Source organism: Notamacropus eugenii, chromosome X (assembly GCF_028372415.1).
Source record: "Notamacropus eugenii isolate mMacEug1 chromosome X, mMacEug1.pri_v2, whole genome shotgun sequence".
Classification (NCBI taxonomy): Eukaryota; Metazoa; Chordata; class Mammalia; order Diprotodontia; family Macropodidae; genus Notamacropus; species Notamacropus eugenii.
Window position 1 is genome coordinate 62,932,478 of NC_092879.1, and position 72,089 is coordinate 63,004,566.

At 40.7% G+C, this 72,089-nt stretch overlaps 1 pseudogene; it reads left to right on the forward strand.

Annotated features, from left to right (window-relative positions):
• Positions 1 to 13,672: 13,672 nt before the first annotated feature.
• LOC140516330 (ATP synthase F(0) complex subunit C2, mitochondrial pseudogene) lies at positions 13,673 to 15,877 on the forward strand (annotated as a pseudogene).
• Positions 15,878 to 72,089: the final 56,212 nt, after the last annotated feature.

Genomic DNA, 72,089 nt, shown 5'->3' on the forward strand with positions numbered 1-72,089 from the left:
GTGACTTTAAATGAAAGTGAGTCCTAGAGAGCTGCAAAGACAAGTGTAAGCTCCCTCTGAAGCAATTAAGATGAAAAATATCAAGGCATTCTATGGCTTTACATGCAGACCCCTAATGTGAGGGTGGGGGAAAATGTGGACAAGGGAGCTACAGGGATCTGAGTGTGATCACCTCCATGTTCCTAGGCCTACAGCAAAGAGGACCTTAAGAGCATTTACAATGCAGACCCTTATATGCATCCTTCCTGACAACTGAGGCGTAAAGAGCAGAATTGCAAGTGTATATGCACCCAGAACAGTCAGAGGACAGAAAGTGACAAGCCTTTGAGAGTCTTCAGAATGCAAGCCCTTTATGTGACTGAAGGAAACTGAGTCCTGGAAAGCTGCATAGCTCACTGTAGAATCACTAACAAGATCCTAGGATTTAAAATATCAAGACCTCCAAAGGTTTCAAAGCCACACCCAGTGTGAGACTCTAAGTGAAACAGACACCAAGGGACCTGTAAGTAATCATCCACATGCAATGTCCTAGACCGAGAGGTCACAAGGCATTAAGAGAATTTACACTCCAAACCCCTCCCAGATATCTACCTGAAAGTGAGGCCTGGTGAGCCAAAAGACCATTGTATGTTAGCCAGAAGTATCCAAGGAATAAACATCACTAGTCCTTCAAAGGCCTTAGAGTCAAAGGATTTCTTGTGTCTCTAAAGGAAACTGAGTCCTCAAGGGTTGGATAAAAAAGTATAAGATCTCTCCCAAGCTCCTAGGATGAGAATTATCAAGGCATTCAATGGCTTTAGAATCAGACCATATACTATGACAGCGGGAAACAATGAGGATAAGGATTAGGGAAACAGAATGGGAACCCCTACAGGTTCCTTGGCCTAGAGGAAAGAGGACCTTAGTGGAATTTAAAACTCCAGACCCCTCTCGGGTATCAACCTGAAAAGGAGGCCTGGTGAGCTAAATGATCATTGTATGATCAGTCAGTAGAGTCCAATTATTAAACAGGACTACTCCTTCAAAGTCCTTAGAGTCCAAGCCCTTCATGTGACTCTAAAGGATACTGAGTCCTAGACAGATGGAAAGACAAGGGTAAGATCCCTCCCAAGCTACTAAAATGAAAAATATCAAGGCATTCAATGGTTTTAGATGCAGACCCCCTCCTGTGAGTGTAGAGGAAAATGTGGACAAGGAAGCTGGAGGGATCTGAATGTGATCACCTACAGGTTCCTAGGCATACAGCAAAGAGGACCTTAAGGGCATTTACACTAGGGTCCCTCCTTGGACTCTGCCTGAAACTGAAGCCTAGAGAGCAGAATGATCTCTGTACCTGTACCCACAAGTGTCCAAGGACAAAAAGTGACACATCTTTCAGAGTTCTCAGAATCCAAACACTTTATGTGACTTGAAAGGAAACTGAGTCCTAGAATGGTGGATAGCCCAGTGTAAGATCACTAACAATATCCTAGGATTAAAAATGTCAAGACTTTCAAAATCTTTTGAACCAGAACCCTGCTGTGAGTGCAGGAGAAACCTGTGTGGGGAGCTTCAGGGACCTGTATATGATCATCATCATGTTCCAAGACCTAGAGGTAACAAGACCTTTAGAGCTCTTACACTTCAGAGCCCTCACCCCCTTCAATGTGTTCTTGCTCCCCCACTCTTGTGGATTTGAATGTCCAGAATACTGAAGATATTTTAGCATCTCCCTAATAATCCAACTACCCATACCCTTATATCAGAGGCAGTCAACAAGACTTCAGTACCACAAATCTGTTAAGGAATGATATTTATTTCACCTGGGTACCTCGATCATTTGTGCCCACTAGAGTCCCTTGGAAAACTCAAACACCATAAAATACACACACAGTTCTGCTAAATAGAAATACAGTGGCATTTAATGGAAACCACTAAAGCACATGGATCAATTATCAGGGGAAATTCCTTACTCCATCCAAATGTATAAATCTATGAAAAATAGCTCCTGCATAATGAATAAAGAATTCTTACCAGAAACCCCAAAGATATGATATTTCTAAAAGGCTGACGGTGATAGTTTGCCAGTTAATACCTGTCTCCAACCTCTTGCAGGCTTTCATTAAGCCACAATAAAGGAGGGAGAAAAGCCAAGTAGAAGTCTGCCACTTCACCTACTGGAAAGAGAAGAGGATTTCAAATGCAGTTATGGAGAACCTTAGGCTTGTGTTGCTTAGCCCCACCTACTAGTCAGTTCACATGCTCCTAGCCATGATATTTCTTCTCCCCTGAGCATTAGGGCCATTCTGCATTCCAAGCACTGCCAGATATGACAGGCTTTGGAGGTATCACTCTCCCTTAAGCAGAAAGGTAGAGTTGAGTAGCCTGAGTTAATCCAGAGAAATAGGGTAGTACAGAGGTGGGGCCCCTTGACTGAATCCAAACTTTATAGAACAAATTCTCTTAATAAAAGGATTTGTTCTGTAAGACTTGGACTCAGTCAAAAGGCTGAACCCAAGGACCTAGGGCCACCTCTGGTAGGGTCTCAGACCCAGGGGGCATCAGAAGCAAGGATAAGTTCCTTGGCAGAGAGTTAGGGTAGCAGGTACTGCATCCAGCAGCAAGAATGACCTTGATACTAGTTTCTTCCTCAGGGTCATAACTAGCATCAGAGCATGAGTAGGACTGAGGCTATTGAGAGTTAGGCATGCCTGACTGGAGAAAAGCGAGGAGGAAGAAGGCAAGCCAGGCAGTCCTTCAGTACTATGTACACACAAGATGAAATCTGACCTCTAGGAGAGCCATGAGTGCAATACGTTATGAGTGACTTTCTACTGTACTTCAAGTGATGGCAAAACACTGAATACATTTCAATAATAACTCTCCATGTAAAATTCCCCCAAACGATGAATGAGGTGCAAAGGCAACTTCCTAAAGGGCGTCTGTTTTCGAAATGTTCCTGTTCTGCCCTCCAAGTAAATGAAGCATTCACAAATATGCACTTGTATTTGTATAGTTGCGTGAACATAAATATCAGCAAGGTGAGACTGGAAAATAACAATTGCATCTCCAATAATCTCCCAAATGCCGCATTTAATTTATTTGTGATTTGTGGAAATAAATACAGACTTTGCAGCGTCCACAGGTACTCAAGAAATGGGCAATGTATAGAATGGAAAGAGTCCCCCTTGTGGCTAGTTGCTGCTGTCTATGAGACAGCTATGGTTGGGGGTCAGGTTTGTTGTTCTAGAACCAGAATCAACAGATCTAGAACCAATACAGTCCCCAAAGGTTAGCAGCTTGCTGCCAAAGGCCAATATCTGCTCCACTGAACTCCATAGGGCCTTCCTTAAAGCAATTAAGAGACCAGTTTCCCCCATGAGGACCAAAAGACCTGTTTCCCAAAATACTCAGATTCATAGATTTACAGTTGAAAGAGACCATTGGGGACTTCCTTCTTATCCAGCCCTTACATTTCACAGATAGGAACTGAGGCTCAGAGAGATGATATACAGTGGAAGGACCCTGGTCCTCTGAATCCAGATCCAACACTTTCAGGGAACTGATTTGAACTGCAGTGCACTGGGAGAACATGGCTCCACCTAACTCTTGATCTGCTTCAGGGTCACATTAGTCAGTCAAATGTCACAGCAGAACAAGCTCTGGATTTCAAGTCTACAAATCAGGGTTTTACTTTCCCCTTGAGCACCTAGGAACTATACGACCCCTACGTGAGTCATCACACTACTTTGTGACTCAGTTTTCTCATCTGTAAAACAGACATAATCATAACTGTTATACCTATTTCACAGAGCTGTTGTGAGGACTAAAAGAGATTTTATATATATGTATATAACACTTTGCAAACCTTAAAACACTTTTCATATGAATGTCAGCTGTCATTATTCCTATTCTAATATGAGAACTAGCACACAGATGACCTAAAGCAGAGGCTCATAATTAGGGGTCCATGAACTTGGATGGGAAAAATTACAACTCAATATAATTGATTTCCTTCATAAGCCTATATATTTTATGCATTTAGAAACATCATTCTGAGGAGTTCTTAGGTTTCACCAGAGCACCAAAAAAGTCCATGACATAAAACAGATGAAGAACCTCTTATCTGAAGTAATGCCCCATAAAGAGATTAGCATATTAAGAAGGCAAATTCTATGCCTGGACAGTTGGCAACAAAACACTGTTGTTAAAGTAAAGGATGTAGAGCATGATACATTTAGAATTGGAAGAGGCTTCAGGATCACTTACGCCAACTTCTTCAATTTTACAGTGGAAACTGAGGCCTAGAAAAAGAGAAGAGACCTGACCAACGTCATAGAAGTAGTCAATGGTAGAGTTAAGATTTGAGCCCAGGTCCTTGGACTCTAAATCTAGTGCTTGTCCACCGTGCTTCAGTAACTGTATCCTGGGCTTGAGACGTTTGCTGCATATCATTTTAACTATAATCTCTATGAAAAGCCTAGTATTCTCCAAACAAAAAATTTGTAACATCCTTCAAGTGGGGAAATGCAATTTTGTGGACAACTTTTGGGACCCATTTAGGGCAAGTGAGAGAGAGCAGGAACTTCAACCCTTTGTTCTGTTTATTGAGTTAATACTATAGCACACATATAGCTCTTTCCTTGTAGCAGCTGTGGGAGGTATGGAGTGCAAGAAGCAAGACCGTTGTTTCATAGATCAGGAAACCAGACAGAATTACTAGCTTCTCCCATGGTCACAGAGCTAACAAGTGACTGAACCAAAATTCAGACTCAGGTCTCCTGATGCTGAATGCAGTGAGGGCTCTTTCTGTTACATGTTATATCCTGATATTTGATGGGCAAATCCCGAATGTCCTAAGCTTCCAAAATTTATCCGCACCACACTGAAAGATGAGCTGCATTAAGCTGTCCTGTACTTAGAACTTGTCAGGCATTGAAGATTCCAAGGTCATCCACCACATCCCAGGCCATTGACAATAGTCTTGATTCTTGTCTTACCATTGGACTTTGATGACTCTAGAAAAAGTGAGGCTGATGACTATGCAGCTCTGCCTCACTTAAATCCAATTCACTCTCAAGTCAAGACATCATCCCATGATGTCATTGGTCCTCTTTGAAAATGAAGGATGTACAATAACAACACCTTTCTTACTTCAGTTTCACCCATGCAGTATGTTCAAAGAAACTAAAGGTCCAGTGCCCTTCTCCTAACTCTAAGAAAAGGCCGAGATGAATTTTGAGACTATACCCCGGTTTACTTAAAATCGATTGGACTGAAGGCCACAGCTTCATTTACTTATATCACTCTAAATTCTTGCCTCCCATCACCAACTTGTTATTTTAATATTTGCAGTTGATAACTCTCACCTCCAGAAGTGTTTAGGGGGTTCTGAAAAAAAAAACTTTTTCAAACCATCCCTCAAACCAGTTGAGGATTCTTTAAATGAGCCATTTAGACCTTGACGGTCAAAGACTTGATGAATTCTGATTGCACTGTGGCACGTTGGGTACCCACATGATACAGATCAGTGCACATGGAAGGAGCCCCAATCTTTTTGCTGCCTGGTTTTATACATCTGTGTCTATACCTGTAACTGAAAATGGGACTCGATTAGAAACTCCACTCAATTTCTAGAGAGTATATGTTGTTAAATATAATCTCTTTTCAACCCACCAGTATCATGCTGAAAATGGTGTCATTTTCTTCCTTATTCCAATTCAATTCTCTTTGCTCTGAATTCCCCTTTGTTTCAATTTTTCAAACTATGAAATCGTGGCATGTTGCTTGATAATGGATTTGCCATTTGCTATTTTCAGGCACAGTTGTAGCTTAACTAAAGCATTCACAGTCAGTAAGCCTAAAAGATACCCTTTGGCAGCATTGCCATGGGGCGTTGGGATCCTATTCATTTAGAAAGCATATAGTCTTACACCTGACCTCAAATGCCTCTCACTACTAGTAAGAATGATCGTTTGATACCAAACAGAAAATAATGTGATCTTCCAGGAAAAAAGGTAGCTTGGAAGGAAGCACCACTCTCAGACTAGATGAGCAAGAAAATCCCATGCGACAGGCAGTTATCGGCATTCATGTGCAAAGAAATACATGAAATCAACAAAAGTTTCAAATTGCATCTAGGTTTTCTTCACTGACTTGAAATACCAGCAGATTCCAGAGAAAACTGGTCTCAGAGGCCTGAAAACCATTTCTATTCCGGTACTTCAGAGAGGTAGCATGATAGAGGATTGGACCCTGGCTCTGATACCACCTGTATGTGCCTAGGCAAGTCTCTACACTTCTCCAAACCTCAGTTTTCTTGTTGACATAGAAGATAATAAAGTTATAATCATATAATAATTAATACTATTAAATTATATATAATATTAATTTAGAGCAGTGGTGAGCCTTAAATGGGATAAGACAGACAGAGCATTTGGCAAACTTCCAAGTCCTCTAGAAATGTTAGTTATGATTATCACTTACAAGAGGAGGGCCTTTAGCAGCTTAGGGACTCCCTCTACCCATATGGATCAGAACCTTTCCATCACCTTTAAGAGCTGTAGAGAGCAAAGAATTCATTCCTCTGTGGATATTCTGGGAATGCACACCTAGATCCATTCTCAGTTGAAAAATGCCAAAGCCTTTGAGAAGTTAGGATCACCTCCATACCCCCAAAAGGCAGCAGAGGACTTGAGTGGAGAAAAATGGTTTGTGACCACTTGAAATGATAAATGAATGATGGGAAGGGGGTAGGGGTAATGTAAAGACTTTGCCATAAAAACTTACAACTTGCTTCCAAAGACACAATAAATGTACATGAAGCAGCTCATCATATGAAAGTGTAGAATAACATAGAGTCAAATAAAAGCATACGGAATGATCAGAGAATCTTTAATGACAAAAGACTTCTTAGAGGAAATGAGCCTTGGCCTGAGTCCAGGAGGATGGTATGAATTGGCAGAGACCATAGAGACTAGGGGCAAGACAGGAGAGGAAGATTACCAGAGCAAAAGCTATGTGTACAACAAACAAACAGCACATTGTGGAAGTTAGGAGAAGACCTGCTTGCCTAGAGATCAAGTAGCATTTAGGGTTAGAGAGGGAAATAGCCTACTATGTTTTATGGTGATCCTGTTTACCTGAGTAAAATGTAAAGGATCTCAACCTCAAAGTTCTTTTAGGATCATGCTTTTAGATTTGGAAAGGGCCTACAAGGCCATCAAGTCCAAACTTCTCATTTTTACAGAGGAGGAAAGCAAGGTACAGAGATATTTTGCCTGCCCAAGATCACAAAGGTCAGAAGTAAGTACAGCTGAGATTCCAAAGCAGCTCCTGGACCCAGATCCAGAATTCTTTCTGATATAACATTCTGCCTTTCCTGACCTTTAACCCCACCAATGAACTCCAGGTAATATAGTATGTTTGAGCTTTACAAAATGACTTACAAAGATCATCTCATTTAAGCTTCATAACACCCCTGAGGAGGGTACTACAGTTGTTATCCCCATTTTACAGATGAGAAAATCAATGCTCCAACAGAGTAAATGATTAACCCCAGGGTTAACCACTGTCACAGGCTGGAGGTTTGGAATACAGTTCTCTCTAGTCTGTAAGTCCAGCATTTTCTCTGCTGTACCCCACTTCCTTGCAATGGTCACACAGAGAGCATAAGAACTCAAATTCAGGACTTTTCTGATACTAGTACTCTTTCCAGATGCTATGCAGCTTCTCAGATAGGCCACATCCTCAGAATTAGGGTGATGATATGTTTTCCTCTTCTTGTCTCTCCATGGAACTTTTTAATTAGTCAGAAGCTTTTAGAAGTCTCTGAAACCATAAAATGATGTGTACGCAGGATGCTATGTAATACATGTGAAAAACATTTCCAGCTGTGAAAAGCTTCCCCAGGGGGCAACCTTGTTTTAAAAGTTGGTTGCTAAGGACAATGCAGCTCCAGGTCAGAGCCAGCATGTAGTGCTGCTCCAGATGTGTGTGTCAGCAAGTGGAGGATCATGCAGCACCAGATTCCATGCATAAGCTAAGCAAAGTGCTGGGACTAGGCTACATGGGAGCTCCAGTTGGGCACTGTGGCTCTTATTTTATTTTCCATTTTCTGACTTGCAAAATGAGCCTAAGGACACCATTCTTTGCTGAATTGGGGTGAGGGAGAGATAACTGAGGAATCCTTCATTTAACTGAGTGGTCACTACCAATGTGCTGAATTCACTCACTTTAGCAAAGATGGAAAAGGAAACTCTGGGACGCGAGAGTGTGGAAAGTCCCATGTCATCTGCTTTCATTTGCTAGAGCCACAGACCACTTATGTAACTGTGGAAAGCCTATCAGCAGCAGAAATTCTCCTCTGCAGTCATGGAACAGAAGGAACCAAAGAGATTGAAAATAGCCCAGATGAGAGACAGGACAAAGAGAGCTGCCTTGCTGCAAGTGAAGGGGGCCTGCAAGAAAGTGATGGACGCTGGGCTCCAAGAGGAATGAGCTCTCCCAGCTGGCACTATGCAAAAGCAGCTCCTCTCTCTGCTAGGACACAACAATAGGGACGTTTTGTGAGGTTCCTCTGATGCCAGAGATGCTTTTGTCAAAACACCTCTATTTCTGATGTACTTCTATTGCTACAAATCCTTGACAAATCTGACAGACATTGGGAAAATGTCACAAGCTGGCACCAATCCGCCTGTCAGCTGCTTGAGTGGAAAAGCTGAAACAAGCGAACTTGTCATGGGGGCCTGCTCTGGATGGTGTCAACACCACATGGATATGGGCTACAGTTGCAGTCGGGTCCTCTGAGCATTTTTCCTCACCAGTGTTTCATAACTATTTTTCACCTGGTATCTCAAGCATTTTTTGTAGTTTGAGATCCTTTATTTTAGATAGAGAGGCAACATGGCACAGTTGCTCTTGAAGTCAGGAGAAGCTGAGTTCATATTCCTTTGATAATCTTTAGCTGCATGACTAGGGGCAAGCCATTTAATCTCTCTGAGCCTTAAACCCAAATCACTCAGGCTCTCCCTGATTAGCCAACAATAGGTCCCAGCCCAAACCCCATAGAGTCATTGTTTGGGCCCTGATGGCTCAGAGTAAATGTAAATAGCAGCTGTTTCTGTTTTTGCTAGAAATCCTACCAGTCTTCCCCTCCCAGATTGATTTTTTTTTTGACTAGGTAAAAGAGGCCATTCTTTGCCTCATTTCTTTCCTAGCCTTAACCACTGAATGGGCCTTGCTTCAAAGTGAGACCTGGGAAAGACCTCAGCTTTGAAAGGCCATGGCCTCCTCCTGCCTTGGGGCCATCTTCAGTCATCCTGATCTATATCTTGCCACTGGGTTCAGATGGCTCTGGAGGAGAAAGTGAGGTTGGTGACCTTGCACAGCCCTCCCTCCCTCAAATCCAATTCAGTTGCAGTTATAACATCACCTTCCTGACTTCATGGTCTTCTTTAAAAGAAGGATGAAAAGCATCAGAGACAACTGAGCCTAAGGCAATACTCTGTCTACAGCTAATGTTATCAATGAGTTGTGATCTGCCCCATTCAGCTTGGTAGAGGGAGTCCCCATGCTGACTCATCACAGGGCCTTGATGTATATGCGTCATAGAGGGACGTCCTGTAATCATACCTCCTTCTAAGGCTGATCCTGAAATGAAACCTGATATCCAATCTAGCCCAACAAGTATTTATTGTGTCTCCTCCACGCAAGGCATTGCGCTCTGTTCCAGGAAATAAAGATAAAATAAAACAAATAAAAAGAGCAAAAACAGTCCCTTTCCTAAAGGAGCTTACTCAGGTAGGAAGTGGTACCTGAACTGAGCCTTAAAGGAAATTAGGGATTTAAAAAGATAGTGGTGAGGAGGAAGTTTGTTCCAATAAGGGAGATACCTGGTGCAAAGTCACGGACACAGGAGATGGAATTCTGATTTTAGCAAACGGTAGGTTTGTACATTTGGTTGGAACCTAGAGTATGTGAAGAGAAGCAAGGGGGTAGAGATGGACCAAGATCCTCTTGTCAGTCCTCATCCTCTGTCAGCTCTTTGCAACATGAGCCACTGTTCACGTCCTTGTAGATGTCCTTTAGAGATTAGATGGCCAATATTCCACTCCCATCATAAGCATACAGCCCCATTACCCCTGACAGGGGGGACTGACCTCTCACAGCTTGTTTCCTCAAGACTCCCACCATACCCTCCCCCGCTTTAGGCTGAGAATTTCACCTCCTACTTCACATAAAAGAACTAAGGCCATTCACTGAAAGCTCCCTTTTCTCTCCTCAACTCACATCGTTCAAATGCTTCACTATCTCCATCACTCCTGATTCTAATGAAGCGGGTGACCTTTGCCAAGGAAAATCTCTCTCTCTCTCTCTCTCTCTCTCTCTCTCTCTCTCTCTCTCTCTCTCTCTCTCTCTCTCTCCCTCCCTTCTTTACCCCTTCCTCTCTCTTCACTTTCAGAATATTCGCTCTTATCATCATTCCCACTCTCTCACTCATCTTTAATTTTTCTTTATCTACTGCTTCCTTTGTGCTTCATACAAACAAGTTCTTTATCTCCCCTCTTTCTCAAATCACCCTCACTTGATCTGACCAGAGTGGCTAGCTCTTGCTTGCCATCTCTCCTGTCCTTTTTGACTAATCTCATTGAGAAAGTTGCCTACAGCAAGTGCATCAACTTCCCTTCCTCTCCTTCTCTTCTAAACCCTCTGGAATCTGTCTTCCAACCTCATTATTCAAATGAACCTGCTCTGTCTGAAGTTACCACTCACTGATTTCTTAATAGCCAAATCTAATGGCCTTATCTCAGTCTGCATCCTTCTTGATCTTTCTGAAGCCTTTAACTCTGTAATCACCATTTCCTCCTGGGTATTCTAGCCTTTCTAGGTTTTCAAGATTGTGTTCTCTCTTCATTCTCCATTTCATTTCAGTCATTTTTGCTGGATCTCACTCCAGGTAATGCCCACTAACTGCGAATGTCCCCCAGGCTCTCTCCAGGGTCCTCTTCTCCTCCTATACTATTTCATTGGATTATCATATCAAGTCCCATGGATTCAATTATCATCTCTATACCAATGATTCTCAAATCTCTCACACCACCAAATGCCTCTTGGACATCTTGAAATGGATGTCCTCTAGGCAACTCAAACTCTGAAACAGAACTCATCTTTAACCCCAAACCCTCCCCTCTTCCCAAATTTCCTATTATTGTCATGGCCCAGTCACCATCCTCTTAAATTTGCTGTCATCCTACATTCTGTAATCAATCTCACCCTACATATCCATGACATGTTTGGGTCATAGAGGGAGGTCTTGCTAATCTGTTACCAGGTTTTGTTTCCAACTTTCCACCATTTCTCTTGGATATGCACTCCCACAGCCACCATCCTTGTATGGATCTTCATCAATCCTAGCCCTGATTATGGCAATACTTTTCTTTTTGGCTCCCCTGCCTCAAGTCTCTCACAACAATGATGCATTATCCATTCAGTTGCCAAAGGGATTTTCCTAAAACACAGGCATGACCATGGAACTTCCCTACTCAAACTCTAATGGTTTGCTATAACCTCTAGGATCAAATATAAAGCCCTTTGTTTGGAATTTTTAATCTGCTACAATCTGGATTCCTGTTACCTTTCCATTCTTTTCATTCTTTATTTCCCTTGACATCGTCTACAATTCAGCCAGTGAAAAAACATGTTCTCCTCTCCTTATTCTGTGCTCTCCTTTCTCACCTCTGCTTCTAGATTTCCTAGAAGACTTAGCTCAAGTTCCACTTTTTGCAAGAGGCCTCTTCCAGTCTCCACAAGTGCTACACATGCCTTTCTTTGGAGATTACCTTCCATCTACTCTGTAGATATCAAGTACATACATAGTTACGTAGTTATTTACATGTTGCGTTCCCCCAGTCCTCCTTGAGGGCAGAGGTAATGTTTCGGCCTTCCTTTTATCTGAAGCACCAACCACAGTGGCAGGTACATAGTGTACGCTTAAATAGTTATTGACTGACTGATCAGAGGATCTGAAAACAATGTTGTTTGCCCCAACACAGTGAAAGGTTATGTTTCAACCAGCCTGTGTGTGACATGCCTGAGAGTCATTTTGAGTTTCTGAAGTCTGGGTACCTAGAAACATCCAGCAAAAATATGACAGTTCTGTAGTGAGACTGTGGTGAAAAAAGATGATGGAAAGGAGACCTCTTTGTAATGCTTGACTAGGTTTAAAAAAAAAGAAGAAGAGAGAAAAAAAAGAAAAACTTCCAAATCATGAGAAGCAGTGTATCCTTTATCACGGGACTCATATTTCTCTTTCTGTGCTCTTTCCCCTCCTCACAGTGGGGAGCTCAGAGTCCTACTGTTCTCTAAACTCCAACTCCCATGTCCAAATAGGAAAGAATGTAATAGTGGTCACTTTATACTTGGTAGGAATTCATCTAAGCCAATATGGTATCCCAATGAGGATTTATTATTTTAATTCTTTATTCTCTGACTAGAAAATGAGAAGCTTGTTCTTTTATTAAATTAATTTCAGGCATCATCTCTACTGCAAATGCTAACCTCGACATATCCTTCAGGGGTTTTGGGGGATATGGATAATCTGAGCTCTCTTCCCCGCAAATGGCTCCTTGATCCCCAATGCTAGAAGTGATCCCTTGTTCTATGAAACTTTCATGCCACTACAGTTGATTTCTATGACACAAGGAATCACATTCTAACATGTTTAATTGTGGACATGCAGTTCCCCTACTAGTTTCAAAAGCAGGGTAGAGCAATGGTAAGACCATAGGACTGAGAGTTTGGAGAGTCCTAGGTTTGAGCCTTGGTTCCAACACTCACTATGTGTATGATTCTTGGCAAGTCACTTCATTCCATTAAGTCTTGGTTTTCTCATTTGTAACATGAGAATAATATTGTCCTTACCTTTCTCATTGGGTCATCATGAAGAAAGTGTTTTGTACAACTTAATGTGTTTTGAAACATGAGCTGTTATGAATTTTGAGTTTCTTCAGGGCAGAGGGCTTTTCATTTCATCCTTTGGAATCTCTGGTGTTCAGCAGCAGGAAAAAAGTGCTGCATTTGGAGTCAAAAGACATGGGTTCAAAACTGAGCTCCGCTACTTACTACTTGCATGACCCCAGGCAAGTCATTTAATTTCTTTAAGTCTCAGTTTCATCATCTGTAAAATGGCCCCTCACTGGATTGGGTGATCCTCAAGTTCCCTTCCAACTCAGAATCTCTATAAGTTCTGATCTTATTACCTGCAGTCTCTAATTCTTTCATTTACTTTCATCAGTTACTTCATCTTCACTTTTAAAAGAAGTGTATTTCAGTACAGTGCTATGAATTGAATTGAGGAGAATAAGTTGAGGACTGGTCAAGCTAGGCTATGACTGTTGGAAGCATGTTTCTAAGATAGCAAAGGGTGCCTCATCTTCTCTGGAAGGCAATGGGTGCCCCATCTTTACTACAGTCTTCTAGGAACTGAAGAGCACCTTGCCCTAGCACAGGCCCCCTCCCCTGATTTGTCTACCTGAGCAAAGTCAACATGAACTTTCCCTCTCTCTCTCCAAGCATTCCAGATATCTCTTTTTTGGTATTATCTAGTGTAGTTGCTATGATTTTAGGTGGTACTGAAGGACATTTTTGAAAATCCCTACTTCCCAACTTTGGTGATATACTTGAATTCATCCCTATGGCCCCTTATGGCCCCTGTACCTCCAATAACAAAGTTTCTGGCAATCAGGTAGGTGGTTGGAATGAAACTTCTTACCACCCTGATAGCAACACACACACACACACAATACACATAGACACACAGACATACATATAGACACACACACAGACACACAAAGACACACACAGCAGGAGCTTGTTAACAATCTGTTGTGGTTTTTGTTTTTTTTTTTTTAAGAGCACTAGAGGAAAGTCTTGATTAACTATGAACTGGAGCTGAGGAAGCAGAAACTTCCCAGTAATTGGTCATTACACTAGTCAAGGTGGTATTAATTACAAGTCTGTCTAATTATAAAGAATAGTTAGGGGGGTCAGAGCCAAGATGAAAGAGTAGAAAGATGGTCTGGTAGAACCTCCCCCCATAGCCAATAAAATACCTGTAAAAAATGACTCTAAACAAATTCTAGAGCAGCAGAAGTCACAAAATGACAGAGTGAAAGAGATTTACAGCCCAAGACAGCCTAGAAGGCTGACAGGAAAGGTCTATCACACCAGCCATGGAGTGAAGCTAAGCCTGTGGCATGGCAGGGACAGGACAGATCAGGCCTTGGGGGAAGAATGCCCGGCAACAGCTGTGGTTCCCAGATTCCTCAGCCAACAAGCACCAAAGACAGCTTCAAAGGTCAGTGAAAGAGCTCTTTCATCTAGGTGAGAAGGGAACACAGTCTGGCCCCACTGGCAGCAGCAACTGCAGCAGAAGTATCCATTTTTGGAGCCCTCAGCTTAAAGACTCTGGAGAAATAGAGCCATTGATCTGGATCTCAGCCTTGAGTGGCAGCCCTGGGGTGAGGAAGAAGAGTGCTGACTTGGTAGAGCTGGTGGAGGCTCTGGAGAGGGAACCCTACTGACAGATCCTGGGCAGAACAAAGTGATTGTGGTTGCTCCCAGACCAGAGCACAGGCCAGGAAAGGAGTAACTCCTCTCCCTTGATTGTGTCACCTTGGAGGAACTGAAAACTTACAGGTCCCCAGAGTATACCCTCTGCTTGACAAAGGACTCAAAAGTTAAGTAACTGGCTTGGAAAATGCCCAAAAAAGGAAAAAAAAAAACCCAAGACCATAGAAGGCTACTTTCTTGGTGAACAGGTATTTTCTTCCATCCTTTCTGATGAGGAAGAACAATGCATACCACCAGAGGAAGACCTAAAAGTCAAGGGTTCTGCATCCAAAACCTCCAAAATAAATATGCAATTGTTTCAGGCCATGGAAGAGCTCAAAAAGGATTTTGAAAACCAAGTAAGAGAGGTAGAGGAAAAATCGGGAAGAGAAATAAGAGTGATACAACAAAATCATGAAAAGCAAGTCAACAACCAGCTAAAGGAGACCCAAAAAAGTTGAAGAAAATAAAACCTTTAGAAATAAGGTAATTCAATTGGCAAAAGAGGTCCAAAAAAGCCAATGAGGAGAAGAATGTTTTAAAAAGAAGAATTAGCCAAATGAAAAAAGAGGTTCAAAAGCTCACTGAAGAAAAATAGTTATCTAAAAATTAGAATGGAGCAGATGGAAGCTAATGACTTTATGAGAAACCAAGAAATTACAAAACAAAACCAAAAGAATGAAAAAAAATAGAAGATACTCTGTCTCCTCTGCTCTACTGGCAGCTCTTCAGCTTTGCCCCTCACCCCTTGAGAATATACACCTGCTCCAAGTTCATCTCTATCCCTGCCCTTGTGAGGAGCATCTCTCAGCTGCTGAGTAGACCATTATCTGCTGTGGTGCTAAAATGGCCAGAGTTTTGGACAGATGAAAACCTCAGCATTTTGGCAGCATCAGGTCCCTTGACCTCACTTGTCCCCAGATGTGGATTCCAAACTAGCACCGTCTCAAGTGACATTGACACAGCAGTCAAGTTTATTGGAGCTGGAGCTACCACTATTGGGGTGGCTGGCTCTGGAGCTGGTATTGGGACTGTATTTGGAAGTACCATCATTGGATATGCCAGGAACTTCTCCTTGAAGCAGCAGCTCTTTTCCTATGCCATCCTGGGCTTTGCCTTGTTTGCAGCCATGGGTCTGTTTTCCCTGATGGTGGCCTTCCTCATCCTTTTCATCATGTCATGGAGCCATTTCTATCCCCCAACGTTTCTGAATGTTCCTCCTCATCCTCGTGGTCCTTCCATGTCTCTTGCAGCCTGTGAATACCTCCCCCTCCATATTACCAGGTGACCCTGGGGAAAGCCACAGGCTTAGGGTTTGACAGAGGAAAGAGAAATAAATACTGTATTAATAAGCTGAAAAAAATAGAAGATGATATGAAATATCTCATTGGAAAAACAGCTGACCTGGAAAACAGATCCAGGAGAGACAATTTAAAAATCATGTGAATACCTGAAAGCCATGATCAAAAACAAGCCTAGACATCATCTTTCATAAAAATATCAAGGAAAACTGCCCTGATATTTTAGAACCAGAGGGCAAAATAAATATTGAAAGAATCCACCAATCACTTCCCGAAAGAGATCTGAAAAGAGAAACTCCTAGGAATATTGCAGCCAAATTCCAGAGTTCCCAGGTCAAGGAGAAAATACTGCAAGCAGCTAGAAAGAAACAATTTGAGTACTGTGGAAATACAATCAAGATAACACAAGATCTAGCAGCTTCTACGTTAAGGGATCAAAGGGCGTGGAATATGATATTCCAGAAGTCAAAGGATTAAAACCAAGAATCACCTATGCAGCAAAACTGAGTATAATACTTCAGGGGAAAAGATGGTCATTCAATGAAATAGAGAACTTTCAAGCATTCTTGATGAAAAGACCAGAGCTGAATAGAAAATTTGACTTTCAAATGCAAGAATCAAGAGAAGCATGAAAAAGTTAACAGGAAAGAGAAATCATAATGGACTTATTAAAGTTGAACTGTTTACATTCCTACATGGAAAGAGAATATTTGCAACTCTTGAGACTTTTCTCAGTATATGGGTAGTTGGAGGGATTATACACATATATCTATAGACAGAGAGCACAGGATGAGTTGAATGGGAAGGGATGATATCTAAAAAAATAAAATTAAGGGGTAAGGGAGGAATATATTTGGAGGAGAAAGGGAGAAATGGAATGGGGCAAATTTTCTCTCATAAAAGAGGCAAGAAAAAGCTTTTACAATGGAAGGGAAAAAGGGGAGGTGAGAGGGAAAAAGTGAAGCTTACACTCATCACATTTGGCACACTCAATTTGGTATGAAAATCTATCTTACACTACAGGAAAGTAGGGGAAAAGAGGATAAGTGGAGTGGTAGGATGACAGAAGAAAGGACAAATGAGAGGAGGGAGTAATTAGAAGTGAACACTTTTGGGAGGGACAAGGACAAAAGAGAGAATAGAATAAATTGGGGGCAGGATAGGATGGAGGAAAATATAATTAGCATTACACAACATGGCTATTATGGAAGTCTTTTGCAAAACTACATATATATAGCCTATATTGAATTACTTGCCTTCCCAATGGGGATGGTTGGGGAAGGAGGAAGGAAGAGAAGTTGGAACTAAAAGTTTTAGGAACAACTGTTGAGTATTGTTCTGGCATACAACTGGGAAATAAGAAATATAGGTAATAGGGTACAGAAATTTATCTTGCCCTACAGGACAAAATAGAAGATGGGGATAAGGGAAAGGAGGGATGTTAGAAAGGAGGGCAGATTGGTGGTAGGAGTAATTAGAATGCTCAGTGTTTTGGGGGGGAGAGGGGAGAGATGGGTAAAAAATTTGGAAATCAAAATTTTGTGGAAATGAACGTTGAAAACAAAATAAATAAATATATATTTTTTAAAAAATGAATGTTGAAACCTAAAAATAAATAAATAAACAGAAAAAAGTAAAGAATAGTCAAATTCTATTTGAGGGAAAAGGTGCGGGTGCATGGCATAGTGGTGAGAGGGCTGGTCTGGGAGACAGAAGGACCTGGGACTAAATCCTATATCTAACACAAGATGCTCACTCCTTGAGCAATGCACTTAATCTTGCTCTTCTCCTAAATTCTCTAAAATATACATGCTGTAAGAATTACCAACTGTATCTTTGGAGGGATTTTCCACACTAGGAAATCCCCATGCTGATATGATGAGTAATAACAACAATGATCACATCTTGGGATTAGAAATTTTTCAAAAGTTATATTTTACTGAGATCTAGTTAGGATCTTGGCTGTCTAAGAAAAATTACCCATTACTCAGGAGAAGCATGTTATGAGAATGGGTTAAATCATGTACAGCTTCATCAGAAATGTCAAAGGGGTTTGGATGAATTCCTTACAGATTTCAGCTCCTTTCAATTTCTTCTGGTCTGGAGACACAGTTGGATATCATGGGAAAGGTTACAGAAACCCAGCAGTTTTATATATCTATTTCCTGATAAGGACTTGACTAGTGCCTCAATCTTTATAAAAAGAGAGAAAACTCATAGGGTCAAAATCCAATGAAGTCAAAACCAAGTGGGTTTTCCCATATAGCTGAAATAAGATTTTCAAACTCTTCTGCTGAGGAAAAAGCAATTGTCTCAGGTACAAAAAAAAAAAAGCCTCAGCTCTCTTAATATGCTTTTTTCAAGGATATGCAATTTTGTTGGTGTAGATACTTTCTCCACTAATGCAGATTACAGCAACTGTACTACTTGGTCTTTCAGAGTTACTGTAGCTAAAAAATTCAATTACCTGTGGCCAACTTGATGCTTAAGAAATCTGGCTTAGCTAAGCCAGATGGACATATAGTTTGCCACTGGGTCCATATCTCAAGCCTTTTCATGTTGGTAGGACAGATCTGCCATATCTTGAACTCATTTGATCCTCACAACAATCCTGTACATTGAGTGCTATTATAATACAGTTAGTCAGTGTGCTGGGCAGGATTTGAACTCAGATCTCCCTGATTCTTCTAGGTCTACCATTCTCAATCCACTATGGCACCAAATTATCTGCAAATCTAAGGTCTATATAAAAAATTTCACCCATAAGAGGATATAATCTTCACATTTGGTCTTATTAGTACTATATTCAAATTAAGTTAAGATATAGTTAGAGTCACATGATAATTGCCTAGCAATATTCTCTATACACCAATTTTATTTTTGTTTATCTATGTACTTGAAAGCCACCACCAATCTGGTTTGTTAAAAGCTTATTTTGAAGATGTCTACCATTCCTCAAACAACATCTCTATTTTGTGTTCAATAATATGCCTAGTCATCAATATTTTTTGTGATTACTTTGAGAGGGAATTTAGTGCACTAGGGAATTAATTTATCCAAGTGACTGAAATGTCATATTTCCCAAAGAGCTAAATATACAGAGGGCAGGTATACTCCAGGTAAGGCACAAAAGCCCTTGGAATGCTATGAGAGATGCTTTTATTTTTTTTCATTTTTTAAAATATTTTTATTTCTTGAAAGTTTAGATAAAAGAATTTTTTGATTGTGTTTAAAGAAGAAATACATTTCATTACTGCTGCATGCATTTAAAACTCCGTTGCTGTAAAAATCTAATTTTGATTGTTTTTTAAAAATATGCTAATTCCATTTTTCCTTTACAGTTTGAGTTTAAAGCTGAAGGTAGCCTGACACTGAAGACAACTGATGATAATTATCGGATATGGAATTTTCTTTTTAATTTCAATTTTGTATTTGCTGGATTTTTTAAACAAAAATGACTGTGTTTACTTAAAACCATTATAAGAAAAAAACTTTCATCACTTTATAAATAATCTGAAATTTTTACCTAAACCTTATTTCCCAACTGCATTATATAATTTAAGCATTTCCATTATTTACTAAAGAAGAAAAAGTTTATTTGAGGATAAGCTACATACAAATCAGCAATTATTGCTGCATAATGGAGTCACAGTGACCAGGAGTCTAATTTAGTACATCCTCCATCCTTGGTTCCTCCACCCAGACACTTAAATCTGATCCATTCTTCTGTCCAGGTCCTTCTTTACTGTCTGAAATTTATTTTCTTTTTGGCCCCACATGGTTACTGGCTCCAGTTTAAGACAGAACCTGTTCGTTGTAAATTCTCCTGGACACAAAGAAATGACCCTTTCTCTCAAGCTTTCCAGTTTTCCTATAGTGGCACAGGTAGCATGGTTTTCCAGGGATTCTGAGGCCTAGATTTTGACTGCTCCTGAGTATCTATGGATATTTCCATTGCTTTCTGATTTCTTGCTTCCCACTTCTAATTTTTTCACTTTTACTGATACTTTCCTTGGTTTACTGTGATCACTTCTTTTCTCCTTCTTTTCTATCATCCCCATATTTCCTGTTATGGTAGACATTGGATACTCTCTAGTAAAATATTGCCTTCCTTCTCCATTTTCTTCCCCTGAAGTATTATACTCAGTTTGGCTGGGTAGGTGATTCTTGATTTTAATCCTCTCTCCTTTGACCTTTGGAGTATCGTATTCCAAGCCCTCTGATCCCTTAGTGTAGAAGCTGCTAAATCCTGTATTATCATGATTATATTTCCACAATACTTGAATTGTTTCTTTCTGGCTGCTTGTAATATTTTCTCCTTGACCTGGGAACTGTGGAATTTGGCTACAATATTCCTAGGATTTTTCCTTTTGGGATCTCTTTCAGGAGGTAAGTAGTGAATTCTGTCCATTTCTATTTTTACCCTCTGGTTCTAGAATATCAAGGCAGGTTTCCTTGATAATTTCTTGGAAGATGATGTTTAGGCTCTTTTTTTATCATAGTTTTCAGGTAGACCAATAATTTTTAAATTATCTCTCCTGTATCTATTTTCCAGGTCAGTTGTTTTTCCAATGAGATATTTCACATTGTCTTCTATTTTTTCATTCTTTTGGTTCTGTTTTATAATTCTTGATTTCTCATAAAGTCATTAGCTTCCATATGCTCCATTCCAATTTTTAAAGAACTATTTTCTTCAGTGAGTTTTTGAACCTCCTTTTCCATTTAGTCCATTCTGCTTTTTAAGGCATTCTTCTCCCCATTGGCTTTTTGGATCTCTTTTGCCATTTGGCTTAATCTATTTATAAAGGTATTTTCTTCAGCATTTTTGGGGTCTCCTTTAGCAAGGTGTTGACTTGCTTTTCATGATTTTCTTGCATCTTCCCAATATTTCCTCCACCCTTCTTACTTGATATTCAAAATCCTTTTTGAGCTCTTCCATGGCCTGAGACCATTGCATATTTTTTGGAGGCTTTGAATGTAGGAATCTTGACCTTGCTGTCTTCCTTTAGTTGTATGCTTTGATCTTCTTCTGATTGTATGCTTTGATCTTCCTCATCTGAAAGGACAGAAGAAAATACCTTTTCACCAAGAAAGTAACCTTCTATGTAGTCTTATTTTTTCCCCTTTTTGGGCATTTCCCCAGCCAATTATTTGACTTCTGAGTCCTTTGACAAGTGGAGAGTATACCACCCTAGGCTTCAGAGGTTTTGTGCAGCTGTTCTCCGAGATATCTCTAGGGACCTGTAAGTTCTCAGTTCCTCCAAAGTGGCATAGTCAAGGGAGAGGTGTTTACTCTTCTCCTGGCCTGCACTCTTGTCTTTGAGCAACCCAAAGCAATCTTTTCTGCCTTGGAACTGCAAGAAGAATTCCCTCTGTACCACCAGCTCTGCCATACCAGCACTCCTCCTCACCCCACGACCACCACTCGAGACTGAGACCCAGATCAGCAGCTCAAATCCCCCAGGGTCTGTAGGCCAAGAGCTCCAGTAGCTGCATCTGCCCTGGGGCTGGGGCCAGACCATGCTCCCCTCTCACCCAAGTGAAAGAACTTTCTCACTGACCTTTGAAGCTATCTGGAGTTTGTGGGTTGAGAAATCTGGAAACCACAGCAGATTGCTGTGATTCAGTGCCATGAAGCCTGCTCCAGTCCTGTCTATACTGGCATGGCCCACATTACATTCTGCTCTGCTCTGAACCAGGTGCAATAGACCCTTCCTATCAGTTTTCCAGGCTGTGTTGGGCTGGAAGTCTGATTCACTTTGTCATTTTGTGGCTTCTGCTGCTCTAGAATTTAGGGTCATTTTTTACAGGTATTTTAAGGGGAGACTCAAGAAGGTTCATGCTTCTATTCTACCATCTTGGCTCTGATGAGTGATGCTTTTAAGAAAGTTTTAAGAAGGGGCAGCTAGGTGGCACTGTGAATAGAGCACCAGCCTGTAAGTTAGGAGGACCTGAGTTCAAATCCAGCCTCAGACACTTGGCACTCACTAGCTGTGTGACCTTGGGAAAATCACTTAACCTCAATTGCCTTGCCTTCCCCTCTTCAAAAATAAAAAATGTAAGAAGTACAATAAAGTGGTAGAAAGAGCATTGTTTGGGGAATGATTTCAAGTTCTAATTCTGCACATATCTATCTGTAGGACCTTGAACAAGTTGCTCCATGTTTCTGGGCCTCAACTTTGTCAATTGTAATATGATGAAGTTGAACTAGACTGTTTTTTCCCTCTAATGTCCCTTCCACCACTATAACCTATACAAATCAAGAACTTAGTTCTTTCACTAACTGTGTGACCCTTGGCATTTTCCCTTACTATGCCTCAGTTTCCTTATCTGTAAAATAATAATAATAGACGAGATGATTCTTAAGTCCCTTCTACCTCTGAAAAGCTATGTTGAATTAAGTTTTTCATGCCTTGGGTTTATTCACTAAATAAATATATTCTCATTCTGCACTAAATAAAACAATGGATTTAATAATAAATAAAAAATGGATGCACTTCCCCAAATTATTCCATTCTTAGTCATTCCCTATATTACTGTTAAGCAAATCTGGTAAACTAAGGTGGAGACTAGAACTTCACATGACATACTAATACCAGTGGTTTTATCAAGTGCCTGAAATATTGCCTTTTCTTTGAAGTTTCCTGGATCCCTTTTAGTAAATTAATATTTTTATGAGCTTATGTGCATCAAAATTTCTGCCTGAATTTTTCTTTTTCCTATGAACTGTTTAAACATGTAAAGTAACACATTCTCTGGATGGTAAAAGAAGTACATCTGTGGGGGCTCATGAGCTACAATAGTTTTGCAGAGCTAATGACCCAATATCAATGTGCCATGAATCTGTGGTAGCATATGGGGGATTCATGTTTGAGGGATAACAACGCTACATATGGATTCACCTTGTACAATATCCTATCTTTCTCCTTGTTTTTGGCCAGGACCCAGATTATCTTTGACCTCATTTCCTTCCCGTCTCTCACCTTCAGTGCTTTCTTTCATTCCTGAGTTATTTTTATCCATTTCTCTTAGCATAACAGGACACAGAACACACTGAATAATAGTTCATCCTCTGAGGTTGACCCTCTCTACCTTCTCCAACCTACTAGGTATATCTGTGTTCATCACAGCAATCATTACCCCTGTAATGGTTTGCCTCATCCAAAGAGCAAGAGAAATGCCCAGGGTTATTTTGGCGTAGGACAAAAGGTGTGAAAATGGAAATTTAGACAATTAATAACCAATTTTATGACAACAGAATCATCAGACTATTATTTCCTACCTTTAAAATACTGCTGTCATTTATATGAAGGAGCTGCATCCATTTAGTATTCTTAATCCTTTTTTAAAAGATAGTAATACTTTCTGCATGTTGAACTCTTCCTTTCTTTTAGAGAAAAGGAGGGGGGCAATTAATGAAATAATTTGACCCAAAAAGTAACAACTTAGACTGAAGGGGACTTTAGAGGTCAACTAGTCCAATCTCATTCATGTTATAGATAGGAAAAGTTAGGTCCAGAGAGATTAGGAGACATTCTCTGGGGCACACAAGTATCAAATAGCAGAGTTAAGATTCGAACCCAGGATCTCTAACTCCCAATCTATTTCCACTGCACCACAATCTCCAGGTTACACATCTTATAGGTTTTTTAACATAACAATAAAAATGAAAAGGTAAATTTATTTCATTCATATATTTTTAGTTCAGTCTGTGCAATTATAAATATTTTATCTCATTCTTCTTATCTAATATCATATTATTAGTTACCTTTATTGTTTCTATGTCAATTTTTATATTTCATTTATTTTTTATATTACTATTTTTATAGTTCCTATTACATGAAATTTTATATCACAAAGTTCAGAATGAATTCAATAGACTGAACATTTTACTCTTGTAGTAGATATATATGATGGTACTCTTGGCTCATTCATGAAAAGGATTCACACCATAGTGCCCAGAAGAGCGCCCAAAGTTCTCTGGAATGAGTGTGCTAAAGATAGCTAATGATAAGGCCAAGATATTTAGGAAAATTCAGGCGCTCAGCAGCTTCTTCTGAAGTGGTGGAGGAGATCCTGGTCAGCAGATCTTCTAGCATAGAGACTTGAGCTACTGCTGGGGATATGTTGGGCCCTAGATAGCCTAACTGAAATGGAGATAGCTATTTGGACCATTATCTCATTCTGAGAGACTCATTTGAGTGACTCATTTTGAGTATACCCTTGGGATAGGGAGAGAAGAAAAAGTCTCCCAAAGTATGGCTCTGATCTAATGACTGACCCCTGTGGGGAAAGTAGTAGTCTAAGAAATGGAGAAATCAGGAAATCAAGGCAAGGAAATGTCAGAAAACCTTCCCAATCAAGAAGAACCCTGGGATGATTCCTAAGGAAATGAAGCCTAGCTGGGGAAAGAAACTTGATTCACATCAGGTGACATAGTGGCATCTAATGGCAAAATGGGGCTTGGGCAACTGCTATTTCAAATTCATACTTTCCATAGCCTAAAAATAAGAGGTGAAACAGCATCAAGCATGGGACTTGGAGCTGGAAAACCCTTGGTTGGAATGCCCTTCTGAGCTGTATGAGAATTTAACTCATCTGAGCCTTGTTTTCCTCATGAGATTAATGTATATAAAAGACTCTGCAAACTTTAAAGTGCTATATAAGTGTCAGCTGTCCCTATTATTGCCACGGTGTCATAACTAGTACCTAATGTAACAGTAGGGTAGTCATAGAGAGAGCAGTATGTTTAAGAAAGGAATATTTTGTGCATAAAGGAAGTGGAGGGCAGGGTAACTTCTGGAAAAGAGAATATGGTTGGAAGAAGGGACAAAAGAGGTCATTTATTTTGATACAAAACAGAGGCTGGAGTTTGGAGCCATCAAAAGGAAAAGAGCAGAAGAGAGGATTGCATTGGTCTGAAAGGTCTCTAGGTTTTAATTTAACATTCAGTTAGTATTCATTTGAACAGGTACTCACTGTACCTAAAATAATCTGTAGTTATTCAGCACTGTCATAGACGTATGCAAAATGTGCCTTGATCTGTTCTTTTCTGTTTTGGAATTAAGCACTAATTATGGATTATTGCATCAAAGCAACAAGCCGGGTCAGGGTCATATTAGAAGAGTGAGCACAATGTAAATAGTTGTAGGGAAGTCTCCAATGCAAAGAAGTCAAGTGGGAAAGAACTGAGAATCCAATTTCTTCCTTTGATTCCTTTAGCCAGCTTTAGCATTGACCAGACAATAGACAAAAAAAATCCCAGTACTTGTTGAGAGCCTTCTTTCCCCGGGGACAGATATGAGTAATAAAGATGGGAATACCCAAGAGATTGAAGGGCAATGACCTTGTTGCCTATACTTAGGTCTGTCCTTCTTAGACATGTGCATCCCAGTCCAGAGAAGATTTTGGGACTGAAGTAAGTTTTTTAGCCCAGCATCCTCCCCATAGTTCTCATGGGTTTCCTTAACTGAGCCCCATGTGATGGATTTGCAAGGCCCAGAGTCTCTAACAGTAAGTGATTAAATGAGATTTATGAGGATAAAAAGCTAGAACATCACTCAGATCATCTAGTCCAGTTCTCTGACTTAACAGGTGAGGAACTAAGGCCTAAGAAAGTTAAGTGACATGGCCAAGGTCTTATAGGTAGTATCAAAGGTAAGATTTAAGCCCAGAATTCCTTGCTCCAGAAACCATTGCTTTTTCCCACTTTATTATAATACCTCCTACCTAGAATTTCTAGGCATGTCAGACAATTGTCTGAGACAACAGATTGAAAGTGAGCACCAGACTTGAGCAATTAAAACAATGGACTTGATCTTAGCCAGAGAATGTTCTGTCAGGCTGTTGTTGGTGTTAGGAGCAGGATTGAGGGTAACTGTTGTTTGATTAGGTATGATGGCTCATAGTCTTAGATATGATTAAAAAGCTATCAGCCTTTATGTATCAAGATGAGGCTTTCTTTTCACTATACCTTGGCACAGAGAAGCTAAGATGGCCAGCACAGGTACCTGAAGATATGAAGCCCAGAAGCCAGAGATTGCCATAATGTGTGCAGGAAAGCATGTTCCCTGTGCGTGCCCCTCTGACCTGTGCTGGCTACGCATATTATCTATGTGTATACCCCCCTCACATAATCCACTCTTTCCACCGATGCTGTGTCTTCCTGTGGGTGAGTGTGCCCCACATTTCAGGGTGGCTGGTTCTATTACTACTTTTTCTACTATGCTATTTCATTGAAAGTCTTTCCTTTGAACTATGTCCTCTCTCTGACCAGTAAAAGTAATCAGTGGGGGCTCATGAGCTATGGTAGTGAAAGGATGAAGATCCACATAATACCTGGAAGCTGTGGTAGGTTTTCTGGGGCCCACGTGTGCGATGGGGTGTCCCTGAATGTTACGGGAAGAAAATGCCTAAAGCAAAGGAAGAAAATCATAAGAAGCCTAGAATAACAACACCTTTATATGTTTACTATTCTTTGAAACTTAGTTAAGCAGCATGGCATAGAATATATAGAAGGCCAGTCTCAGAAACGGAAATACGTGGGTTCAAGTCTAACCTCTGACACCTTTTGGTTGTGTGACCCTGGGCAAGTTAACCTCTCAGTTCTCTATGTGACTCCCTAAGCCTAAATTGCAAAGAAGGTGCTGACCTACATTGGTAGAGGTTTTCTCCTCCAGGAGTTCCCTATACCAACGAAATCACAGGTCTAGTCTCTATCTCATTTTAACTTGGTAGTAGGTACGTACACACACACACACACACACACACACACACACACACCCTCAAAGGAGAATCAGTGCATCATAAAGCTGTACTTAAATTACCAAATCCAGATTTTCAGTCTTAACCTCAAACATTTCCAGTGTATAAGAAACTTCTGAATTTGAACTGTTTCATTTGTAGAATGTCAGAACTGAAAGGGATTTAAAAGAACATTGTTTTTTTACACTACCCCATGAACAAAGAAGCTATAGTAGTAGAGATGCACATATCCACTTAACATGTCCACTTGACAGTCTTGGTTGCATATAATGTGTGTACTCAGACAAAGTGAACATCCACTGTTGTTGTTTTCAGTTATGTCCTATTCTTTGTGACCCCATGTAGGGTTTTCTTGGCAAAGATACTGGAATGGCTTGCCATTTACTTCTCCAACTCATTTGACAGACGAGGAAATCGAGGCAAATAGGGTTAAATGACTTCCCCAGGTTCACACAGATAATAATTGTCTGAGGCCAGATTTGAACTCAGGTCTTCCTGACTGCAGGCCCAGAGCGCTGTGCACTGCACCAGCACCTAGCTGCCCTGGACATCATTGATTGAACAACCGGATTTAACAACCAAAACGTCACTTTCTTATTGCTGAAGAATGAAGCAGTTCACATACCTAACAACGCATACCTAACACATACCTAAGCAAATGCTTACCAGAATGGCTTCACAGAGCCAGAATCTACTGATAATATTTTTATAACTATATTTCATATATATTTTGTGTATAATATATTTTCTATAACTGTATTTTATAGTTATATATGATATGTTTATATATAATTATATAGTTATATTTATAAAGCTATTAAATATATATATATATATAAAATTATAAAGCATAATTATATAGCTTTGGGTATCCAAGTTCATTATGGAGAAAAGGATAAAATTGCACATTTGAAGTGAGGTGAAAGCAAAAGTGTTAATTACAAAGCCTCAAACAATGAGAAAGACAGGTAAACCTAGTACCAAATCCCAAATATAGAAAAAATGCAAATACCTCCAGTTTGGATTTACTTCTAGCGCTTATGACATACAGTATGTGTTTTACTGCCAAATATATTTTTAAAAGGGATTCCATAATTCCAGTAAAATTTCAGAGACTTACAAACTAAACAGAGAAAATTTAAAAACAAACCTATTTGAAAAGTAAGTAAAATCATAACATCAAAGAATCTCAGTGTTGAAATAGACATCAGAGACCATCTGGTCCAACCCATGGCTGTGCAAGGTTCCTCTCTATAACACCAACAATTGGTCATCTGACTTCTGCTTGATGACCACCAAGGAGGGCCACTCCTTGCTGAAGCAGCCTGTACGACTTTAGGATATCTCTAACAATATGAAAACCAAAAGGATGATCAGTCGAAATGAGAACATCACATGAGAGCTGGGAGGAACCTCAGAAGCCACACATGAGGAAATTAGAACTCAGGAAGCACAGATAACAAGTTTCAGAGGCTAGACTGGAGCCCTGGTTATGTGAGAGCTAGTCTGCTTTCCACCATACCCTAAATGATTCTTCCGAATATTGGCTTATAGAAGTAATGTGGAAAACTGCCATTTGCAAAACATCTTTAAAGGTGCACCATCATACATTTCACAACTTGAACACACATGCTAACTATGCCTTTATTCAAGTAATCGTTAAACAACACAAGGCCAAGGACACATCCCAGGAACATGCCCCTGGAGACCTCCGTTGAATCTGACACAGAGCCATTAGTGACTATACACTTGGAGTCTAGTCATTCAATCATTTCCAAATACACCTAAAAGTACTATTCTTAGCCCACATCTCTCCATCTTGTCCACATAGATGGATTTTTTTCTAACACTTTCATAAAAACCTAGGTAATTTAGAGGCGCAGCATTTATGTTATCCACCAGTCTAAGTAACCCTGTCAAAAAAAGAAATTGGGTTACTCTGGCAGATCCTGGTTTTGTGATAATTGCTTCCTTTCCTAACTATTCACTGCCCTTCCCTTTCATAATCTCTTCTAGACTTTTTCCAGTAGCCATCACCAAAATCACTGGCCTACAGCTTGCAGAGTCTATCCCTTTGCTGAAAATGAGGATATTTTCCATTTTCTAGTCCTATGGCATCTTTCTCATTCTGTTCATTTAATGATCACATGGCAGATACATTTGCAACTGAGCTTAGTCTTCGTCTAAATGATGCCCCAAACAACAGCATATCTAGAATCAGACAGCCAGAAAAGCCAGATGTTTGAAGGCATGTTTACTTTTCAGTGGAAAGCACTGGTATATGTTCAAAGAGATAGAATTGGGAGTCCTGGTTTGTTTTCCCTCCGCAGATGTACCTATCTCACAGAGCTGTTGGGAAGAATGCACTTTGTACATCTTAGAGAGTACTGGAAATGAGAATTGTCATTGTTAGCATTACATATTTAGAACTAAAAAGCACTTCCTGCCACTTTGGTTGAGCCAGTTAACACCATCAAATCAGGTATGTATTCACACACAGCTGAAATGAATTGCTTCTTGGGGAGATAAACTAAGCTTTTCAGGATAATAAGGTGCTATAAGTCTAAGTCGTTTCAAAACCAAATATCCAGCTGAATACTGAAAAATTCAGTTAGACATATTTAATGTTTCTTAATACTCCAATGCTTGGCAATGAATAAAGTATTCACTTTTTTACTAGATCTGCTGGGTTTCATATAAGTGTGTTTATACATATCCTTAGTTTGGCATTGACAGCAATAGTTTCTCAATTAAAAAAAAAAACCTCATTATTGTCATTTTTCCTCTTTTTTTTGGAGGTAATTAGGGTTAAGTGACTTGCCCAGGGTCACACAGCTAGTAAGTGTTTGAGGTCAATTCTGAACTCTCTGTCTGCCTGATTTCAGGGCCAGTGCTCTATCCACTGCACTCATTATTATTTTAATGAAGGAAAAAAATCATCTTAAGGGTAAAAATTATTTTGGTTAAAAATAATCAAAAATAACCACCAGGAATAAAGCTTGATGCTATGGTCCATACTGCCTTCTGATGTTAAACTCCCAAAGACATTGTTTATTTCCAGCCTAGCTCCTCAGTTTCCTCTTTCTTCCACCTGTGAGACTCGGAACTTTCCCTACAACAACACATTCTTCCTCTCTGGATTTTTCTAAGTATTAAAAAAATTACTATAGGAAAGACAATATGCCATAGCGGACAGATTTGGGAAAACCTGGCCTGCTTCAGACACATAGTAAGTGTCCAACCACAAGCAAGTCATTTAACTTCCCAGTGTTCTAGACAATTCTTTGGCAAGCCTGTAAGTTACAGACAACTTTCCAATCTACGTTGATGGAGAGAGTTTCTACACCAGGGATTTCCTCATATCAATGAAATCACAGGAGCATTTCTCCTACCACTCTCCAAAACTAAAACACAAAGGAACAAATCATGGATCATAGATTTAAAGCTGGAATTTGGAAGCTATTTAGATCAACCCCTTCATATGACCCGTAAATGAGTAAACTGAGGCCTCAAAAGATTAAAAGACTTACCCACGGTCAGAGATGTAATCCACATTTGCACTCATGTTCCCTGAATCTAAATCCAGTGTTCTTTTCATTGCAATTCTTTAAATGAACAATAGTCTAAAATCATTTCTGCATTTACAACTGGAACTCTGGGTACTCAAAAACTAACATCTTGCCTTTCAGCTTCGTATCTGTAGCAGTAATTGTTTCTTCCTTGGGCTCCATTCACATGGCTCTGCTGTACTTTATTGAAAGGGCCTTCATGGACTTGCTGCCATCTAGTTTCATGGATTGTCTTCACTACCTTTTCATTTGGGAAGACCAGGTCTTCAAACACTACATCATGATCATACATAGTAGTCCCTTGATGGCTCCTGGGAAGCCTTTGGTACCAACTTTTTTTTTTTCTCATTAGGAAGAATTTTCCTCTGAGCAATAAAGACCATATGCTTGTGGCTGATTTTTTTTTCTCTAACTCCTACCCCAACTATTTTTGTATCCATGAACAATTTACAAGAGAAGGGGGAAGGGAAGGGACGGGGATGTTTGTTTTCTACTTTATATCATTTGGCCCTGATTTCAAGTGCCAGAGGTGAGCCTCCTAAGGCACGGAGTTTGAGCCAATGGCAACTTTGGAGCCATTTGGCAGGAGGGGTGACGCAGGAGCCAGCCTAACATAGGAGGTCTGAGAAACCAGGGTGCCTGAGACTCAAGCCCCACGGTGGACTTGGAACTTAGACTGGCCTCTCCAACTCCTCAGGAACCCAGCACTAAGCTATGCACCTAACTGCTTCCTACCCAGTGACTCCCTTTTTGCAAAAGGGGCACGAGGATTTTGTCTCCCACATATTGGGGTGAGTAAATGTGTGTACTCAGAGTTATGCCTTTTCAAGTAAATATTTCCTTTGTAAAAAAAACATGCACAAAAAAACTCCACTGTTACATAAGCAAAGCACTTTCAAAGCACTTTATGAAATGCACATCTTACACAAATGGCTGGATGCTGATTCCCAACTTCTCTATCCTGCTGTTTGGGAAATAAACACAGGATCCTTCTAGAAGTTCTCTAAATGCAGCTCCTGGGGCATTCCAACTTATGTGGGCCCCCAGAAAAGTGACCTTAATTTCAAAACAATGTGTGGGGGGGGTGGTCAATACTTAAAACCAGAGATCAGGAGCCCCCACTGATGTTTACATTTTCCAGCCAACCAAGACACATTTATTAAAAATCACAGCAATATGTATACCACATATGGGTACACTTTCACATCAGTTCCCATACCAGAAGAGGGGAGAGGGCACACTCCCAGAGCAGGCTTGTCCCACGTGTTTATACTTGGCGTTGCTCACCAGGGGACACATCTGGAAGACACTTCAGCGGTTCAAAGGGGCAGATGTTCACTGATGATATCACTGTTACTGTTCTCTACTGTGCTGGCTTTTGCGGGTCCTCCATTGTCCCTCCAGTGCCCTCAATATTGCTTTAGTTCTCTTAAAGAAGTCTCTGACCCAGTTAAATACCCCCATTTTCTTTCCCTACTTCACAGTCTGAACAAAATTGTTCAAATAACCCGCCATAAGAATTAAAGTACAAAGGAGACAGATGAAATGAAATACTTGAAATATTACAATACTGCAAATACCACTGATTTCATCCATTTCTGTTAGTTAGTAAATAGCCTTCAGGAGACACTATGACAAACAGAAATCCTGTGGTCAACTTGGAGATTCCAGATAAGTTCTTTCCAACTTGGCAAGTCCCAGCTGGGGCTTATGTCCCACTAGCAGAACTTTCTAGAGAGAACCCAGCGTGACATAGAGGGGGAATTCAATCTTAGAATTTAGCATTAGATGGGATCTTAGAAGACTCCTCATTTTATAGAGGAGAAAATTGAAAATTAAAATGGTGAAGTACTTGCCCATGGTCCCAGAGGTAATAAGTGGCAAAGCTGGGCCTCAGAACCAGGTTTTCTCAATGCAAATATAGGATTCTCTCTATTATACCATACTGCTTTACGATGGCCATCTGCAAATAACTGAATAACTGTGGAAGAGGCTCATTTGTTTGGAGCCAGAAACAATAGAAGGAAGCTACAGAAGTGGAGGTGTCATCTCAATTAGGGATCATGTAGATTCTGAACCTGTGATTTAATTGGTACAAGAAACTTCCAGGTAATGGGCCTTCTCCCAATGTAGGTGGACACCTTCTCTGCTACTTATGGCCTTAGGGCAGTGGTTCTCAAACTTTTGGGATTCCCTTACACTCTTAAAAATATTGAGGATCCCACAAAGAGCTTTTTATTTATGTGTGTTATATCTATTGATATATGAACTATTAGAAATTAAAACATCTTAGTATAATTATGAATGTAGTTTTGACCTTGCGAAGGCCTTTTCCTTGTAGAAAGGGGTCCTTGGATCACACTGAGGACCACTGTCTTAGGAAAATGCCCAAAACACTGAAAGGTGCAGAAAATTGCTTTTTGCCACCACTGTGTCAGAGGGGGGCCTCAGACCTCACCTTGACCCTGAGGCCAGCTTTCTATGCTCTATACCATACTGCCTTTCAAATGTGTAAAGGATTGTTTCAGAAGGCAATGACTTCTCATCAGCCATCTTCAGGGGGAAGCTGTGTGATAAATTGTACCAGAGTATTGTAGGAGAAGGTATTCTTGTTCTGCTAAGTATTGGATTAGATGGGCTCTGGGGTCCCCTCCAACACTGAGACTCTAGGATGCTTTGATAATGTCTATGCCAGTAATACAGCCAAGACAAAGAGAGAGGCTAGAAATATGGCCTAACTGCAGCTTGGTGATTTTGAGGGAAAAAAATTTGCCGTCTAGGCCTAAATTTCTGGGTTTCATAAAGTTAGCATAGCAAACCACAGAAGTTTCTTAGGCATTGTGGGATAGTGAAGAGCCTGTTGAACTTGGAGACAGGAAAAGTGGATTTGAATCCTACAAGTCACAACTACCTTGGCAACTGGTTTGCTCACCTGGAAAATGGTGAGCAGAATTCTTTGAAATGTGTATGTAAATCATTTTATACCACTTATAACCCTTTGGAAACATCAAGCGTTATTATCCTTAGTCCTCCATGAGCATTGACTATACTGTCAAGCTAATGAGAAAACTGACTTTGGGTAGTGATGGTAGAGGTGGGGAAAAAGGGAGAGAGACATAAGCCTGCTGTTTGGTCTGACACTAGAATACAGCTGTTTACATAGGATTAACATGGATGGCAGTATTGCACAGTGGTATCATTCCCTTGGCTTGGAGTTAGGGGAAATATGAGTTTAGATCTTGACTCAGACTATCTGTGTGACCCTGGGCAAGTCATTTAACCTCTTTGAGCCTTAGTTTCTTAATCTTTAAAATGGGGATAGTACTTTTACTACCTACCTCACAGGGTTGTTGTGAAGAAAGTACTTGGTAAACTTTCAGTACTTGACTTCTGGCCACGACATGGGCCTAAACTCAAGGCAGACCACTCAAATTCTCCATCATCATTGGGAACACTTATGTAGCTCTTTAATAAGATCAGCAAAGTGCTTTACATGTGTTATCTCCTTTGGTCCTCACAATAATTCTGTGAGGAAGGTGGTAGAATTATCCTCATTTTGCAGATGAGGGAGCTGCTTAAAGCCAGCAAAACCCTGAAGTTCACACCAGACTGAACAGTGATCAAGAAATACAATTCGAAACTGCAAGGAGTGACTTCTTCCACCTCAGAACTGCAAAAAAAGTCAGAAGACCCCTGGCAATAGGAAAACCAGCAGCAAAGCCATCGTCACCTCAACCAAAAGCAGGACATGTGTAGCCTGTGAAGCTTCTGCGGCCTGGTCTCCACTTTTCCTTAAGGTAGCAATTTCAGAGGGTTAGGTTACCTGGAGAACCCCCTAGAATAACCAGAAAGCCCCAGTTAGGGACCTTGGAAGCCCCAGGATACTGTAGTAGGCAGTGACCAGTGGACACTGTAGCACCAACCAGGCTGTTACTACAATACTACAGGCTCAGGAGTTCTGAGGTCCCTAACGCTTTGTTATGAGATGTCAGAAAGGATCCTGACGATCCAGCATTCTAAACTGCAAATATCAGGAAGGCCCTAACCCCAGGAGGTAGAGATCACCCCAGGAATCCAGGGTACATGAAGGGACAGAGCCTGGCTCTGGCCCAAAGTCTCAATTCTAGCTCTAAAGATGGAGAGATAATTAAATCAAAGAAAACATTAATATGAATATATTACACACACAGGTGTGTATGTATATATAATATGTGTGTGTATATATATGTACATATACATATACATGTATAGATATAGATATATCCATTCCCTCGAAAGAAGGAGCTAGTGACTAACAACTGTAAACAGAAACTCAAAGGAAAAAAATGGATTTTCCAGAAAGCAAAAACCAATCCTCTTTTTGTCTTCTGCTATGCATAAGGAAGTGCTTTAGCTTTTTTTTTTGGGGGGGGGGGGTGGAGTTGAAATTCAGAATTTAAAAAAAATGAAAAATACTTCAGTACATCATCAAATCTCTAGCTCCATTAGTGTGGGCATTCCCTTGAACGATGCAGATCACAACCTGTTTGTGCCCACCTGTCCTGCGTATTTCTCACTCATGTCCATGTCTTTCCTTCTTCCATTTCTGACTCTTCCCCCCTCAGTCCCTCCTACCCCCAAGAACTCAAGGGCAGGGACTGTCTCTTTTTTTTGCTTCTATTTGTATCTCAGTCAAATTGCCCAGTGCTTGGCAGATAGTAAACAATTAATAAATGCTTGTTGACTTGACTCCAAGAAGTAGAATACAACCCTAAAGCACTATGGAGGTTTGAGCATGATCCCACTCACCTGGATGTAGCACTTCCATATAAATTGTACTCTTCTTAGCTGACCTGAGGCTAGAATGCTACAAGAATAAAGTGTTGCTTCGAGATGTCTTTGTTCTAACTTCCACGCTGGAGAGGGATAGATACAAATGTGCTACAGTTTGGCCTAATGAAAAATACTGTTTTTTACATGTGTTGTCCTTTATTCTGATACCCTGTGTACACAGCTCTACGAACCACTTCCTTAACATCCAAGGAGGCAGTTCTTTGAGCTTCATGCCTGCCTTAAGCCATTCCTTGTAGTGTGTTTTTTAAAAACTGGACCTCTTGGTTCAACAAGGAACCAGAGCCAAAGTGGACTTTAAATTTAAAAAGTCCAAAAAAATACTTTTTCAAATGAAAAATGATTTTTTTCCCTGATGTTGACCCTTCTAAGTGATGGAAACCTTGCAGTCTCTAGTCTCCTCTCCAAGGTTCTGAGAGTGAGTGATTGATAGTGTTGTAAAGCCAGTCACCTGTGCTAACATAGCAGATTTCAGACCCTGGATTCCTTCCAGTCCTCTCTGCCACAGGCTCCAGCTCCAAATAGCCTGGGCCATCAGCCACTTCAGTTGGCATCTAGTGCTGGAGGTCTCTTCTGTGTCCAGTTTAATTTAAAGTTTCTACTTTAATCAACTGTCAAATACTGTCACTTCTACCTCTGTAATATTTCTGAAATTCCCCTCTCTTTCTTTCCTCTGACACTGATGCAAACCCTCATCACTTCACCTCTGGACTATTGTAGTAACCTGCTGGTTGGCCTCCCTACCTCATCACAGCAGGTGTGATTATATCACATGCACACACACACACACACACACACACACACACAGGTTCTTTATTATATTGTCGCTTATTATATTGTTGAAGTAGTGACTACTTCAGTTGCGTCCAACTCTTTGTGACCCCTTTTGTTGGGATTTTCTTGGCAAAGATACTGGAGTGGTTTATCATTTCCTTCTCTATCCAGCTTATTTTACAGAGGAGGAACAGAGGCAGACTAAGTAAAGTGACTTGCCCAGGGTCACACAGCTAGTAAGAGTCTAAGGTAGGATTTGAATTCATGAAGATAAGTTTGATTCCCAGCCCAGTGCTCTATTTACTGCAGCGCCACCTAGCTGCCACTCAACTGTCTATCATATCCACAGTCAAACATAAAATCTTTCGATTTTCATTTCTCTTAGACTTTCCTTTCCTTCACATATTCTGAGATCCAATGGCACTGGCCTTCTCCCTGTTCCTTGGGAATCAGACCCTCCATTTTGGAGCTCCATGAATTTTTTCTGCCTACCCACCATGCCTCTCTCTCCTCATCTCCACCTCTTTGCTTCCCTGGAATCTTTCAAATCTCAGCTAAAACTTCACCTTCTACAAGAAATCTTTACCGCTTCTTTTTAATCTTAATGTTTTCCCTCTGGGATTACTCGCATTTATCCTGTATAGGTTTTATCCTGTATAGGTTTGTTTGCATATTGTCTCCTTGGTTAGACTGTGAGCTCCTTGAGAGCAGGGACTGGGGTTTTGTTTGGTTTTATTTGGGTTTTTTGCCTTTCTTTGTATCCCCATGTCTTAGAACAATGTCTGGCACATAGTAGGTGTGTAACAAATACTAGCTGACTGATTGACTACCACTCTCTGTCTAGAGAGGGCTTCTTAAAATAGGGTCCATTGACTTAGTGGTTTTTTTTTTTAATACTTTGCTAACCATATTTCAAAATAATTGATTTTTTATAATTCTATGTATTTCACGCTTTTAAAAATATTATTCTAAGAAAGGGTCCATGAATTTTTTGTAATTGATAACTACTTCAATACAACTGGTTTCCTATGGGATCTTATGTATTTTATTTCGTGCATTTAAAAACATCGTTCTGAGAAGGGGGCTTTAGGCTTCTCCAGAAAACCAAAGGAGCCCAGGAGCAAAACAAATTAAGAATCCCTGATCTAGAGGTCTTCTGATAATGTCCTTTAGTGACATTGCCACCCTGGAAGCTCCCCAGCCTTCCTGGGCACCAGTTCCCTCTGGAATCTCTTCAGTGCCCTCTGCAGTTGCTAGGGAAACAAACATAACACACTCTTGTCATACTTCCAGCTTCCTATGAGTTCTTCATTGCCTTTCCCTTATATACTGAACAATTCCCCTTGTTCTCCTAACATGAATTCCCTTCCAGAGGTCTCTCCCTTATGCTGGGATCCTATTCTGAATTTTCATCCTAAGGGAAGAGAACAAGCCTTTACATAGTGCCTACGGCATGCCAATCACTGTGCCAGGTGCTTTTTCTCTAAACAAATAGTATCTCACTGGATCTGCATAACAACTCCATGAGGTAGGTGTTCACATTTGAAGAAACTGTTGCAGGGTTAAGTGACTAGTCTAGGGTCAAACTGCTAGTGAATATCAGAGACATGTCTTCCTGACTCCTACACCAACACTCTATCCACTGACCTCGATTCCTAAAGTAACTGCACATGAATTTTCACTAGGTACATACATATCAGAAGTGGTTGTGAAATCCAATTGAAAATTTCATCCAGGGGAAACTAGGGGGCTCAGTGGATAAAAGCCCTGGTGTGAAAAGTACGTGAGTTCAGATTTGACCCCAGACTCTTACTAGCTGTGTGAACCTAGATAAGTCACTTAATCCCAATTGCCTCCAAAAATAAAAGGAAGAAGAAAGAAAATTTTTACCCAAAGAAATTCAGTCAACTACCTTTTCTCCCTCCCTCCCAACCACTTAATACTAATAGATGAAAGAAAAAGCTATCCACTTCTGGGGGAAAGTTCTATTCAGCTCCTAACCTGCCCCCTCCTCTTCTCTCTCTATGCATCCCACATAGAAATGCCTAATTAGCCTTCTATTCAAAAACCTATGAAATCTCCATCATATCCAATCCTCCTCATTGTATATAGTCTATACTAGAAAGCACATTTGACCTGGGTTCAACTTTCATCTCTGACAAATTTACAAACTGAGAGACCATAGATAAGTCACTTAATGTCCATGTGCCTCAGTCAACTCCTTAGGGCTTAGCTATTTATTTACTAAGTGACCCCGGGGGTTGACTTCTGTCTCTCTGTTGGAGTTCCCACATGGGGCATTCTGTAGTTGGCTATGCTGACAGAATCAAAGCTCCTTTGTGGATTCAGTCCTCATTATTATTACTGAATCAAGTCTAGAATCTTGGGTCTGACATTCAAGGCCCTTCTTGCTCTGTTTCTAATCTGTTCTTCCAGGCTTATATCACACTACTCCCTTTCATGTGCCCCTTGCTTTAGCTAAACCACTTTGCTTACTTTTCCCTAAGTGCAGTCAGTACTTTACAACCTCTGTGCCTTTAACTGTATGACTCCTTGTGCCCAGATGTTCTGTCCCTATATTTCTTCCACTTAAAGACATTTCTGAAACTTATTAGCTGTGTAACTCTGGGGCAAGCCACTAACTTTTCTGATTCTTTTTTCTTATAATAGCAGCTATTTCCTAGGGCTGCTGCAAGGATCAAAAGAGATAAGGCCTGTGACGTGTTTGGCCAACCTTAAAGCCATATAGAAATGATACTTCTTATTAGCGCTACCCTACCTCCCTTTTCAGATGGAGATCTAATACTGCTTCCTACAAAAAGCCTTGCAGACAAAACTGCCCTCTCCTTTGGACTCTCCTAACACTTTTCCTGCTCTACTTTTCATCATCTATGTCTTAGTCTCCTTATTTTTGGACTGTAAACTTCTTGAGGGTGAAGGCAGCTAGATGGCTCTGGGTCTGGAGCCCAGAAGACACTAGGCTAGTCACAACCTCTGCTTGCCTCAGTTTTCTTATCTGCAAAATGAGGACAATAATAGCACCTACATCACAGGTTTGTTGAGAGGATCAAATGAGATAACAATTGTACAGCATTCACTATAGCACCTGGAACAGTAACTGCTCTATAGATGTTAACTATATTATTAATTGCAGTTGCTTCTATTCTCCTTTTTTAGGTTGTGAGCTTCTTAAGGGAGAGGGCAGCTCTATAGTTCAGGGGAGAGAACACTGAACCTGGAATCAGGAAGACCTGAGTTCACATCCATTCTCAGACACTTGGGCAAGTCATTTAACCTCTCTGAGCCTCTGTTTCTTCATCTGTGAAATGGGGATAATAATGGAAATTACTTCCCAGAGTTGTTGCGAAAAGCAAATAAAATAATATTTGTAAATCTTCTATCTATTATTATTACAAGGAGCCTTGGTGTTCATGCCCTTCCCTTTTTTTTACAGATGAGGAAACTGTTTACCAGAAAGTTGACATGACTTGCCTGAGTTTATATATGTATTAGGCAGAAGAGAAGAGATTCCATCTCAGGTCCTTTGACTCCAAATTCAGTCTCCTTCTACACTAACAGCCTGCCTCTTTCAGACACTGTACTCTATTTCCCCCTTTGTGTCTCCCAAAGCACTTAGCACTGTGTCTTGAACCTAATCCGTACTTGCTAAATGTTTGTTGAGTTGAATTTAATTGAATTATTCAGCCAAGGCTAAAGATGTTTGTGACCATTCAACTTCGTATCTCCTACTATCTACAGTTTTAAAAAATGAACATGCCTCAGTGCCCTGTGAACTTGACTATATGGCAGAAAAGCTTTATCACAGAAACATGCTTGAAGGAAAAAAAAATGTTGTGATCTTTGCTTTGGTGAGAGTCAAGACAGAAACAGAAATAGCCCAAGCACGGTGTAATCAACAAGGCTTGAAATGGTTCTTGACTCCTTGGTGCCACTCACAATCTGAGGTTTCCATGATCTTTCTGGCCTCTGTGTTTTGCTCAAGGGCAAAGCCTGCTTCTGAATAGGATAAATATATGCATGAGTCTTCAAGAAAAAAAAAAAACAACCACACAGACAGTGACAAAAAAAAAAAAGTTGACTGGTCAGATTAGCTGGGAAATTGGGGCTGAAAGGCCTGAGATGTATTTGAGGAAACCTAGGATGCTGTAAGGGGTTCAATTAGCTCTCCTAGACAGTTATCATACTCCACTTAAAGTAAGTGACTAGAAGCTGAGTTCAAATACCTTAACCAAGTATAAAGAGATCTCAGTAATCATTCCGTGAGTGTGAACAAAGCCTGGACAGCTTCATGAATTACTTACTTAGTCATTATGGTTGATCAGTTACATGAGCATTCTCTCTCCTTTCTCAAGGAGTTCAGTACCTGGCTCATAGGAGCAAAAAAGGCAAAAAGCACTTTTTATATTATCTACATTGTGCCATGCACCGTACTAAGATAATGCATTATTATCTCTTTCTGTCCATATGGAGTAGACTCACAGCTTGTCTTCTTTACTTGGCTCACAGCTCTCATACTTGGGGAATTCCATATACATTTCCATGTCCACTCCAGCACCCTGGACTCCCAGTTCATTAGTCTCCTCAGCTGTTTCAGCTTCCTCAGCCACCCACAGAAATACCTGAGATCTCACCATTATCCATGACTACACCACCTCCTTGATTTTGAACTTGGAAATTCCCCTCTCTGATCATGATCACCTGTCCCTCCATCTCTTGCTCTGCCTTTCCACTTTTAAATTCATTCATTGGCCAATGTATTCATTGGTTATGAGTGATGGCTCGAGGGTGGGGGAATTATTGGAAAGTACCAGTGCTATAAAAACAAAAACAGATCAATAGATCTATTTTTAAATTAGAGGGCACAGTCCAAAAAGGGAGGGAGTGTCAGGGGCACAGGATGCTTTAATCACATATGCCACAATATTGGAATAGAGGGTCAATCAGCCACAAATCTTTTACTAAGGGGATTCGTTCTGTGAAGTTTGGATACAGTCAAAGGGCCACACTTGAAGATCTAGAGGGCCACATGTGGCCTCAGGGTCACAGATTCCCCACCCCTGATACAGATCGTGTCTAACACAAGTAGAAACAAGGACTAATAGGCTATACATAAGGATCCCTGTGGACACATATTGCCTTAGAAAACCACATATTAATGTCATGTATGTTTTATTGTATTTTCATTTATTTTGCTAAATATTTCTTAATTACATTTCACTTTAGTGTGCTCAACACTCTGGAGTTTTGGGGGCCACATATGGCCCAGTGTAGTGTATTTAACACTTCTGAATTAGATGACTTTTGAAGTCCCTTCATGTGTTAAACCTGTGATTTTCTGATCCAGATTCGGTCCCTCAGTGGTCTCATGGCTCTACCAACTTGCCAAAAAGTTCCCTCCATTTGATTCATTAATAGCCAGGAGATAAGCCTTGATGAGGACAATGACCTGTGTGATTATACCCCCAGGGAGGATCTGGAACTTGGGGCCTGGGGAAAATAGGTTAGAGTACTTTCTATAGCCATACTCTTGTCATGGCAATCCAATGTAGGGATTCTCTTGAAAGAAAAATGGTGGTTCTGGAATTTGGAGCATAAGCCTGCCACAAAGATGATCAGGGAATTTTAGGACCTTCTCTCCTCCAACAGAAACTGAGGCCCAGAGAAAGAGAAAGCAACTTGCCTGGGCTCATTCAGAGGTGAGATGTGAATCTATATCTGCCAAATCTGTATCTCTTCTCATTGTACCCTGAGCAACGTTTGCAAATGGGGGAAGGACTAAGCATTTCTTAAGTGCCTACTATATGCCAGGCACTGTACTAAATGCTTTACAAATATTATCCTTCTTGAAATAGCCTTTTCTCTAATTACAAAAAAAAAGCAACAACAAGCTTGGCCCCACAGAAGAGTTAAGAGAAGACGCCTCCTCCTATTCCTGTACATAGGGGATGATGTGAGGGGGGATGAATCAATGCATGCCCATTTGAGGTTTTGCACAACTGTAGAACACTGACTAAGAGCATCAGATTTTTTTCAATGTATTAACCAGTTTTGTTGATCCCTCCCCCACCCTTTCCCTCTTTTTCTTCCTTTAAAAAAATTCTTTGTTATAAAGGATGACTCTTTGGGAAAAGGTAAGAGAGAAATACAGGGGAAACCCAGGTGATGTAAAAATAATAGACATCAATAAAAATCTATTAATACAAAAAGAAAGAAAGAAAAGAAAAGAAATAGACCTTTCTCTGCTTGGCTCCAAGGATTAGATTTGAAAATAAACTGCTGTCCCTTCTTTGCAGAAGTGGAGGATTATGAAATGTGGAACACAGCATATAATGCCAAATTTGTTTGATGTGTTAGTTTTGTTGAACTCATTCATCTTCTCTTTTTAAAAATTATTTTTTCTATGTCAACTTTTCTATTTTCTCCTCTTCTTTTTTATTCTAATAACTCCCTGGGAAGGTGGAGGAGGACAACTTATTGGGAAGAAAAATGATGTAACAACAAAAAAATATCAATTAAGTCATTTCTTAAAAATAATTCTTTCAGAAATTCAAAGCAAAGTCTGTACGTAAACATAAACCTATCAAAGGCAGTGGCTACACAGGCAAAGCATATACTATTCAAACTCCTACTGTGTGCTGGACAGCAGCTTGGCCACAGAGGGTTGTTATCAGGTACTATATGTGACAGTGTCTTAGACTGGGGAGGATACTGACTTTGGAATCTGGACTCCTGAGTCCAAGTCTTAGCTCTACCATGTAGCAGTCACTTGACCTCCTTAAGCCTCAGTTCACTCATCCATAACAATGAAGGCATAACACATAAAGAGCCATAAGGACCAGCCAGTGCAGAGCAACCCCCCACTCATGCAAGTCAGCTGAACCCTACATGCCCCAGGGTGCTGAAATTTAGCAGAAACCAAAAACCTTTACAATTGTTCCTAGCGCAGAAGCAATAGAATATTAGCGCCTAGTTAGCAAGAACACCAGTGTGAAATTGGAAGCTTCCAAACAGCCATGATTACCTGCCAGGTAAGCTGTTCTGCTAGCCACTGTGCTGACCTCCTCTGAACTGGCGACTTGTTGCTTGTCCTTTGTTCTCAAAGAGGATCATGGCATCAGGAAGAGGATGCCATGACTTGCAAGTGAATTGAAGTGAGGGAAGGCTGTGCAAAGTCACTGTTGAGGTTTGGGGTTCTGGAGACCCCAAAATATCAACATGCTGGGTCCTGCTTGGATGAATTCAACTCAAGTCTTCTTAAAGCCAAAGAAAAACAAAGTTTATTAAAGATTCACCATATTGGGTTGACTCTTAAGGAACCTAAGCATTGTAACGCTTGTAGTAACAAGGGGGCCAGAGAGAATCTCAGTTAGAGTCTGAGCTGGATTGAATCTGAGTGCTTTCATGGAGGTGAGATGGAACTTATACACAGAAAGTCCATGGGAAAGATCTAGAGGTGGTCTAGTGGTCTGGGAGGAGGGTCTAAGGAAGATCTTGATGAGACTGGTGTAACTAGTGATGTAATCAAAGGTGGTAAACAGCTGGAGGCAATTGGGAGGCATCAGGCAATGCAGGGCTTGGGTGGGATGCAGGTGGGGCAATTTAGAGGTAACAGACAATGGAAGGCCAGGCTAGGCCTAGGGCAACAGATATGAGTATGAAAGGCCAGGTTAAGTGGGAAGATTCAAGGGGAGTTCAGAGAGGTTCCCAGAGTCTGAACCCCATCATCACCAGCCTCACTTTCTCCTCCAGAGCCCTCTGTATCCAGTGACAAGATATAGACCAGGATGACTGGAGATGGCCCCAAGCAGGAGACCATGGCCCTTTAAAGTTAAGGTCTTTCTCAGGTCTTTCTCAGGTCTCAGTTTGACTGAGGGAATGTCCATTTCGTGATTAAGGCTAGGTAAGGAATGAAGCAAGGAAAGGCCTCTTTTGCCTAGTCAAAAAAAAAAAAAATCAATTTGAGAGGGGAAGATCCTTAGGGTTTCCGGCCAAAACAGAAACAGCTGCTATTCATATTCAACCTGAGCCATCCAGGCCCTATGACCCTGCGGACCTGGGCTGGTCCAGCTAAAGAGTAAGACCCAGAGTGATTTGGGTTTAAGGCTTTGTCCTTGAGAAAGAAATGTAGCCAGTAAACCCCAAGATATCATGGGAAGTGAGCACTCACAAGGTAACCTCCTAGGTGCTGTTGAGGGCATGCATATGCAAAATTTGCCAGGTATGTCTTCTGTTAGAAGGTGCATTCTTAGAGAGTTGCCTGGGGCGTGGAGAGGTGATGTTTATTCCCCAGAATCACACAGCTGGCACAGACTTGAAGCCCCAAAATCCTAAGCCTTTGTTCAGTATGTGCAGGGTGGCTTGGGTTGGGGGTCATACAAAAAACACACAAGAGAAAAACATCTTGTGCAACCTGCCTCCTCTGGCAGTAGGGAAGATTGACGGAGATAATGTTTCTAAAGCACTTTGTCATTCTAAAGTACCCTATAATAAAATGCAGGCTATTATTAAAAATGAACTTGCCCTTTCTCTTATTTGCAGAGAAGTGGCTCTATTGCTCACCCCTTTGCGTGACTCTGGGCAGATTGTAGACACTGTTACTTTCCAAAGTCACTCCCTTTTTCTTTCTCCCTACACCTTTCTTGCCTTTCTAGGCCCCCTTCAGCTTGTTATTCACTGCAAATGCCCAATTACTGTCTCTTGACCTGTTAGAAGGGCATTTTTATGCTGTTGCCAAACACTGTGGAGCTTCTGAACTAACAGGTTTAGAATCCTATTCTAAGCAGCAGCCATTCTGGGAAGTTTTCAAATCTGGTATATTTATACAAGGAAATTTGGATCAAAGATTTCCTTTCTTATAATAACTTCATTTTTTTTTCTTTCTTTCTTTCCTTAGTGAATGGGTCTAAACCTACAAAGGGGAGTTGAGAATTGAATATACCAGAATTTCACTAGTTCATCCAGTGAAATGTATTCATGTATCTCTTTTTGTATTTCCTTATCTACATTGGAAAGAGTTCTGGATTTGGAGTGAAAGGCTCTGATCTTGAATCCTACTGCCTGTGTGATCTTGGAGAAGTCACTTAAACTCTCTGAACCTCAGTTTCCTCATCTGTGAAATGATAATTTTGGACTAAATGACTTCTAAGATTCCTTCCAGTTTGAGATCTATGATCAATGCATATTGCCCCCACCCCCATCCGCACAGAAGGTAAATTATATGAAGGCAGAATTTATTCTGTGTTTTTCTCTGTAGCCCCGGGGCCTAGTATAGTGTTGGGCTCAGCAAAGGAGCTTAATTGGTTGTTGTCCTTCATCTTTGAAGAGGACCAAAATGACATCACCATGATAAAGTGAAATTTCAGTGTGTCCAACTGTGGCTGATCAGACCAGTACGAGCTTGGAATGTTCTACCATAGGTTGGGCACAGATAGTCTGTATGAATATTTGGGGTGAATATCCCAAATTTGCACATCCTGTGTTTCCTTTGTGCTGTCTCAATTCTGCTTTGCTCAAAGAGCTTAGCACCCTTTCTGATGTGGGCACACCATGCTGAGCTGTCCTGTGCCAGTGTCTCCTATGTTGCACAGTCAACTCCAAAGTTCTTGAGAGAGACCTTGAGAGTGTCCTTGTATCACTTCTTCTGGCCACTATGTGATCACTTACCCCATGTGAATTCTTCATAAAATAGTCTTTTCTGCATGCTTACATTTTATATTCAAACAACGTGGCCAGCCCATCCAAGTTGCGCTCTCTGAAGCATAGTTTGAACACTTGGCAGTTCAACTCGAGCAAGGACTTCAGTGTCTGGTATCTTTTCCTGCCAGGCAATCCTCAGAATCTTCCTAAGACAGTTCAAATGGAAGTGATTCAATTTCTTGGCATGGTGCTGGTAGACTGTCCATGTTTCACAAGCATATAACAATGAGGTCAGCACAATGACTCTGTAGACCTTCAGTTTGGTAGTCAGCCTAATACCTCTTCTCTCCCAAACTTTTTTCAGAGCCTCCCAAACATTGAGCTAGCTCTGGCAATGCATGCATCAACCTCATTGTCAGTGTGTGCATCCCTGGAAAGTACACTACCAAAGTAAGTGAACTTATCCACAGCATTCAAAACTTCTCAAATTTGTTGTAACTGATGGCTCCACATATGGATGGTGTGGTGGTGGCTGATGGAGCACCTGTATTTTCTTAGTGTTAATTATTAGGCCAAAATTAGCACAGGCAGCAGAGAATTGATCCATACTTTGTTTGCATCTCAGCTTCAGAGGCTACACTGAGTGCACAATCATCTGCAAACAGAAAATCATGCACCAACACTGCCTCCACTTTGATCTTGGCTTGTAGCCTTTTAAAATTGAAGAACTTACCATTACATCAGTACAGTAGTTGACCTTGATGCTGTGTTCATCCTCCTTGAAAGCATTTGTCAACATGGCTGAAAATATCATGTTAAAAAGCATGGAGGCAAGCACACAGCCCTGTTTCACTCCATTGGTGACTGGGAAGACACGAGAACATTGTCCATTATCCAGAACCCAGACAAACATGCCATCATGAAATTGACGTACAATATTGATGAACTTCTCTGGGCAACCAAATTTTGACATAATTTTCCATAAGCCCTCACAACTAGCAGTGTCAAAGGCCTTGGTTAGATCTACAAACATGTACAGACCTCTGTTCTGCTCCCAGCATTTCTCCTGGAGTTGTCAGGCAGCAAACACCATATCAACTGTTCCTCAGCCACGCTGACTCTGAGGTATATGACCATCTTCCAGGTGAGGGATCAGCCTATTAAGGAGGACTCTAGCAAGAATTTTGCCAGCAGTGGCTAAGAGAGAGATCACCCTGTGACTGTCACTGGAGAATCTATTCCCTTTACCTTTATAGAGATGGACAATGGAGGTATCCTTGAACTCCTGGGGGATAACCTCCTCTTGCCATGTAACCTGGAAAATTTCAGTCAGCTTTTGTATGAGCAATGGTCCCCCTAACTTGTAAATCTCATCTGGAATAGAATCAGCACCAGGTGCTTTGCCACACAACAGGAACCTAATGGCCCTCAAAACCTCTTCTTCAGTTGGAAGTTCAGCTAAGGAGGGATTGACTTCAACCTGAGGTAAACGGTCAGTGTCCTCAGCATTGATTGATGATGGCCAGTTGAGAACACTATGGAAGCGTTCAGCCCATCTCTTCAGGATCATGTCCCTATCACTAATCTATGTGACTCCATCAACACTGAGTAGTTGTAATGTACCATAGGTTTTTGGTCCATAAAAGGAGCTTAATAAATGCTTGTTGAATGAAAGTCAATTTAATTTCAAAACCCAAGCTTCAGTTCCACCCATTTCTATTAGACTTCTTCTGAGTGCCATAGCTCTGAGCAAGATTACTTTAGCATTTACGTTCTGTTCTACCCATTTGACCTGAAAATGGGTTATTTAGCATTTATTCATATTTTTATATTTTTGTCCTATTTACCCAACTCAATTTTTAGTCCCTAGAGGGCAAGAACCACAGGACCTTGTGTACATAATAAATATCTTAATAAATATTTACTGTTTTCCAGGCTGATTTAGCGCTAGTAAATAAAATAATATTGGAACACTGGCAAATTAAGTAGCTTCCCATGTACATCTTTCTCTGATGCCCCACCAGTGTATGCAGTTGACCCTAGGTTCTCAAAGACCATACCAACAGAGGGCAATTTGGGCAACCAAGTCCTTATAGTCAATGAACAAAAATTCAAAGTCAATACAGATAATTTCTGTCAAGCAATTGAGAATTTTCATCCATATCCTATCAGTGCCTTGCCACAGGACAAACTGCTAACAGCTTGTGCCATAGTTTTAGACCCAAAATGTAACCATAAACTGAACGGTCCCTAAGCATTAAGAACCTGACCAGTAAATTAAGATCCCTGTACTAAGTTCAGGGTTTTGAGTGGACAAGATCCTTTGGGCCATTGAACTGAATAAGCCCAGCATCTGAAATAAGAGAGGCAGTAAAGAGGGGCCAGGCAGCCCTGAGAGTTGTTCATCAGTGGCCTAATTACAGAAATTGACTTTTCAATTTTCTCTTCCCTTTAATTTTCCAACTTTTGTCCATTCATTCATTGGAGTTATTTTCCTCTATGAAAAATGACCCTCTTTATCATTACCAGAAGGAGACAGGTTCATGAGGTACTAAGCACAACAATGGCTCCAAAGAGGAGGAGGAGGAGGAGGATAATGATTGTAGGAAACAAAGGAAGTTTCATTTCCACAAGGTAAAAACTTCCTAAAGCGAAAGTTGACCTGTGGCCTAGCAGAGTCAGGTGAAGAAGACCAGAAACTGATGTGCAGGCCTGAGGAGTTTGAGGGAAGGCTTATCAGAAAGGAGAATCCAACTGCGTTTGTTAATAGGATTGCCGAAGGTTGTGACTCGAAAGAGAATGAACCAATTCATTCTCTGATGGGAGGATCTATCCTGCATGAACTTGATAAAAAGGGCTTCACTTCCATATCTCTCTCTCTCTCACTGCCTTTCAGAAGAAGCAGAAAGTTCACCTTGGCCAAGGTGTTCAATTCCTCTGAACTTCATTTTAATAAATTTTATTTGATATCTTTTTGGCGAGTCAAGTTTGTCACTAGCGATGATGATGATAAACTGCATAGCACTTCTAGGTTTACAAAGTACTTTACAAGCGTTAACTTATTTGACCCTCTTAGTAATCCTAAGGTAGGTACTATTATTATCTCTGTTTTGTAGATGAGGGAACTGAGGCTCTAAGAAGTTAAATAACTTGCCCGGGGTTGCACAGTCAGTGCCCAAAGTAGGATTTGAATCCAGGTCATCTCGACTCCAAGTCCAGTACTCTTCTTGCCGGAGATTGTAACAGGGTACAAAATCTATTTCTGCATCTTACAGTCTCACTCTAAGATTGCAGATATTTATATGCTTTTGGGGGAGGTGTAATAGGAAGGGGGCAAGGAAGAGATTCGCGTATAGTAATCACTATTTATGGATTTACCAAATGAATGACTTACAGAAAAGATTTTAAATAGAGATTATTTCTACATAATGGCTCACACCAGATGATTTAATCATTTTAGTGAGAGAAATAGTCATAAAATATTAGAAGTGAAAGAGACCTGAGAGATAAAGCTACATTAGCAAACGATAAAAAAAAAAATACATTAGTGAGGTGACTTCTGCCATTGGATTTATCAGTATTTAGAGATATAACTAGCAATTTGGGCAGCCAGGGCAAACAGCACTAAATGAACTTATGCAAATACCACAAAATGGGACTGCAAATCAGCTTTGTCATTTATGATGTGTAAATGATTCAAGAAGTTTATTAAAAACAATTTCACTTAAATGGGAAGGAGTATTGGTTAATCTAGTGGTTTCCTTGTTGCTAGAGTATATATGTTAGATTTTTTTTCACCCTCCACATCTCAGCAACCTGAAGCAAAGCCCCTTTGCACTACCTTTGTGATGCCTCTGTTAGCGTTGTTTTTCTGGTGAACTAGATAGAGAAGCAATGTGGCCGACACAATCCATAGAATAGAAGCTAGATTTGATTACAGCCTAGATGATTTTAGAGTTTACCTATTTAGGAGTTTCCCTTCTGGTCCAGTTTCAACACTTCGCTAAAGAATAGAAAGTGACTAGCATAAATCTTGGCCAAATGGTACTAAGTCTTTAAAGCCTTACACTTGATCGACCCGTAAATACTCCACTTGGATTGCTCCATTGATTTGACTTCACCTGTTTGAAGTAGCCCATCAGAGTGGAAAGGAGGGATCTGAAATGTTCAGAAACCTGAAATTAAAAGGAAAGTTACAATTTCAATGATTTCTAGGTTCAACACTCAGTTCATTATATAGTCAGCTCTTCAATCAGTGCCTTAAAGGCTGAAGTCTGAAACAGAAAATCTGGAAGAGAGTAGGTGATTATCTGGTGGAATGAAATTGTACAGACAACCAGTGGGAAAGAATCCCACCCACCCTCTTCTGTACATACCACTTGGCTGGTTCAGGTCACGGCAGGGGTTTCTGACTAATAATCTGAAGTCTGTTGTTTTTCTACGGTAGTTTAAGGGATCTATATACTCTACTATGCCCCCACATCACAGAATCATGGGATTCAGAGTTGGAAGAGACCTCAGGAGGTCATGTAGTTAAACTCATCCCTGATCAGGAATATTGTCTGTAACATTTCCACTTAGCTTTTGACTTCCACTGAAGGAAAGTCATTGACCTCTTCAGGCCAGACAACTTTGAAATCATTTAATGATTAGAAAGTTTTTCTGAAGGTCAGACCTAAAGCTGCCTCTTTACAACTTGCACTCTATTTCAAGTGATGCCCCTCTTTAGCCAAGCAGCAAAATCCTAATCCCTCTTTCATGTGACAGTCCTTCAAGCACTTGAAGATAGCTATCCAGTGTCCCCCTAAGCTTCCTCCTCTCTGATTTAAATATCCCAAGTTTTCTCAACCCATCCTCACATTGCATGATCACCATTCTTCTCTCCATTTTGGTTGCCTTCTTCTGGATATGTTTCTGCTTATCTAAATCCTTCCTAAAATGTGGCACTTGATGTTTCTGAACAGGAGAGAGAATGGAATGAACACTTCCTTCATTCTGGGCAGCTGAACATAGTAGTATTGGTTTTGACTGCTCTGTCACACTGTTGACTCTTTGGCACCTAGGTGGCACAGTGGATACTGGAGTCAGGGAGGCTTGAGTTCAGATGAGACTTCAGATATTAACTGTGTGACCCTGGGCAAGTCACTTAACCTCAGCTTGCTTCAGTTTCCTAAACTGTAAAATGGGGGTTGTAACAGCAGCTACCCTGAAGTGTTGTCCTAAGGATTATATGAGTTCATATTTGTAAAGCTTCTCAAAAAAAAGCTCCTAAAGCTTCCTCAAAATGGAAGTTCTGGGAGGAACTCACCAGTGAAAGAAGGGATGGTGGGGGAAGGAAGCTTTTATTAGTTTACTAAAAGCTAAAGTTTATTTCATCTTCTCCTATTTAGCCCATTGCGTTCATTGGAGCTCATTTTGGATTCTGACTCTGTCATTTAATGTATTTATTAATCCCTCTTATCTTTATGTCATTTGCAAAATTAACAAGCATGCTTCCTGTGGCATTCATTAATAAACATTGGTTTATTGTTATAAATGTTTAATAACACAAGGCAGATTCCTGGGTCCCTGTACTTGAGAACTATTGACCTATTAGTTATTCAACTAGTTGTGAATCCATCTAATTGTGCTCATACTAGCCCACTTCTCTCCATATTATCCATAGGATAACATAGGAAACTGCTCTTTCTGAGGTTTCCAGTGGTCTTTTATTTGCCTAGTCTAATGGGTTTTTCTCAGACATCATCTTCCTTAATTTCTCTGCAGAATTTGATACTGTTGAACTTACTTTACTCTTTGGTAATCTGTCCCCGCTAGGTTTTTATTGCACTACAACCTCCTTGTTTTCCTACCGTCCTTCATACTTATCCTTCTTTAGCTTCTTTGCTATATCTTCATCTGGGTCACACCTACTAACCATGCCTCTGAGGCTCTGTTCATATATACTATTACACTTGGTAATCTCATGAGCCCCCATAGATTCATTTATCATATTTATGCTGATGATTTCCAGATTTGCTTATTCAACCATAACTTTTCCCTTAATAAAGTCTCTTAATGTGACAGTCCTTCATCTCCACCTTATTGGACACCTTGAATTGGATTTTCTGTAGACGTCTTAAAATCAACATGTGCCAAATGAACTCATTATCTTTCTCTAAAGACCTCCTCTCTCCTTAAGTAGATGCTTAATAAATACTTGTTGAATGACTGGTTTGATTATGCTACGTGTTTTACTGAAATTTTGCTTTTTTCTATGTCTACCACATTTCCCTTATTTACCAAACTGTTCAGAAAATGGTGCTACTCTGACAGTCTGGTTGTGTTGAAACCATGCTGGTTTTCACTGATTACTGCTTCCCTTTCTAAATGCTCAAAAACCATCCTTTTAATACTGTGTTCTCAAATTTTGTAAGGTACAGAAGAGGTATTTCCTATATTTGGCTTGGGGGCTTGAATGGAAGAAATTCCCTAACATAATGAGCTCTCTAAACATCACAAATACTCTACATCTTTGGGAAATAGAATGTTTTAAATTTTAATTTCCTACAGTAATCATTGACCATCAATCTTTGCACATCTTCAATCAAAATGCCATCCGAACATGTAAAATGCATAGGGTTAGGAGGAAAAAAAGTTTTTTTTTTTCCCATTTCCTATAATTCTGCTGCATTTGCTCTGGTCTTATGCAAATCAACATTATCTAGAGTCCTTCCATTTACAATTCCTAAACACAAGTGACAACTTCAATTTGATTAAAACAGGAGCATATGCAGTATTAAAGCTTCCTCTCCCCATGGCACCTCTTGCCAATTTCTTTCTGTCCATAAAATTGTGCTATTTACTATGGCATATATAAAATATTCAGTTGTCCCCATTCGTCCTATGGCTTTTCATCTAATGTGACAAAATGGCTCATGAAAATGGGTGGAGATGGCTATTTCTTGCTGTGTGCTCCTTGCTGCTGGATTGGCAATGGGAATGGATTAAGGTTCAGAGCTGTTCATGCAGGCCTGACGATTTCCTTTTGGATTCTTACCCCCAATAGGTGGGCCGCCAAAAGCAGGTTATGGCTCTTCACAACTCCTCCTGTCATCCGGCTCAGGGTTGGACCACTCCAGTGGAGACTGTTTAGCTTGGGGAGGGGGAGAAAAAGAGTGGTGACCTGACATTTCTAGAAGTAGAAACTAAGCTGTGTTAAGCCCACTGTGTTGGGGCAAGCTCCCTCCCATGATTCTCTGCTGCCGTTGTATTGGGGGTTCTCGGCCTTTTAACTTCTTAAGCTCTTAACTCCCAAATGAGTTGGACTATATGCAGCTCTGATCATTATGTTCTACCTGACCTGTTCTGCATTCTGTTTTGAATGGAAACTGATTATGGATTTGAACAGAAAGTCTCTTCATTCCTAGAGTCTATTTCTTCACTATAAAACGATTCAAGGTCATTTAAAACTGCATATAAACATTTTCACTAAAGATCACATCGACATTTACCTATGAAAGAAAGTGCTTTGTGGAATATGCTTTGTGCATACAGGTTTGCAGAATGCTTTATATACATTACTTCTTTTCATTCTCATCCATGTCCTTGAAATACACATGCTATGATGATCTACCTACATTTTATACATGTGAGAACTGAGGCTCAGAGTAAGCTTAAGTGACTTGCTTTTGGTTCAAACAGCTAGTATCTGAGGCTGGATTCAAACCCAGGTCTACCTAACTCCAAGCTCTGGGTTCTGTCTACTACTCCATACTCCTACAGGTCCACTCAGTAGGGATTAAGATAATTTATTTTCAACAGATCCAGCCGAAATTATGCATTTATATGAGCTCATAATAGTTTTTATGGCCCTACAAGGGGGGATTTCTATCACTGGTTACCAAAGAAACAAGAGCTCTGCTTCCCACTGGTCCTATGAATATTATGGTCCCGTTCCCCCTTTCCTTGCCTCCTGCAATCCTGGAGCCAAATGAGCTCTAGGAAGAGAGGTGGGTGTGCACTTGCACAATCATGAGTGAGAGATGTGTGCACAGGCCACCAGGGCACCATTTCACCAATCAGTACTGCAGTTCCCTCAATGCTACTTCAATGCCTACAAGAGTTACTGCCCCTGCTCTGCTTCCTAAAGTGCCACTCTGGGGAGTGTTTCCTCACCTGACAGGATCTGACCCACTTTGTTGATTCTGGAAGGCCCCTTCTGCAATTTCCTGTGCTTCACTGAAATCACTGGGAGTCCTACATGGGCAAATCTAATTGCCAGACCCTCTGCGGCTGCCATTGGGGAGAGCTGCCACTTCTTTTTATGGGCGCAGCTCTGATTATTGAAAGTCATTATGTTCTTAATGGATGGAGAGGACCTTTGGTAAATGACACTAATGACATCATCCATTTGCATGTGATAGGCATCACGGTATTTATAAATGCCCTGCTTGATTGTAACTGGTGATTCTTCCAGCCTTGGTCCTAGATTCGCCCTCCCTACATCTAATGACTCAGTGCCTTAGTCACAATTCTTTATTACTGACACATTTGAGTAGGTAAGGCTAAGATAGCAAATTGTAAAAGATCATAGAGTATAGAATGTCAGCCTCGGGAGGAGGCATTACACCTCATCTAGGCCAAATGGACACCCAAAGAAAGGAATTGACTTCTACAGTTTGGCACAGCTAATGTGGGCAGCTGATGGAGGGCAGGGCCAGGATCAGAACCCAGGTTACCTGACTGATTTCCTCTCTGTTATGTTGCAAGTAAATGATGTCATAATATTAACGATATGGATTTGTCAGGGGACAATGTGACACAGTGGAAAAGCATGTTGAATAAGGAGTCAGAGGATCTGGGTTCAAATCTTGTCCCTGTCATTTATATTACTTGTGTGACCTTGGGCAGTTTATTTTATCTCTCTAGGGTTGTTTCCCCTCCTGTAAGAGGAAGGGGAGGGGGAGCCTTCCATTTCTAAATCTATAATTGTGTCATAGCATTTTATGGTTTTCAAAGCACTTTCCTCATGTAACCCTCTCCCTCTCTAACAAGAACTAATGTGCACCCAGGAGTATTCTTTGGTGTATCATACGCACAGATTAAAGAGGGCTTGTATCTTAAAGGGCCAGTATCAATCTTTTCCCCTCCCTGGAAGAGACTGAGAAACTGTCAAAAGAGATGAGATGTGTTCAGGTCACAAGGGTGGGAAGAATACACTTGGGGTTGATTTGAGCAAAAGGCAGTAGAGATTAAGGGAATTCTAATTACCACTGTCATGTCCAGAAGAAGGGGAATAAGCCATGCGTGGTCTCCAGCAGTAGGGCTAAGGTATGTAAAGCCCACAGAATAAGCACAAAATGAGCCCTGGATTCTCTACACTTTGGCACATGGTCTGTGTTGAGTTGTCACCCCCTCCCCAAAAAAACAAAGCCCCAACTGATGGGATTCTCTGTACTAACAAGGCTGGTTCTCAGACAAGACATACACACCAATGGGACTGTACTCAAAGTCTTCTCATCTTGCTGTTGTCTCACTGAAATTACCTTCAACACTCATTGGAGGATGATCATGGGTTCATAGGTTTAGATTTAGAAAGGACATTGAAGCTCATGTAGCCCAGCCTCCTCATTTATAGACAAGAAAACTGAAGCTAAAATCTACCACTTACTTTCTGTGTAAATTTGGGCAAGTCCCTTAATGTCTGTCCCTGGGCCTTCATTTCCTAGTTCTAGATCTATGATCTGTAAAATGAGGGAGGTAGGCTAGGTGTTGTCTAAGGTCCTGAGTCTGTGATCCTATGATGTGAAGACTTATCCAAGGTCACACAGAAGGTAAGAGGCAGTGCCAAACTCAAAATCTCTGGATCCAGATCCCAAGGTTTTGCCATTCCCCTGCAATCCAGGAGTGGGTAATCTGCATCCTCAAGGCCACATGTAACCTTCTGGGTCCTCAAGTGCAGCCCTTTGACTGAACCCAAACTTCACAGAACAAATCCCCTTAATAAAAGGATTTGTTCTGTAAAACTTGGACTCAATCAAAGGGCTGTACTCAAGGATTTAGAGGGCTATCTGTGGCCTCAAGGCCACAGGTTCCCCACCCCTGCACACTGCACACTTTCTTGCAGTACCTAGTAGATATAGACCTATGCCCATCAGGAGAAGCATTGTGCTGACAGGTGATTTTTCAGAAATCTTGGAGAAACAATTGAACATATCCAGATTTTTGCTGGCCTTAACGTTTCTGATTTTGCTTCCCTCCCACTGATGAGTGAAGCAGGCATAGGCATTTAAATGGCCACACTGTGACAGACTATTTCCATAGAGTACCCAACTGCCAAATGGAAACTGAAAAATCCAGTCCTCCAGGTGTTTTATTTCCATGCCACCAGACATCTGGGCATGTGGAAATATTTGGATGATTGAAATTTTCAGTTTTCCTCTGGATGCTTGGCATCAAGTAGACATAATTTGTTGTTAGAAAAAAATACATTGTGGATAGCTCTATGAGGAAGATTCACTTTGAGGAACTGGAAGCATAGCCCTTTAGAGATTTTTCAGGCATAGATCTTACCATGTCACTCCTTCACTCTAGAATCTTCATTCACTTTCTAGTGTCTATAGGAAAAAATCCAAACTCTTTAGACTGGCATGTAAGATCCCCTGCAATTTGGCCCCAACCTACACTTCTGTTCACCTGTTTCATAGTACAGCTGATCTGAACTTTTAGCTGCTCCCTGAACTGGATGTGCCCCCTACCCCATTCTGTCTCTGTGCATTCACTTATTATGTATGTCCCATGGATTACCCACAGAGTCCCACATAGCCTGTCCTCATCTCCACAGCTTTCTCTTTTCGAGGTTCAACTCAGGTACCGCCTCCTCCATGAAGCCTTCCCACGTGTTGCCCCAGTCACACTCTACCATGTAGTATATTTCTCTGTGTAAATGTCATTTCCTCCATAGAAGACTATTTTATCCTTATAGAGGGCTTGTCATTCCTGTTTGTATCTGCAGTTCCAAGCACATAGCCTCACATGTTGCCCCATCCATGCCCCTTGCCCACAGGGGAACAGCCCAATATGCTGGGGGTCTTTGTCACCCATTTTTGACACTATAATGATAATATCAGTAGCTCACATTTATATACAACTTAAAGGTTTACAAAGCACTCATCTGATCTGAATTATGGAACATACAGTCTGTCTTTCTGTTGTGCTCTGCCCTCATTTACCTTGTAACCATCTTTTCCCTTCTACATTTTTTTGTGACATCCTTTACTGTAGATATTCCTGATTCTTTATTTGTAACATGTTAACTGTGTAATCCAGGCAAATCTTAACTTCTCCTAAGGTTAGATTCCTCATCTGTGGAAAGCTCATGATGGCAACAGGTAGAGATAGCAACTTGGAGTTAGGAAGATCTGAGTTGAAATCCTGCCTTAACAACTCTTTAGCTATGTGACCCTGAGGAAGCCACCTCATCTCTCCACACCTCAGTTTCCTTATTTGCAGAATGGGGAGAATAAATAGCACAAACCTCACAGGGTTATTGTGAAGACCAAATCACATAACATATTAAAGTGCCTTGCAAATCTTAAATCACCATATAAATTCCAGCTATTATTATTATCTGTAAAATGAGGGAGTTGGAATCAATAACCTCTCAGATTGCCTTCAGCTCTGAATCTATGGTCCTGTGATCCCATAAATGTTGGTTGAATTGAACTGAAGTCAAGAAGAAACTACTCTTCGGCTCTTACAAACTTCTCACTTCATAGCTTTGCAGAATCTCAGTGCTCACCAGAGGACCTCTTGGAAATTGCTTGAAGTTATACTGCTGTTTTCCCTTTCTTTCCTGGGTTGACTACACAGTCATCCAATGGACAGCTCCTTTAGTTGGCAAGTTTTTCTATCTCCAAGAAATTCTACACAGCATGAGTTGGACAAAATGGCTGTGCAATTCACGATAGAGCCTCGGAGCTCTCTCTGAATGGGGAAAAAATATTACCGAGGAATTGAGCATATTGGGGCTGATGACTGGAGCTAATTCGCTGGAGTGAAAAACAACTCTGTGCCTTGGTAATAAGGATGTTCTCATCCATACTTGAAAACAATCCATCAAGACATAGATTTGCAGAGCTGTTTTTTTTTTCTTCATGGATTTGGCTTGGGCATGTAAAGACATGCTAAAATGACATTTTGTGGAAGCAACAGCAAAAAGACAGTACCTCACTGTTTCATTCAGCCAAAGTAATGTGGGATACTTGGCGTTTTGGTTTCAAATGCTGTCCCTGAATTCAAGTGGCCACCAAGTTTGACTTTGCTATTTCTTCCACTCAGTCCAAATTTGGCAGACAGTCCCAATAGAGCTTAGTAAATATCTCTCTCCCTCTGGTGATATAATAGGTGTGTGTGTGTGTGTGTGTGTGTGTGTGTGTGTGTGTGTGTGTGTGTGTGTATGTGTGTGTCTGTGGAAGGGAGGGCAGGGGACACTGCTGCTTGCATGGCAGTGATTTTTCTACTTATCCATTTTCCCCCAGAGATATCTGACCTCAAAGAGATCATATTTTCCCCAGAATCTATTCTATTACAACTTCAAGTCTAGTGAGTTAACTCCTAACAAGAATGTATTTGGAAGGTTGTTGACATGGTAAAATTGACTGAAGGGCAGCAAAGTTTAATTGAAACTTGGGCCTAGGAATTTGGAAGCCCAGTGGCTCCATTCAGTTTTTGAGATGTTTGGAAGCATCTGGCCAAGGAAGTGAATTATTCCATGTCATCCAGCCGTCTGGCTCTGTATGCATTCATCCTTGGTTTCCTCATTGGCAGGATAGCATTGTCACGTAACTCCAAAACATCTGGACAAGCTGATCACAATGGCTCTTGAGTATGGCAGAGCATCGTTGCTGAATTGTAAGATGCCAAATGTAAAGAGCTATATAAAGGATCCATTATGGTTGCTATTCGTCTGCTGAGATCATGTATTTAACGCCACACCATGCATAATGAATTTGGCAGCTCCATCCACAAAAGATGCAAAGAAATATAGTCATGTTTCTAACATGGGAAGTGAGGCTTTGTTTGCAGGACACCAACTTTGTGTCTGAATGAGCTCAGTTCATGGCTAATCTGAAAGCGTGAATTCACAGTTTACTGAATTTCCTAACTATGTATGCACAGTCTTGGGTTCAAATTATGGAGACTTTAAATGACAGTATGCCATTGACTCATTTGCCCCACCCTAGTGGGAAATGGGAAAACTCTTGAAGTCTATTTAGGCCTAAGAATTCAGTTGCTTCCCAGGTTAGCTGACCAGTCAAGGAGCAACATTAAAACAGTAAAACATTAAATAGGACAGATATTGTCAGTAGAGCAACAAACACATACTGTCTTTCGTTTCTCTTCTCAGACAAGTCTGAGAAATAAGCTACTTGGAGGTGAGAAGAACCTGCAACTGATCAGCCTTGCATTCCAAGGTGCCACTATCTCCATTTACATAGACTACATAAGCCTTGGAGTCAAAGATTACCTGGAAGGGCTTCAAGAATAACTGCTGAAAGTAGAAATGTAAGTACATCATAAGTAATTAACAAATTGAATGGATTCATTCATTCATTCCTTGTTTGTGGTTGTCCAGTCCTTCCAGTTGCCTGACTCTTTGACAACCCATTTGGAGTTTTCTTGGAAGAGATTCTGGAGTGGTTTGCCATTTCCTTCTCTAGTTCATTTTACAGATGAGGAAACTGAGGCAAACAGGGTTTCATTCAGCTAGTAAGTGTTTGACGTCAGATTTGAACTCAGGAAGATGGGTCTTCCTGACTCCAGGCCCAGCACTCTTATTTGCTGTGTCACCTAGCTGCCCCATTCATTCATTGCAAGGGTCTGTACCACATATCATAGGGAATAAGATGGTGAATTGTATTATCAGGAACTGAAGACAGTTCCTGTCTTTAAGATTACCATCTAGTAGGGAAAATATAACTATAAGACCAGGTCAAATGTATGTGGAAGCGTGGATGTGTTTGTCTATGGTGGCAAATAATACATTACCTTCCTGTTGTTGTCTGTCCTTTGTAAGAGGGCCAATGATACCACAGGGTGATGTCTTGACTTTCAAGTGAATTGGACTTCAGTGAGACAGGGTTTCACAAAGTCTTCAGTCTCACTCTCTCCTCCAGAATCATCAAAGTCCAGTGGCAGGACAAAAGTCAAGATGATATTGGCCCAGGATGAAATGAATGACCTTGATATCTCCAAGGTCTGACCGAGCTCTAAGATCTCCACAGCCCCTGCTTCAGCCAGTTTCATGGATGTTGCAACAAATTGTTCTCGTTCACTCATTCTGCTGGGGGATATCTTCACATGTTTGGGGTAGACATCCTTCTAACTCAAACGAAGGTTTGAGACCTTCGGGTTAGCCTCAACCTGATTTAGCTCATCTGTCGAGGAGATGGTTTTAAGAGATGTGGCTGCTGCACATGCTACAGCTTCTTAGAGATGCTCCACGAATAGATTATCTATATTCTATATAGATACATCTGCATCTGTACATCTACATCTACACCGGCATCTCTATCTACATCTACCTCTCTTTCTCTCTTCAGGAAGTGTTCTTTGCTTCTCTGGTCAGTAACAATTTCCTCTAGTTGCACTTATGTTGTCTATAGTTGTGATCTTGGACTCAGCCTCCAGATTAATTGTGATATCCCTGAGGATAGAAAAGTCCTTGATTAACTGGGATGATATTGTGCCAAAAGTATGTTTGGATTGACTGAGGAAACTTGGTCTACTTGCTGGGTTGTCTATAAAAGCTAGTTCAGGCCTGAGATATTCAGAGATTCAAGTAAGTGGAGAGGAGAAAATGTTTAGTTCCAGCAAAATTGATTAAAGGGGAGAGAAGGAATAGATATAAAGGAATAGAATGGGGTGGAACAGAGTCCTAGGTTTGTCTTTTTTTTTCTGGCCTTTTGAAGCTCACAAGCTTGATACCTAGTCTTTTCTGTCTCCAATTTGTCTTCGTGTAAGAAACAATAGGGTCAGTATGGATATATACTCGTGGCTACCTGTGTACACAGGTGGCAAGAGGTAGGCACTGGTGTTCACTCTCTCTCTCCCCCTAGCCAGAGGTTTCCAGCAGTCCTTGCCTCCTGACTTGCACGTAATCAGGCAGGAAAGGGAGAGCCTTTCCTTTGGCTGGTCAGTGCCTTTTAAATGCACACCTAGTTCTGCTTCAACAGTCATTCCAAGGTCATTTTTTTCATTATATGGTAAGTAGTCAGGAATAGTCTTTCCATACACTGAAGTTCACATGGGTTATTGTATCAGGCTGAGTATAAGGAGTAGACTCTCATTGGCCAGTTTTTTGTTACAGTTGGAAATCCAGAACCCTACATTGGGAGCCAAAGGACCTGAGTTCAAAACTGCTATTTACTACCTTCTTGCTTTCAGCAAGTCCAATGCCTAGCATAGTGCCTGGCACATAGTAGGAGCTTAACAAATGCTTGTTGAGTTGAAACCTTTTCCCCTTCTTGGGTTTAGTTTCCTCTTCAATAAAATAGAATAAAGGGTTTATTCTAGATAACCACTAAGGTCCCTACTACATCTAATCCAAAACTGAGGGAAAGGAATGCAGTATGTGGCCCTGTGAGACAGGAAGATCTCCCTATTACTGGAGATCACAGAATTTGGAGATGCAAGGGACTTTATAGATTATATAACCAAGCCTTAATTTCATGGATGCGAAAAATGAGGACCAGAGAAATTAAGTTGCCCAAGGTCACAAACATAACAAATGTCAGAGGCAGGATTGAACTCAGGTTCTCTGACTTCAAGTCTTATACTTTCACAAACTCCATTTTATGGGGACAGAGACTGGATGAACCTCTGTCAGGGATGCGTTTGTGCATTGGTTAGGAGCTTAGGCCAGAGTACCTCTAACGCCAGCTCAAATTCTGCAATTATATGAAAGTAGCTTCAGTTGCCAGTTGCTGCAAGGACTCTGGTAGTTTTTTTGACCCTATAGGTAGGGTCAAAGAGATAGCAAAACTCTGAGATGGATAAATCATGCTTGACTATAGCTAAGCTCATTTTTTGACAAGGTTAAAAGACCGATATGCCAGAGGAATATTATAGAGTTTGTGTAGCTTTTAGCATTCTATTCTTGTGGACAATATGGAGAGGCATGGGCTAGGGAGCAAGTGGTACAAGTAGGTACATTCGGAACTGATGAAGTAGGCAAGCTAGAAGACCAGTCATTAATAGCTGCATCAAGTTGCAAGGTGGTCTCTAGTAGAGTGCGTTAAGGATTAGTTAAGATTAAATTTAACAGGGAGGAGGGTCAAGTCTTATTCTTGTATTTTAAAAAATCAATGTCATAAGCACAGAATGGGAGATGGATGACTAGGCAACAGCTGGTCTGAAAGATCTTGGGGTTTTAGTGGACCTCAAGTTTAATTTGAGTTGACAGCAAAGAAGCAGTAAGAGAAGCATGGTGTCCAGGATGAGGGAGGTCAGAACACATCTAGACTATTGGGTTCCAATCTGGACACTACATTTTAGGAAAAACACAGATTAATTAGAGAGTTACCTACCGAGAGTGCCCAGGATGGTAAATGGTCTCATCATAGAAGAATTAGTGAAAAGAACTGGGGATATTTCACCTGGACAAGACAAGACAAGATTGAGGAGAAGGAGGTACATAATAACTATCGTCAAGTATCTGAGGAGTTGTCATGTATAAGAAGGATAAGGTTTATTCTGTTTTGCCTTCAGAAGTAGAACTAGGGAGGAACATAGGAAGTTGAAGGGAGGCAGATTCTGGTATGATGTTAGGGGAAAAAAAACAACATAATAATTACAGCTAGGCAGAAGGGGAATGGGCAGCAATCTCAGAAGCTAATGAGTTTCCTGTCACTGGACATCTCCCAGTTGGGAGGTGGATGACCACTTTTCAAGGATGTTGTGGCTGGGATTTTGTTCAGGTGTAGACTACACCAGATTCTGCTGAGGTCTCTTGCAGTTCTGAGATTCCGTTGAAAGTAAGATGTTATCCCAGATAGACTTCAAATGTAATTGAACCAAGTGAAGAGGAGGGCTGCCTTTTTTCCTAGATTTGACATGATTTCATTCTTGGCAAGACCTATAATGTTTCGATGTGATCTATGTTTGCTAATGTAATGGGGTCTAGCACATGAGCAGAGTTCCTCAGATGGCATCTCTTCAAGTAGAAGATGCCAGGTAGTTGCTTCTGGAAGAATCACGTAAGGGAAGTACCTTGGAGAGAATGGAGCAGCATGTCAGCATGTGTGGACATTTGGTAACTGATTCTGGCTGCTTAAATATATATGGCAAAGCAAAGATTCTATGATTATCTTTGAAGGCATTGGAAAAGCTTTGTCAGCCTTGGCTACTTTTTCTTTGTCATGCTTTGTCTCAATCCTCTTCAACTTGGCTCTGGTGGTATGAGTGGCACCCTGTGTTGTAAGGGGCAGTACCAGGAGTCCCTTACTCCCCACTGAGGCCCTACAGTTCCCCAAGAAACTGGACCTTCTTGGCCTTTTCATTTGTTCTTTTCCATTCTAGATAAAGAAGCAGGAGTCTCCAATCTTGGTCAGGAATGAGAGCCACAGGGTTTTAAGAGTTGAAATCCAGAATGGTTTTGGCAGCCTGTGTGTCAATGAAGCCCTAAGAAATAAAGAGTAGTCTTTGATCTTTGGGACTGATGTTTGGGACTTGAGCCCAGTGGCAGGATTCATCCAGCAATTGTCCCACATCTGGACATGGACTTGGTAGGACCGGTAATATGTAAGGACTGAGCTAAATTATGAGCCTAATCCCTGCAGGGAGATTATACCTCTAAGGTATTCAGGGAAATGCTTGCGTGTTTCTTGTTATATATGTGAAGTAAGTATTCTTTTGTAAAAGTTACACAGTTTTAAGTGGTTAAATAGAACTGGGGTGCTAATGCTAGGTATATTTTAATACAGATTTTGTTTTGCCTAGAAAAAGACAAAAAATGAAAGTGACCTAGTTTTCTATGGACTTGGATATATCCCGGATCTCATCAATGTTGGTCATTCTTCCACTGATACCAATCAGAAGGCCTCTAGACCACCCATTCTTTTGAAATTCTTTATAAAGGAGTCAGCTAACATGCTGGAGGCCTTGATTTACTCTTTTTTCTATATTTGTGGTCACTAATGTATCATTTGGGCTGTCTTTCAATTATCCCTCACTTTGTTCCATGACAAGGTCCATAGCAGTGTTCTCTGTGCTCTTTGTTAATAAATTGAGTATGCCTGGATGGAGCATTTATGGCATGTCCAGGGTACCTTACAGGAAAATGACATCAAAAGATGGTAAAATTCTTGAATAGGAGACAAAACCATTCACATGTTTAGGAAAACCTCAGAGTGAGCCCACAAAATTCAGCTCATGTAACCTATGTCAAGAGGAAGAAAAAGATCTCAATTTGGGAGGAAAATTCATTTCCACGTTGTTTGAAACAATGACAGATCTAGCAGTATGCTCTGTAGCTAGGAGTGTGGGTCACATTTGTGTGCACTTCACATGCAGCTGCCCTGTGAGCCTTTGGTGAGTGAGAACAAACCTCCATCCATTTCTCAAGGTAAAGTAGTTTAAACCTCAGGATACTGTACTCCTGGGGAATGTTATTGGCCTGGACATCTGCTGGATAGCTAATACATCCCAATGTGTGCCTTCAGTTAGGTTACATAGAGGACAACTCTATCATCCAGAAAGAACGCACTCTAACCACAGAAAAAATTACTCTGCAGCTAATTGAAAGATGTAAGGAGAAATGGAATTAGACTCCAAAACTGGTAAAGTTTGGCAAGAAGTACAGTGCATTAGAGCCTTGATTGGTCATCAATGGGGAATGCTGCTCAGAATATTAACAATAAGGAAAATTCTAGCTCCAATATATACATTTAGAATAATGAGAGTCTTGGGAATCATGAAGGATGCAAAAATCAAGACATTCTTCTACCTTCCCCAGGGTGCCATCTAAGAAATTGTTAATCAATGGACTGAGTAGTACCCTATGGACCTAAATGAGTTAATATACTTTTCAAGGCCAGTCTACACTCCAACCTGTGGCGAGTATTTTGATCAGCTACTTTTTAAAAACCAGTTATTACTTAGGAATGGGTAATTGTCAGGCAATTCAGACCCCCCAAAATGCTGATGGAAACAGCATGATATAGTGGATGGCATTCTGGGCTTGGAGTCAAGAAGACCTATCAAGCCAGCAAGCATTTATTAAGGCCCTACTATGTACCAGACATTGTGCTAAATGTTGGAGATACAAAGAAAGACAAAAACAATCCCTTCCCTCAAGGAGCTTACAACCTAGTGTGTTTTAAAACCTGTCACTTTCTAGCTGTGTGACTCCTGCACCCCCCACCCCCCACCCCTGGCCCTGCCCCTGTGACCCTTACCTTTAGTTTTGCTTCTTGGAACCAATTAGAACAAGTCTGAGTCATCTTCCACATGGTAGTTCCTGAAATATTTGAAGATGGCTGTTATGTTCCTAAATGTCATCTTCAGGCCATAGATGGCCAGTTCCTTCACACTATCCTTATATGTCATAATCCTCAGTTCCCTCACTAACCCTTTTGTGTACTCTTCTTGAAATGTTCCAACTTTATTAATATATCAAAGACTTGCAATTCTCAACGTGGGAGCTCCCTTGATCCATGAAGCCTTTTTATGTTTTTTCTAAGATTTGGCACCGAGAACTGAATATTGTACTCCAAATATGGTTTGAGAACACTATGCCACTCTTAATAAAGTCTAGGAGCTCTTTTGTTGTTGTTGTTCACATGATCCGCTGCTAATTCTTACTGAAGTTGAAGTCCACTAAAGCCCCTACATCTTTTTTTTTTCACATCTTATACTTGTAAACTTGACTTTTTAACTAAAATGCAGGACTTTGCATTATCTGTATTGGATTTTATCTTATCTGATTTTGACTTAGTGCTCTAGCTTGTTGAGGTCTTTTTGGATGCTGACTCCTCTCATCCAACTTGTTAGGTGTCTCTCTTGACCTTCTGTCATCTGCACATGTGAAAAACATAACTTCTCTGCCTGTATTCAAATCTCAGAATCCCAGAATTCGAGTTGGAAGGGAATCCAGAGGCCTCTAGTACAACGCGTATACAAACAAAAATCTTCTCTATGATATCTCCAAAAATGATTACTTTGCCATTGTTTGAAATCATTCATTAAAAAATAAGATAAAATCCAGTTAAATAGCATAGAGCCTGGGGTTCTCTGTTAGGGAATTCCCTCTGAGATCATTGATATCAACCACTCAGTACCTATAGTGCAATGGAGCTGGTATCAAAAGATATGAGTTCACTTGTTGACTTTGCTCTTTACTAACACTATCTATGTAACTTTGGGCTTTTTGCCTGTCTGGGCCTCGGTTTCCCAATCTGTAAAATGAAATGGTTGTACTAGTTGAGTTCTAAGGTCCCTTCCAGTTCTAAATCTATAATCTTGTGGCCATATTTTTAAGCTTTTTAAAGTTCAAATAGTTCTAAACACATGTAATGGTACAATCTTCTAGCCTATTCATTTTCTTGATGAGGAAACTGAGGTCCAAATAAGTTAAATGGATGTTATATCATTACCCAGTGGTATAGCTAGGTCTGGAAATCTAATGTTCTGACTCTGAGTAGAATGTTCGTTCTACTTTACCTCCACATCACTTACATCAACCAGGATGTGCTTAATTTCTGCCTATGTAATTGCATTTTTATTTATCAAAGTCATGTCCATTTCAATTCATTTTAACAAGCCTGTATGACACACTAACTGTGTGCCAGGTACCTTCCTAGGTACTGGGAATGCAAAGACAAAATTGAAATAGTCTTTCCCCTCAAGGAGTCTACATTCTACTGGGAACAACAATGTGTATGTAGATAAAGCAAACAGAGAAGAGATTTTTTTAAAATGTAAAGGAATTTCATGCCTTATTTGCAGATGAGGGACTACAAGCAAATGGGAGAGTCAAGAAGGGCTTTATGTAGAAGGTGGCCCTTGAGCTGAGCTTGCAAGGGAGCTAAGGACATTGGGTTCCCAATGGAAATCTTCAAATAAGCAAAATCAATTCAGGGATGTGCTATAGCCAGTCTGGATCCTGGAGACTCTCAAAAGCCAATTGTTAAATTTTCAGCATGCTACAAATCAGGGCTTTTTTTATTGTTTTGTTGATTTCTAGACTAGTAGAAAATGTTAATAATGGAAATTAAAAGGGTGTTCTACATCCATACCCCCCCCAACAGCCTATTATTTGACATTTACTCACACATCTCTGAAAATCATCATCATCATCCTCATCAATCAATAAACATTTATTAATCCCATGCTGTGTTCTAGGTACTGGGCCAGGTGGTGGGAAGACAGACACCAATAAAATAATCTATGACCACTAGGTGATTACAGTGGGGAATAGGGGAAGAACATGTACAAAATAAATGAAGAGTCATTTGGGGAGGAGACAGCACTAGACCCTGGGGCTGGGAGCAGTCGGTCAGGAAAGAGTTCATGTAGAAAGTGAACCTCATTAGAAATGAAGACGAAAAACATTCCAGGTAAGCGGGGCAGCCTGTCCAAAAGCACAGAGGTAGGCTATGGAATTTTCCAATTAAAAGAAGCAAACATCTTGAAAATTTAGTAGCTGCATTTTTTTCAAGGCTTAAGGACATAAGTTTTATAAAGTAGATGGATGTTATTAACCTTCATATAAAAACATCAAAAAATACAGTGCTGACACTCAGCATTGGTTTGACAATTCCAAGCTTCATTAACCATTTGATCATCCAGTTACCAAGGAGAACAGTAGGTCTTGACATGTTTGTTCTTGAACAATTCTAATTGAGCTATTATGATCAATTGACTAAATCAAATTTAAATTATGTAAATTTAAATCATATGTCAACAATATAAACCAAAAGAAATCTAACCAAAGCTTGTCAAAAATATACAGTTATATGAGTTTATTTTAAGACCTCAATAGATATATAGAATATCTAAGCTTGAAAGGACTTCAGGAACTAGCAAATCCAACTCTGTCATTTTATAGAAGCACTTGCTGGAAGTTACTCAATGAGTTTGGTCAGACCCAAGATGGAAGTCATCTCTTACCTCCCTGGCCAGTAAGCTTTGTCCTTTACTGACACCACTGAAACAATTTATGTTTCCCCAAAGCAAGAATGACACAGTCTAGGAAGCTTCCCCTTGGCCCTGGAGACAACTGGTCACAGAGCTGAGAATTGTTTCCATTCCCTGGAATCTCTCCTTCCTCCACACTTGCCTTTCTCTCATTTGCTAGAACAAGCTGTTGAGTTGGACAGTGCCACCTGAATACACAAAAGAGCCAGGAGTGAACTCCTTCCCCCAGTTGCTTCCTGGGCCACCTGATCTTAGAGATTCCAGAATCATAACATCACAGAATCTTGATGTTTGGAAGGCCTTCACCATCCATCTAGCTCACCCCATATGTAGGGGGAAGGCAGGGAAAGAATCAGCATTTACTATAGTCCTACTTGTGCCAGGAACTGTGGTAAGCACTTTACAAATGTTCTCATTTGGTGGAGCCAAGATGGCAGAGTGAGAGCAACTACTCACCTAAGCTCTTACGCAAACTCCCTCCGATACCTCTAAAAAGAGAATCTGACCAAATTTTGGAGGTGCAGAATCCAATAGGAGACAGACTGTGGCAGTTTCACAGCCCAGAATAGCCTGGAAAGTCTACGGGGAAGGATCTGTTCTGTGAGTGTGCAAGAACCCATAGCATACAGCACAGCTCATCCTGCTGAGGCAAAGCAGAACAGGAAAGCCCTGGGGCAGCCAGAGGCACTGGCAGGGCAGCACAGTGGAAGGGTGGAGTGGCAGCCTAGGGCAGGAGACCAGAGGGGAGCCAAGTAAGTGATAGCTGCTGAGCCCCAGGAATCAGCCACAGCAGCTCTTGAGACTATCAGCCCACAGACTAAACATCTGTAAGTCACCTCCTTGAACTTCCAGGAGTCAAAATGGGTGAGTGATTGGTAAATACTCTTTCCCCCTCCCCTTGTTAACCTTGAAAGAACCATAAAATATTTCCCCAGAAAATTCTTGAATCAGTGGAATCAGCAGAAGGGGAAAACAGTCTCGTAACACCCGAGGCTAGGAAAAAAGCTAAGGGGGATTCCTCTTACTGTGGCAGAGGACCAGACAGCCAGAGCTCCAGGGGGGGAAGGGGTGTGGAGCCTTGCCCTAGGATCCAAGTGTGCCTCAGTTCTCCAGGGGAAACGGGAAGGCAGCCTGGATCACCAAGTGCTAAGCTTGCCTTTGCAAATGTACAAGAATACAAGTCATTCCCCAATAGATAAATGGTCAAAGGATATGAACAGGCAGTTTTCAGAGGAAGAAATTAAAGAGATCTATAGTCATTTGAAAAAAATGCTCTGCATCACTATTGATTAGAGAGATGCAAATCAAAACAACTCTGAGGTACCACATCACACCTATCAGATTGACTAACATGACAGAACAGGAAGATGATAAATGTTGGAGAGGATGTGGGAGAGTTGGAACACTAATTCATTGTTGGTGGAGCTGTGAGTTGATCCAACCATTCTGGAGACCAGTATGAAACTATGCCCAAAGGGCTACAAAAATATGCATACCTTTTGACCCAGCAATATTGCTTTTAAGATTGTATCCCCAAGAGATCATAAAAATGAGAAAAGGTCCCACATATACAAAAATATTTATAGCAGCACTCTTTGTGGTGGCCAAAAACTAGAAATCAAGGGGATGCCCATCAATTAGGGAATAGCTGAATAAATTACAGTATATGAATGTAATGGAGTACTATTGCACTATAAGAAATGATGGTCAGAAAGACTTCAGAGAGACCTGGAAAGACTTATATGATCTGATGCTGAGAGAAAGGAGCAGAGCCAGGAGAACTTTGTTCACAGCCATGACCACAGTGTGCGACAGTTTCTTCTGGTAGACATGGAACTTCATTGCAATGCAAGGACTTAAAAAATTCCCAGTAGTCTTTTTAAGGCAAAATGCCTTCCACATCCAGAGAAAGAACTATGGAATTCCACTGCAGAATGTAGCAGATCATTTTCTTTTGTGTTATGTTTTGGTTTGTTATATGATTTCTCCCATTCATTTTAATTCTTCTACACAGCATGACTATAGTGAAAATGTATTTAATAGGAATGTATGTGTAGAACCCATATAAAATTGTATGCCATCTAGGGAATGGAAGGGAGAGGTAGGGGTGAGGCAAAGGAAAAAAAAAATCTTAGTTATATGGTAGTGATTGTAGAACACTAGAAATAAAATTAATAAAATTAAAAAAAAAACCCAAATATTCTCATTTGATCTTCACAACAACCCTGTGTGGTAGGTGCCATTTTGATCCCCATTTTACCGTTAAGGAAACTGAGACAAACAGAGGTTAAGTGTCTTGCCCAGGATCACACAGCTAGAAAGTGCCTGAGGTCACATTTGAACTCAGGCCTTCCTGATTTCAGGCGCAGCACTCTTTCCATTCTATAAAAAAGAACAGCCCCTGCAGCATACTCCAAAGTGGGTGTAGCCCATTTCATTACCCTGTAAGCCAGAGGAGAGGGCCAAAGGAGAGTCCAAACCCATTATATCTTATTAATACAGCTATTTCCTTACATATGTATTCAGTATAAAAATATGCCAAGGATCTTGTAAATTTAGTATCCTTCAGACTTAGCAATAATGTATCCAAACAGACTGTGCACATTAAATACATTCCCCTAACCCTCACTCAGGTCTCTCCTGGAAAAAAAAAGGAAAGTATATTTATTGAGCACACAGGATAAATAGCTGCACTGATTACATTGGGAATGTTGTAGCTCAATAACAAACATGCAAATCTTTGTTCAGAAAAAAAATGAGGAAATGATTTTGGGCAGATAAGGGGAACAAGGCCCAGTTAGATTCCAGCCATCACTATATGGCACGTTCATTATGAGAAGGCATGAACAGGAAAGGGAACAAATGGGACTAAGATTGGGAGGGGTGGGGCAGAGAGGAACACACAAATGCACACCGAAGGAAGCAGGAAGAGAGATTAGAAAAGGGGAAATGGAGAAGTGGCTCTTCACTTCTAGGAGGCATTTTTATAATTTTTTGCCCACCTTGGGACTTTTCTCTCTCCCCCCTGGCTAGACGTGTGGTTTATTTATTGGGATTTCCTTCTCCTCTTGAACAAGTTCAATGAACCTCAAATGATTCCCCCCGAGGGCTTTTTCCTGTTCTATACTATTTCCTTAGGCTGTATTATCAATCAGTTTAGTCAGAACAGTTAGTCCATAGTTCCATAATACATTATGTCCACACACACAAACACACACGTATGCACACATACACTGGGGGGAGAGGGAGGGAGGGGAAGAGAGAGAGAAGAGAGAGAGAGAGAGAGAGAGAGAGAGAGAGAGAGAGAGAGAGAGAGAGAGAGAGAGAGAGAGAGAGAGAGAGAGAGAGAATACAAACCAGATTCATCTATTTTTCCAGATTTCACCAGTAAAATCAATCCCCCTCTCCAAAAAAAAGGAGTCAAGGAAGGAGGTACTGGCTATAAATAAAAGCCTTCAACTTGGTCCAAAGCTATCTATGAAACACTCCCCATCCCACCCCCTACCCCAAACAGTCCATTTTTAGTACTGTTTCTGTGAACTGGAGCCTTTACTCAGCATATTTGTGTGTCTACATTCTAATCATAGAACTAATTTCAGAGAGCTCCATAAAAAATGCAAAAGTCGTGCCCTTTTGAAAACTCATCCATTGCTATTTTGTTTCAAGACAATGAACTGGAACACCAACTGAAGTTAAGAACTATAATCTCAATCTCAGAGAAAAATATAATGAAACATCTTTGCCTTCTTGGCAGAGGTGGGGAACTATGGGACAGGATACTATGTGCTTGGTCAGAGATAGTCTAAAGAAAGGAAGGAAATACACATTTATTTTGTAACAACTATGTGCTAAACACTCTGCAAATATCTCATCTGATCTTCATAACAATCCTGAGAGGCAGGTGTTATTATTATCATCCTTTTTTTTTATAGCAGAGGAAACTGAGGTGAACAGATTACATGCCTTGTACAGGGTCACACACCTAGTAAGTGTCTCAGGCTTGATTTGAACTCAGGTCTTCCTGGCACCAGGCCCAGTGCTCTATCCACTGTGCCACCTAGATGCTTCAATGAATTATTAAGTGGCTTTGCTTATTTTTTTATTGTCACAAGGGAAACTTCAGTTTCCCAGGGGATAAGTGGGTCAGGTGTATCCAAAACTAACTGAGATGTAAAAACAATGCATCAGAACTTTTTTTATGAAGTTGAGGTGTACCCTGAGATCTGTTAGTAGTGTAGCACATTTTATGAAAATTAACAGTATCATAGAAGTTGCCATAGCTCGACGAGGTGTGTTCTGTTGGAACAGAACATGTGAAATGCTTTCTTTCCAATGTGATCTCACGTCAGTGGTCTGAGGATAATTGCATATAATCTGAAGTTGTTCCCATTCAAATGAACTTTGCGTGGAGTACTTAACCTAAGTT